Consider the following 60,948-nt stretch of genomic DNA (forward strand, 5'->3'; position numbering starts at 1 on the left):
AAATAATCCAGTCAAGAAATGGGCAGAGGACATGAACAGACATTTCTGCAAAGAAGACATCCAGATGGCCAACAGACACATGAAAAAATGCTCCACATCACTCGGCATCAGGGAAATACAAATCAAAACCACAATGAGATACCACCTCACACCAGTCAGAATGGCCAAAATTAACAAGTCAAGAAATGACAGATGCTGGCGAGGATGCGGAGAGAGGGGAACCCTCCTACACTGCTGGTGGGAATGCAAGCTGGTGCAGCCACTCTGGAAAACAGTGTGGAGGTTCCTCAAAAAACTGAAAATAGAGCTACCCTATGACCCAGCAATTGCACTACTGGGTATATATCCTAAAGATACAAACGTGGTGCTCCGAAGGGGCACGTGCACCCGAATGTTTATAGCAGCAATGTCCACAATAGCCAAACTGTGGAAAGAGCCTAGATGTCCATCAACAGATGAATGGATAAAGAAGATGTGGTATATATACACAATGGAATACTATGCAGCCATCAAAAGACATGAAATCTTGCCATTTGCGACGACATGGATGGAACTAGAGGGTATCATGCTTAGCGAAATAAGTCAATCGGAGAAAGACAACTATCATATGATCTCTTTGCTATGAGGAAGTGGAGATGCAAGGCGGGGGGGGGGTTGGGGGGAGGTAGGAAAAGAAAAAATGAAAAGATGGGATTGGGAGGGAGACAAACCATAAAAGACTCAATCTCAAGAAACAGACTGAGGGTTGCTGGGGGGAGGGGGAACGGGAGAGGGTGGTGGGGAAATGGACATTGGGGAGGGTATGTGCTATGATGAGTGCTGTGAAATGTGTAAACCTGGCGATTCACAGACCTGTACCCCTGGGGATAAAAATACATTATATGTTTATTAAAATAAAAAAATTAAAAAAAATTTGGATTGTTTATAATTATTAGCTGTTATGAATAAAGCAGCTATAAGCATTTATGAAAAAAAAGTCACATTTCAGAAGACTGTTGATGGCCATGAGAAAAAATTCTTAATGTATTGGGCAAAAAAGAAGCAAATAATCAACATAATTAAATAACTATGAATCAATTACTAATTAAAATGAAAAGGGCTAACAACTATAAACTCTCTGTGTGTATGTGTGTGTGTATATATATATATATAGAACAGATGTAATGAATTGTAATAGATTGCATTATTGTTCAAAATACTTCTTGCTTCTCTTGTATAGCTTTGCCCCACTGAGGTCTGCTTGACCACTCTGTTGGCTGAGGGTGATGTAGTCTTCGATGACACACACAGGTAGACGCTGCTTCAGCCCGAGTCCCAGATTCATGTTGATGAAAAGCAGCTGCAACCAACCCACCATGGAGATGTGACGTGAGTGAGGAATAAACATCCGTCATCGCAAAACACAAACTCAGCTTATACTAAAGTGGCCCGGATGTTTTAAAAAAAGGGGGGGGGCATAATTGAGAGCTTGAAGTGACACGAAGGAGTTTCTTCTTATTTTGCCTTTTCAGAGGAAATCATTTCTCTTTTTTGTTAGACCAGAGGATCTTTATTATTCCCTAAAAAGTATTCTCTCCTTGTGGAAGAGATTCTTGTCTTCTGATAAAAATAGTCTCACTATGTTCTGACTGACCTTGACGTGTTCCTGCTCCAAGAAATAGGGAAGGAAGAGAGAAAAGATGCAGTGGGCAAAGCCATAATGAGCTTCATTCATTTCCATGTAAAATAAGAATGCAAATGGCATTTGGAGGTCAGAGAAGAGACACTGACAAAAATGAAAAGACTGTGGCCTTTGAAATTAGATTAAAACCAGGCAGACTGTAAATACCAAAATTGAGGTAGTGGTGGTGAATTACATGTAATGGGCATGTTCACAGAGGAGATCAAGCTGATGACGCTGATATCATTTGTCTAGTAACTTATATTCTGTAGGAAATGAATAAAAGTTACACAGTAACAATAGTTAAATAGCAACGAAATTAGATGGAGAGCAAGGTAATTAAAAGTTCATCTATTTGACTTAGGATATTTGGGAATGACATTAAAAGCGACTTCCTAATTAGCCTGCTAGAGGAACAATAATTCAAGCTACACTGACAAGCTACATAGGAAGGAATCATGATAGATGTTCCCATGATGTGCCACGGAGGGACAACATGGTCAATCAGAAAAATTACTGCCAACACAACCGAAATACTATCACTCCTTTGTGGAAGGGGAGGGGAAAAAAAAAACAACCTCTAATGAAATTTTCCCTGGAAAACTGATGCCATTCTTCTCTCTATAGCTGGAAGGAAGCCAGAATGAATTAGGGAATGTCCAGAGAAGGCAATTAAAATGAGCTCAGAATGGAGAGGTTATTGACGTAATGGCCAAGCAAGGACTTAACCTACAATATGCTTAGCATTATGTCAAGTATTATAAAGAGATATACAAATAATAATGCAAGTTACAATTTACTAAATGCTGTAAATACCATAGGCGACATGCTGAGTGCCTTAGTACCCCATCTATTTAAACCTCAAAACAACTACGCACAAAGTAGGTGTTTATAGCAGAAACAGACAGCGGCTCACCCCAACTTGGTTTCTTTCCTTTCTGGGCTAGCAGCTAGACTGCGTTTTTCCAGGCTTCCCTGAAGGTAGCTGTGATCAAATGGTTAAAGAGAAAAAAAAGATACTAAGACTAAAAAGCGAGCTTTCAGGAAAAGAGAAAACACAATGCATCCTTAATAGAAGCAAAGTTTGCCCTGGAACTTGGTGCTGAAAGGGACATACTTTACAGAGCACCTACATAGCACTCACAACACTAAATATGATGCTTTTTATATGGGAGCAAGAAAAAGAAATGTATGTGGGAAATGACGAAAGAAAATGCAGGATCTGATGTTTCTATTCACTGAAGTCCTTCACATGTTGAAGGATGGCTGAGAGTAAATAATGAACAGAACCAAAACACTTTTATAAAACATAACTAGAATGTATTGCATTTTTTAAAAAGATTTTATTTATTTACTTGACAGACAGATATCACAAGCAGGCAGAGAGGCAGGCAGAGAGAGAGGGGGAAGCAGGCTCCCTGCTGAGCAGAGAGCCCGCTGCGGGGCTCCATCCCAGGACCCTGGTATCATGACCTGAGCCGAAGACAGAGGCTTTACCCCACTGAGCCACCCAGGCGCCCCTGTATTGCATTTTTAAAACTGTCTTCTTGAGACATAACTCACACACCTATAATTCACCCATTTACCATGTGTAATGCAATATTTTTAGTATATTCATAGGTGTACAACCATTGCCACAATCTTATTTTAGAACACTTCATTCCACCCCGCCTTGAAAGAAACTGTATACCCATTCATTTCCTTTCTTTTCCCACTTGCCCCCCAGCCCTAAGCAATTAATTCACTCTTGGTCACTATAAATTTGCCTATTTGGAAGGTTTCATTTAAATGGAATTGTACAATATGTGATTTATGTTGTGATTGGTTTCTTTTCTTAGAGTAATCTGTTCTTTTCTTTCTTTCTTTCTTTCTTTTAAGATTTTATTTATTCATTTGAGAGAGAGACAGAGAGAGCACAGGCATGGCGAGCGGCAGGCAGAGGGAGAAACAGACTCTGCACTGAGCAGGGAGCCTGATGCGGGGCTCGATCCCAGGACCCTGAGATCATGACCCAAGTTGAATGAAGGCAGTTATTTAACCATCTGAGCCAGCCAGGCGCCCCTAGCATTGTTTTCAAGCTTCATCCATGGTGTAGCATATATCAGACCTTCATTCCTTTTTGATTGCTGAATAATATTCTAGTATATGGCTATACCACTTCTTGTTTATCTGTCCATCATTTGTTGCACATTTGGGTTGTTCCCACGTTTTGCCTATTATGAATATGGTTCTATGAACACTTGTGTATAAATTCTGCATGTTTTCACTTCCCTTGGGTATATATACTTACACTTACCCAGGAATATTGTTCGATCATATAGCAACTTAATGTTTAATCATTTGAGAAATTACCAGACTATTTTCCAAAGTAGCTGCACCGTTTTACATTCCCACCAGCAATGTAGAAGGGTTCTACTTTCTCCAAATCTTTGCCAACACTTGTGATTGTATGATTTTTTTAAAATTATAACCATCTTAGTGAGTGTGAAGTGGTATCTCATTGTGGTTTTGATTTGCATTTCCCTACTGAAATGATTTGAATATTCCTTGCCTGTGCTTATTGGCTGCTTTTATATGTTCTGTGGAGAAAGGTCTATCAGATCTCTTGTTCATCTTTAAATTGGGTCATTTGTTATTGTTGACTCATATTTTTTAATGTATATTCTGGACAGCCGCTCCTTACCGATGTACAATTTGAAAATACTGTCTTACAGTATGTGCATTGTTTTTTCACCTTCTTGATGGTGTCCTTTAAAGCACAGAGCTTTTAATGTTGATGAGGCTCTGTTATGTCTTTTGTCACTTGGGCTTTGGGTGCCATTTTTAAGAATTCACCGCCCAACTAAAGACCCTGAAGACTTACTCCTATGTTTTCTTCTCAGAGTTTTATAGTTTTATGTCTTATAGTTAGGTCTTTGATCTATTTAGAATAGTTTTTGCATATTGTGTGAGATAGGGGTCCTACTTTATTCTTTTTCAGAGGGATATCCAATCCTTCTAGAACAATCTGTTGAAGACCATCCTTTCCCCCCAGGGAAATTGTCTTGGCAAACCTGTTGAAAATCATCTGACCCCAAAGGAGTTTATTTCAGGACTCTTGGTTCTGCTTCATTGATCTATATGCTACCCTTGTGACAGAATACTAGTAATTAACTAAGTGGTTAGGATCTCCTTGCTCAAAACTGCTACAGACTTAACAACAACAGTTGCTCTTAACAGATTCTTAAACTTTTAGGCGACTCATCATTGTTTCCTTTCCAAAAGTGAAAAATGATAAACTCTTCGAAGGAACTAAAGCGAATTAAAATAAACTGCTTTGAGAAGGTTCAAAAAATCCCAAGACCTTCTGGGGGTGTGGCATTATTTGGGCGAGAAACAACCGGCCTAGTCCGCTGGCTCCATTGTTAATTAGACCTTCTCTGCCTCTGTCCTTGGGGATGGGCGCTCGCAAACGGCGTTACTCATGACGTTGAGGGCAGAGTTTCCGCGCACATCAGTTGTCTTCTCTCCCCTGTGCAAGGGTTGCGGCGTCTTTAAAAGCCACCGAAAATGCTGGAGCCTCTAGAATTTTTGGACCACCCTTCTAGAGCGCAATTTGTTCACCACCGGGCCGAGAGGGAGTAGCGCAGTCTGGGGAGCCGCCCGCCTCCCGAGCGTCGCCCAGGCCTTAAGAACGCCGAGGGCCTGTCGGCACCTGTCGGCCCAGAGCGCGCGCGCGCGCGTCCTGCAGGTCCCTCCCGTCCAGCCTTCCCCTCGTCAGCGCACATCCCTGGGCCTCGGTTTAAACCCGGCACCTCGGGCCCGCCGCTGCGCCGGCGCTCGCTCCCCGGGCTGCTCCGCGGCCGGGCCAGGCGCCCTGGGTTTTGCCCGACGGCGGCGTCCGAGGCCCCCCGCGAGCCTGCCGGGAGCCGTCGCGGGGCCGGGGCTTAGGGCGCCGGAGCGCGCAGGTGGCACGGGCCCGGGCAGGCTGGGCTGGGTGTGGTGTGCGGAGGCGGACGCGCGGCGGCCCCACCCTCGCCCGGGCTCGGCTGGCCGCGCGGGCCGGTGGGGGGCGGCCGGCTAGGCGAGGGCGCGGGCGCGCGGACCCAGCTCCCGACCACGCGGCGGCGGGCGCGGGGCGCCGGGTGTGCGCGGGGGGCGGGCGCGTGCTGCTGCTGAAGAAGCGCGGCTCCACGTCGCGGCCATGCCCTGGCTGTGGCGCGAGATCCTCCTGGAGAGCCTGCTGGGTAAGCCGAGGCAGCCCCGGGCGCGCGGTCCGGGCGGCGCGCTCCCCACGCGCGTCCGGAGCCGCGGCGCTGGGCCCCCGGGGGCTGGGCTCCGGGAGGGGGGAGCGCGCCCCGCGCCCCAAATAGAGACGTCCCCTGGGAACTCTTGCTACCAAAGTAAAAAAAAAAAAAAAAAAAAAAAAAAAGACAAGACCCAGACTGAGGCTGGGAAGCCGAGGATTCCGCGGGGAGACGGTGCTTCCGAGCTCCCACGCCACCCTGGGATCGCGCCCAGTTCCCCACGTGGAGGCCTTGAACCGGCGCTGCTGGTACAGCTCCCCCCAAACCTTTAATTTAAGTGAATAAACTTCAGTACTGGATCTTAACTTTCTGAAGGAAAGGGGCCCCCCGTGTCCCCCAGCGGCGTGAGGTGAGCACAGCTCAGGGCTGTGCATCGAACTCGAGTCCCGTGTGCGCGCTTAGCAGCTTTGCAAAAAGTCCCGAGAACAATTATTGGTGTAATTCTGTCCGACTTGTATGATTAAAATCAGAATTCCCAGCCGAACTTTTGGGAGAATGCTATAATCTCGCTGTTCACTATGAAACATTCCTTTGGCTTAGGAGGGCCACCTGCCTAAAAACTTGATTTTCTAGGAGCTGCTAATAATTCAGAAGCGCCCCCCCCCCCAACTTTTCCCTGGCTCCGAATGTATCACAGTACAGCAATGTGACATGAATTACATTTAGTAAGTACCTAGGGTTCTAGGTACACTTAGTACTTGATCTCAGGTAATCCTCGCAACCCTGTGAGGTGGCTAACAGAGCTATTTCGCTGACGAAGAAAGGAAGGCTGGGACGTTCGTGGGGAGAAAGTTAACCACTCCCGATGGCTAGATGGCTGCCTTTGGAACCAGACTGCCCGGGTTTAGGTTCATTTTGCCATGTGCTACCGTTTTGATCTTGGCAATTACTTTCTGAATCTCAGACATTTTTGTTGTTTTTACATTTGTAAGACGGGAGTAAAAAGGGTCCATTTCATAGAACAGGAGTTGGATGAGGACCTAAAGAGATGATCTCTGGAAATACTTAGCACAGATGCTGGCACATGGGAAGGGCCCATTAGTTAATTATCATCACGGTAGAAGGTTATGCAGTCAGTAGTGGGCAGAGTGCCTGAGTCAGATCTAGGTATTTTACTTACCCGCACTTTCTCCTAAGGCTAGGTTTAAAAAAGTCGACTTAACAAGAATATGTTGCCTAACTAACCTGCCTTTTGGGGCAGTCTGGAGCGGGAGGAGAGGAGGAGGTTGTGCTGCTTGTCCTTTTTCTTTTGTTTGCTTTTTTCCCCCCTCATAATCTCTACACCCAACATGGGGCTTGAAGCCACACCCAGAGATCCAGAGTGGCATGCTCCCCCAACTGAACCATCCAGGCACCCCTGTCTGTTCCTCTTGATTTTCATGATATTGCTTTTTATAGAAGGGTTGACTTAGGTAAAGACATTTTTTCAACTAGGGTTCTGACAGAACATCCAGTTCAACCCAGATGGTCCAGATGAAGAGGTTTTAAGAAAGGGATGACCTCTGGGAGTGCGAACAAGGTTAAAGGGGTAAATAAGGGGTGTCACGGGACTCACAACAGCAGGACCCATTCTCATCCTGGGACATTCTCTTTCTGATGGGGGAGGGGGAGGAATTCTGTAGTGGAACCAGGTTAAAGTCAGAATTGTGAGGGAGGGTGGGTCGGCTGGACCAGTTATGGTGGAGGGGGTTGGAGGGGCAGGGCGACTGTGGGAAACAAGGACGCCTTTGCACCTGTCCTTTAAAACATGTGTGTGTTTGTTTGTTTGCCCCTAGGGTATGTTTCTTGGTCTCTCTGCCATGGCTTGGGACCGATGATCTATTACTTTCCCCTGCAAACTCTAGAACTCACTGGGCTTGAAGGTTTTGGCATAGCGTTTCTTTCTCCAGTATTCCTAATATTTCCTCCTTTCTGGAAATTGGCTAACAAGAAGTGGATGCTAATCCTGTTGCGGATCATTACTGTGGGTAAGATTTTAAAGTGCTTCTTTAAAGTTTTTGTTGTCATTGTTGTTGATGTCAAAAATCAAGTGAAAATATGTAGACTGCTCTTTGAATGCTAAATAATTAAATGAAACAAGATTCCTCTTTCTCTTACTACTGTTTTAAAGAGTTTTAGTGGAATTGGAATGCTAGACCAAGAGTCCTTGCCTCTTATATTTCTAACTTTTTCTGTCAGATTGGAAAAGCCTAAAAATCACTGAAATGCAGAGGGAGAACACGTCAGCTCTTGAAAATTTTGTGTTCTTTCTCCAACTACAACACAAAACTCAGAAACCATTACAAATTGTCAAATGCTCCTGCGTGAAAATGGGAAAATTATGCATGATGAACACTGTAGTAAGTAAAGTCAAACAACAATTTAGGAAAGATATGTGCAATTCTTTTAGTCAAGGGCTAATTTCACTAACGTATGGAGGTTTTACAAATCAACAATAAAAAGGACTAGCAACTCAATAGATAACAACGAATATGACCAGTTTACTGAACAGGAAGTATAACTGGTTCTTAAAAAATACTAAAACGCGGTGCGCCTGGGTGGCTCAGTGGGTTAGGGCCTCTGCATTCAGCTCAGGTCATGATCCCAGGGTCCTGGGATCGAGCCCTGCATCGGGCTCTCTGCTCCGCAGGGAGCCTGCTTCCTCCTCTCTCTCTGCCTGCCTCTCTGCCTAGTTGTGATTTCTCTCTGTCAAATAAATAAAATATAAAAAAAAAATACTAAAACACGTGGCATACAAAACACACACTCACACACATACATATTTTTAGGTAGTTGCACATACTGAATGTCAAAGAGGAGAGTTGAGGAACACTGTATTGTAAGGGTGGGAAAGTAGGCACTTGGACATTGCTGGTGGGAATATAAATTGGCACAAGTTCTGCAGAGATAATTTAGCAGCACTTACCAAAATTACATATATATATATACACATATGTGTATATATATGTATATGTGTGTGTGTGTGTGTGTATACTCTTTTGCTCAGCAATTCCAATTCGAGGAATATATCCTACAGATACACTCCCATATATGTTAAAATCATAAAAATGCAAGATTATTGAATCATTGCAGCAATATTTACAATCACAAGATTAAAAATAACCTAAATGTCATCAAATGGGATAGGTTGAGTAAATTATGGTTTTGAAACTTGGAATACTATAGAATACTGTGCATCTGTGTAAAAGAAGAGAACATCATTTTTGTAAGGAAATGGGATGTTCTTTAAAATACATTGAGTGGGAAAAAAAGGAAGCACTAAACTGCAGCTTGTAACATCTGTGTAAGAAAGTTGAGATGGAAATATATTTAGTTTCTAATTGAACATGCATTAAGATGCTCTAGAAGGATTTTTAAAAAAGCTGATAGCATGTTTATTGTTTGAATATGGTATCTAGCTAGACATAGGCATGAAAGGGAAACTTTGCAATATATACCTTTTGTATCTTCAGAATTCTGAATATGAGTATGTTGCCGTGCCAAAAATTAGCAATGAAAAATTGTGAGCTTTTTTAGCAATTAAAAATTTTGAAGATTATTTATTTATTTGAGAGAAAGTACAAGCAGAGGGGGAGGGGTAGAGGGAGAAGCAGACTCCCTGCTGTGCAGGGAGCCTGCTGTGGGGTTTGATCCCAGGATCCCGAGATCATGACCTGAGCTGAAAGCAGATGGCTAATCAACTGAGCCACCCAGGTGCCCCCCCTTTTCCCTAAAAAAAAAAAAAAAAAAAAAAATATATATATATATATATATATATATATATATATATTTGAGAGAGAGAAAGCCAGGCACATAGCATACATGGAGGGGAAGGGGCAGAGGAAGGAGGAGAAGCAGAACAATTAAAAATTGTAAAAGTACACTTACTATCACAAAGACTTGAGAGTATTCACATTAAGGGATGTTGAGAGTCCTTGAAGAAGTACTGGTAGTAAAAATGAAAGAGGGAGGAGTCATGGAAGAGAAGGTTCAGAAAACAAAACAGCAGACTCCAGTCCTCGTGGCTCTGTGGCTGAGAATTCTGCGTGTCTTGCTCCTCTCTTATGATGCAGTTGGTTTCTCTGACTTTTCCAAGTGGCATTTGTGCACAAACCGTGCTGCATATTCCTTTTCTCCGGAAACAGTCATTTGACTCTTTTTTTCAGAAGCAGTGGCAGGAATTACTAGGGAGTTGCCTCTGCTTTTCTGTGGGCCAGTCGCCGAAGAAAGCAGAACGAGGTTAAGTGCAGTGAGTTTCTGTGGGTCCCTACGAGGCTGCAGATCTCTGGCTTTTCAGGATCCCAGGCTCAGAAAGGACAGTGGGAAAGACCACTGAAAAATTCACCCTTTATGAAGACAGTGTCCATAGGAATGGAAGGACCTGTCAAATGACTGTGCAAATTTCAGCTCCAGAAATAATAGAAATGAAATGTTCTACCCCGAATGGAGTGTCTAGTAACTGAGTTAAACTGCCTGGGGCTTGCAGTCTCTTTTCATGAGTTACTGTGTTGCAAGTTTCATTTTCTCATCACACTCCTCGGTGGGCTTTCCGGGTATGGTCTCCTCAGTGGGCCTTCCTTGGTTGCCTGTGCTCAGTGCTGCCTGTGCCAGCTTCACCTGCAAAGCCTACTGACTATGAGAGTTACGGGGGTCGTTTTTTATTGTGTGAGTCCACTTTTGGCCCAGTAACTTTGATTGCTGTGAGGGATGTGATATTACTAAGCCTGTAGTAGGTACGGTGTCTGGGGTGCTTTTCCTCTACGAAGACCCATCCACTTGAGTAGAGCTCAAATTAAATTTGAGAAAACGGAGGAGGTAGGAGAGTGACGTAGAGTCGAGGGTAAAGAGACAGGTGCGGCCAGATCCTCTTCTGAGTTACCCCTGAGCTTTGCCGAGGCTGAACAGAGGCTGCTGTAAGCCCCGGTTTACTTTAAAACTCCCTTCTGTTGCTTCTTAAGGAAATGAAACAACTTTGTTTTTAAAGAGTCCCAAAGTATCTTTGTATAACTACAGAGAAGATCTGGGTGGTACATGCTATCACCTCTGAGGCCTCCAATATTTTAGATGAATTACTATGTACTTAACTATTAAGCTAGTTCATGCTCACACATGTTTATGGCAACATTATTCTTAGTAGCCAAAGAATGGAAACAAGGCAAATGCCCATCTCCGACGAATGGATGAACAAAATGCATTATATCTGTGCCGTGGAATATTATTCAGCCGTAAAAAGGAACAAAGCACTGATACACACTACAGTATCGATAAGCCTTGAAAACCTTAAGCTCAGGGAAAGAAGCCCTCCACAGAAGGCTACACACTATATGATTCCATTATCTGAAATGCTCGGAGTGGGAAAAATCCAGACAGACAGGAAGTAGATTAATGATTGCCAGGGGCTGGGACGGTAGGAAGGAGGAGAAAGGAGGGACTGCTAATGGGTATAGATTTCTTTTGGGGGTGGTGACAATGTTCTGGAATTAGTGTTCATAGTTGCACAGCTTCGTGAGTATATTAGAAACCATTGAATTGTCCACTTTAACATAGTGGATTTTATGTTACAAATGACATTGCAAAGATTTTTTAAAAGATGTATACACACAATTATTTATTAACTTGATCTTCCCGAGTATAAAGATGGTGCCAGACACAGCAGTTACCAAATGCAGATTCCAACGCGTATTTGCCAGAAAGGTTGAGCTCCCCTTCGTTTGTCTGTAGGCAGCATCGCCTCCTTCCAGGCTCCAAATGCCAGGGTTCGGCTGGTGGTCCTTGCACTTGGCGTGTCTTCCTCGCTGATCGTCCATGCTGTGACATGGTGGACAGGAAGTGGCTTGCAAAGGTATGGCATCTTCTATCCATGGACAGAGGTTCGTCTCTTATGCCTGTAGACAAACAGGTGTGATCACTTACCAAGCGGGAAGTTGGGAGCAGGAGACCCAAGTAATAGTATTTACTTTGCATATGGCTTGTAGAAGTCTCTCTCGCTCTCTCTCTCTCTCTTTTTTTTTTTCCTTTTTCACAAAATCAGAATGGGAATGCTTGCTGTCAGTCTCCATCCTGTTTTGAGAATTAAGGAATTATAACAAGCTGCCTATAAAGACCAAGAGCATGTTCCTTACTGCAAATTACCAACTGGACTATTTCAACTGGACTATGCTCCAAATTATGACGTTCGCTATGAACATAGTGCACTGAAACCACAGAAAAAGTTGTTAAATATATTTTTCTATCTACAGGTACCTCAGAATCTGGGGATTCATTTTAGGACAGATTCTTCTTCTTGTTCTCCGCATCTGGTACACTTCACTAAACCCAATCTGGAGTTATCAGATGTCCAACAGAGTGATATTGACATTAAGTACCATAGCCACACTTGACCGCATTTACACAGGTCAGTATACGTTCGGGTTGTTTTTCTTTTTAGGAATTTGCTCTCTTGCATAGTTTACTTTTCTTATCTGAATGCAGCACATCTTGAAAAGATAAAAAGTCTTTCTGCACTATATCTCCATTTCAATGTTCTCCCCCTCTGAAACAGTAACCGGCAGGGCCAGTGGGGCGTTACCTAAGCAGAAGGCACCTTTTCCTTGCCAGAACAGAGGGTGAAAATTTCTGGCTCTTATCAGTGTGGAGGGGGAGGGTAAACCAGGCCTCAGACTCCCAGCTGGCTTTCAGCTCTTTCTCCCTTTACTCCCTAGTCAGGGCTTTCCAGGATGAGACCCTTCACCTCTCCTCTTGCATACTGATCCCAGTATATCCCTAACACTATGAGAAGTTGGTTGTGAGCAAGGGCTGGGAGAACTGTCTGGGTTTTTTGTGGGGTGTGTGTGTGTGTGTGTGTGTGTGTGTGTGTGTGTGTGTTTTCTGGGAGTCTGAAGATACATATGTATTTTCAGATTGATTTATTTGAGAGAGAGAGAGTGAGCAAGTGAGCAGGGGGAGGGGCAGACAAGGGGGAGGGGAGGGGGAGATGAGCAGATTCCCTGCTGAGCAGGGAGCCCAACAGGGAGCTCGATCCCAGGATCCAGAGATCACAATCTGAGCCAAAATTGAGAGCCAGGCATCCTGGGAGTCTGGAGATATTCAAGCTCCAAGTCTGAAGCTTGAAAAGAAAAGAAATCTTGCATATTTACACGGCCTTTCAAATCACCTGTCTCTCTCCGGCACTGACTTTCTCAGACATACCCATAGCGGACTTGGATGTTTGCGGCATATGCTAACTTGAGATCCACCTCAAAAGAAGGGAGAAGTGTTACTAGATTCTGGTTAACCTTCCCCGGGGCTTTTTGTGTCCGTCTCAGTGAGTCACTGTTCTTTTGTCAATACAAGGAGAAATCTCGCAGATTAATGGAAGTTTAGAGGGTATTGGCTCACCATGAACAAAGTGCTAGTATAATCCCTCTTTGGCCCCAGTTCGGGCATGAAACCAGGGGGGCATCAGGCAAGCAAATTGGTCAAGTGACATTAATATTAGTTAGAACGTTTAGAACATGGTCTGGCGCCCTAATACAAGCTTTATGTTTTATAAAACTCTAACATCTAAAGGTGGCAGCTCCGGCAGCACATTTCACAGGTACAGCCTGATAAGGATCTGAACGTCCGGGTATCACTTACATTTCCTGACTTGAGTTTTCTTCTTTCTCGCCTGTTGTAAATTTATGTGACCCAGTTGTTGGTTCCTCGTTTACAAAACTCCAAATTCCAAACTCCTCACCTCTTTTCCCCCAGGATCAGCTCACACCGGGCATTTTTGTAGTTTTATTGAATATTTGCTGGGTCCCGGGGGGAGGGGTCCCACACCAGAGGACACCACGGTGACAGACTTAGCAAATTTAGTTTAAGTCTGTCCTTTCTTAAAGACTGCTTAGTCTCCAGGTCCTGGCCTCCTGCGTCTTCACCATCCTCCCCATCATCCCTGTGGCTCCCTGCTCTGCTCTCCTTCCTCTGACTCTTTCATTGGTAGAAGGGCTTGTCTCCTCCTTGTGAAATCCAGCTGCCAGCCCCACAGACAGACCCTGAGGCTTTCTTCTACCATGCAGAGAGCTTCACGAAATCATGAAGCATCTGCCCAACAGGCCGTCCATTCCTGCAAAGAAATTCTTCTGCCGACGTTTTGTCTAGGTCTTACATTTTTGTATGCGAAATCATTCGTGCGATAAAATGAGACCTCTTGGTCAAAGAGTCCCATGAAGTCTGGTGCAGTTAGGCACAGAGGCCCGGGAACCAGTCTGCCTAAGCTCTCTTTACCAGCCGTATGAGCTCAGACAAGTGGCTTATTGTCTCTGGGCCTCAGTTTCCTACTCTGTAAAATGGGACTAGTAATAAAATTTACCTCAGGCTGGAATGAGTGCATGTCAAAGGCTGGGAACTGGACCCGACCCTCAGTTACTGCTTAGTCAGCAAACTGCTGTTCTTCTGGTTGCACAGGAGATTAGATGGGAGCCCTGTTCTGTGGGGGGACATGCCTGGTATTCCCTGAACATACCAGTCCCTTTTTCTCTTCATATTTTGGCTCGTAACTGTTAACTTCACAGTAAATAACTTGTTGCATTTCTTCCCCCCCCCCCTTTGTTTTTTTTAAGATTTTTTACCTGAGAGAGTGAGAGAGAGAGCGAGCACGAGTGGTGGGAAGGGGCAGAGGGAGAGGGAGAAGCAGCCTCCCCGCTAAGCAGGGAGTCTGACATGGGGCTCGATCCCAGGTCTCTGGGATCATGTCCTGAGCCGAAGGCAGACACTTAACAGACTGAGCCACCCAGGCCCCGCCTGCCTTGTTCTCTCTAAACCATTCCCCATCTAGCCTGCCTGAAATCATCTCTCCCGCCAACATGCTTCTCAGCATGTTCTGCTTCATACTGTAGTTTCGTGTCTCACCCTCCCTTCTGAAATAAGCTCCTTGAAGCCAGGTACCATTTCTTAACTTGCTAGAAGTCTGTGAAAGGTGGAGGGTAAATTTACATGTAACTGACTCTCCTCCCCTCTCCCTTTTTTTTTTTTAAATCCTAGATGGCAACTGCAGTAAACCAGAGGGAAAAAAGCCTGGAGAGGCAGCCAAGGGCGTGGCCCCCTGGCCTGCCTGGTGGTTGGCAGGGGCTGCCTTTGGCAGTCTCGTGTTCCTCACCCACTGGATTTTTGGAGAAGTCTCGCTTGTTTCCAGATGGGCAGTGAGTGGGCACCCCCACCCAGGGCCAGATCCCAACCCGTTTGGGTGAGTTTCGGTTTGGCAGCGATCCAGAAATTGGCTATTATAGTTGGAGGAGGAAATACTTCTTCTGTGGAGCGGCTAGATCTGTGCCAGCCAGGTGATCACATCCCACTCTCCCGACCCAGCAGAAACATTGCCTGACATTACTGCCTACTGCGGGGAAGGGGCCAAAAGGATGTTTGCCCTGTGCTGAAAGATTGCTAGAAAGCAGAAGGTAGAGGGCTGAGGGCTGTGCATGGCTGAGTAAGAGGTTCTGGAAGCTCTTACTTGGGGACTCTGAGGAATCCCCGCATGGAGGAGCATATCAGGGGCAGGGGAGATATCGCATTCCCTGCCCATCTTCTCCACACCCCTCCTTTGGCATTTGGTGGGATGAGACCACAGTGCCCTGATGAGAGAGAGCAGGCTGGCAGTCTGGGCACTGATCTGTGTTCTCTGGGAAGGAGGGAAGCCCAGGGGGATCTCTGCGTCCTCTGGTTCCTGCTCCAACCATGGGGCACCTGGGGAGGCCACAGATCTTGATTTTAACTGTTGGTTCATTAACCCTTTCTCTAATCTTTGGCATACTTGTTTTCTCCTGTGTCCAGGCCCAGCGTTTTATGTAAAAAGATTGGAGGATCGTTTAAAACATCAGCCTCAGATAACTGTTTGGGCTCAGGTCTCGGTCTCAGGGTCTTGGGTTGGAAAGTCTGCCGCGGGCTCCGAGCTCAGCACAGGGTCTGTGGGGCCCTCCCCCTCCTCCTCTGTTCCTTCCCATCTCATGCTGCACTCTCTCTCAAATAAATACAAGGAATCTTTAAAAATACCATAAAATGTCACATGGCCAATATGGACTCGAATTTAACAGTCTGAGAAGACTCAGTTGCTGAGTTTCGCCTTGACCATGAAAAATCAAAGATACCATTTATCTCACGCTGAGCGCTATTACTTCTGTGTTCCGCATGGATCTTATATAGGTTTTCAATGGGCTCTCATGACCTCAGTGATTTTTTTTCACCCTCATATTGTCTCTCGGATGTACCTAGAGGCCGGAGGTGTATTTCCCTTTTATATTTGGGACAATGAAATATTAACGAAGGCAGGTGTGCCCTAACATGTCCTTTTCTTACAGAGGTGCGGTTCTGCTGGGCTTGGCGAGTGGACTGATGCTCTCAGTGTTTCCGTGGTTTCCCAGCTCCGGGTTAATCTGGTGGGCCACAGGTACGTTGAGTTTGCCTGCAGATGTGTCAGGCATTTCGCTCTGGCTGATGATTTCCGTGCAGGCACGTGCGCCCGGAGTGGAAGCCGATGGCCAAGAAGGCCCTACCGTTCTGTGCTGTTGCCAAGCGGGGCTGCGGTAACCAGCTGTTGCCCCTGTGACCCCCATGTCACCACGGGGCCCAGTGCCTGCTGGCCACAGGTTCCTGCTTCCTCCTACTTTGTTGCCTCTGTCCTCTGTAGCTCCCTAGTGCTACCTGACGATGCCTCTATACCCTCCCACATCTCCCGAACAAGCCACGGGTGTTGGCAACGGCGTTCCCACGGGGCTGAGGAGATGGTGCTCAGATGTCACCACACTGCCAGACCTCTTGTCCTCTCCAAGCGTCCCTGCTCCTCTGGTTTTCAGGAACGCCCTCCTTAGCTCCTCACCCCTCAGCCCTGCTTCGGGGTCCACATTTGCTCATTCGAAGGCTGGGACCCTCTCCTCCCAGTCACACCCAGTAGGATTACAGAATACTGATGGAGACCATCATATTTGAGGAGCAACTACTTAATTTTTATGACTATATTTTATTTCTGTGACTGAATCTTGCCACCCTTCTCCCTTCCTGTTAAAGGGCAGCAGCAGTTAGAGTCAGCTTTCGTGTTAGATTAAAAACTCCCCACTCTGTGACAGAGAAAACAGCATCTTTGGTTTCTGTGAGGAGAGAGGCGCCCATCCGTGTTCATTAACCAGGCGATCCCGAGTGTTCCCGGATGCCGTGTGTGGGTTCGAGACTGTGTAGCGGTGACAGAAGATGCGGGTTGGCTAGCAGAGTAAGTCCCTTTCTTCACACCCCGAGGACCATCACTCTCGCATGGAGACATACGTGTAGTCCACACAGATGGCTCCATTCACGAGCTTAGCTGGGTCCCCATCCTCCTGGAGCTGCAGGAGCAAAACCTGGCAGGCAGGTTGAGCTGTTTCTACTTGCGGTAAATGCGTATTTTCTGGTAGACATCCGACATGGGGTCTGTGGACGTGTGTAGGAGTAGAACACAGAAGTCATTTCCTTTTCATCAGAGAGATGCCTTATGAGATTCCTCAAGAAAAGGTCCAGGGACTTTCGTAAATGCCGAATCTGCAGGGAGCATATACGGCCTCTTCATCTACACACCATCGTGGAAAGGGACGCGAGGCACTCTGGAAGGTTCTTCAGCACGGATCTCGTGCCTTTTTTTCACGGGATATAAGCAACATGCTTCCTGGGCAGGGAATTGGCAGTTTCATTTTAAACATGGGAGAACGGAGGTCCCCAGAAATATATAAACTGTTCATTAAAGGACAGAAAAACTGTGAACCTCTAGTGATATGCCGATACTTATATCCCCAGAGAGGTAGAGTCAGACCTACTCTAGTTTTGCTGTCTCTCTGAAGTATTAAATGATAGTTTAAAAAGACCTCAGGAGCAAGCAGATTTGAGGCTTCTAATGGGCTCTTTGCAGTAAAGAGGAAAGCAGGGCCACAATTCATGGGCTTCAGCTCTGCCTCTGCTCACCTGAAATAAGTTGGAGCTCACACAATTATCTAGAAATGGTGCCCCCTTTCCACTGTGACCCACCTCTGGAAACCGTCTCATAAAGCAGAGTGTAGAAAAATAAATCTTATTTTTTTCATTGTACAGTTAAAATTTGCAATCCAGTGGGTCTCGGCATGAAATAAATGACGGCATTGACCAATAGAATTTTACAAATGCAAAGATACAGGAGCTTTAAATCTTGGTGGCAAATAAATTATTAAAATCAAAGTCCTATTAAAAGAAAAAACAAGTTTACCAAATGCATGGAGAGGAGCCCAGTGTACTATATACAGTGGTCCTATGATTTTATTGTATGGAAAATTTGATCTATTGAAAACTAACATGTTAGTTATTATAAATATTATTGGAATATTCAGTTACTCTTAATTCTGCTTGGTATCTTAGATATAAAGATTTGGAGAAGATTACTTGGAAGGACTTGGTCTCAAACACAAAGCAGCTAAGATATAGAGTTAAATGAAAAAGTCAGAGTGATTAACAGTGTGTGTCAAATGCCACCACTGGTATGAAAAAGGTACGGAAATGCACACACACGCATTTATTTCTTTTATGCATCAGCAGATCTCTGGAAATCCAGAGACAAAGACAGCGCTAACAATGGTTTCCTCCACTAGGGGGGTCTAGTGGGCCAGAGAGACTCCTCGTCACCTTTTGGAATTTTGGATTTTGAATTTATAACCTATTTAAAAATACAAGTGTAGTGGATTTAAAAATAGATAGCCCATTTAAAAATAGAAATTAAAAATAAAAGCAGTGACAGTCAAGGGAATTTGAAAAGATGTTTCTTCCCCTCCAGATAATTCTTTGCAGTAAGACAGAAACAACAGTCATTAGAATGTCAAAAAAATAAACAAACAAACAAACAAACCAGTCTTTGTAAGCTGGTAAACAGGAAAAATTCGCTCACAGTAATCATCAGAAAAGCGAAACTCACAATGTGATAATGTTTTCATCATTAATTTGGTAAAGATTTTTGGAAAGAAATAATTTTGGCAGTGTTCACAAGGTGAGACTTTCGGCAAGGTTTCTGGAGGAAAAAAGATTGATAGAGCCTCTCATAAGCAGTTGACTATAAATAATGACTCTTTAAAATGCTTTCATCTCTTGACATGGTACTTGTACTTTTAGTCTCTTTTTAAAAGAGTATTTTAAGGAGATGATAAAAAATGGAGTAAGAGATTAGTTGACAAAAAAAGATGTTCCTCACAGTGTTGGAAGCTTCGTAAATGGCCAACAGTAGGAAAATGGTGGCTTATCCTGTGGGGTATTTGCCCAGAGTATAGTATATATACAGTATATATACACAAAAATGTTTTTTTTTTAAAAAAAGTGTTATGAGAAAATGTAAAATACCATCCTCAACATGTGGTATGATTCCATTAACGTAAAAATACTTTTATGTATGCATAGAACAAGACTTAAGGGAAAAATACATAGGAGCATTGGCTGTGATTGGCTTGGTCTTAAGGCGATCCTTAACTGCTTTAAAGTTCTGTATTTAAAAAAAAATTTTTTTACAGCAAATAGTCATTACATTTGTTGATTTCAAAATAAAATAATTTTTTGGTTATTAAAATAACCACTGTCAGGTCTAAGTATTACAAGGTCTTACTGTGGAGTTAACTTCTGTGGGTTGGAGAGGGCTCTGGGATCTGGTTCTCGAGTTCGTTGGGTGATGTTCTTTTTGAAGTGGGGGCGGGGAGGGAAAGGCAGTCCCAGGGCATTGCCCGCCCGTGTTACAAGTGGGACTCTCGGTTGGATGAGCACAGGGTGGGGGTGGGGGTGTCCTGGCGGGAGTCTCTTCCTGCTCCCCACTCCTTTTCTGGAGTTTTTGCCCCAGCAGTGACTGGGGCATCCTGCTGGAGACATCCTAGGAGGATGGGTCACAGTTATACACCGACTGAACCGTCTGTAGAATGTCACATTCGACGGAAGGGTGTTACCCTGAGGGATCCCCAGTGGGGTACGGTAAGACCCTGACCTGCCGTCTCAGAACGGATCTCACGGCAACTGGGAGAAATGTTATGCTGTCAGGTCGGGCTCAGCAAACAAGCAGACGTTTATGAATTACCTGCAGTGGACCCAGCAGATGGCATAGCCCGCAACACCCACTAGGCGGTCCGGTCGTGAATGAACCGATAGCAGAATTGCTAATGCCTTGACCCACTCATCCCATCTCGGTCACATCTTCTTTAGGGCACGTGTGCTTGGGAAAGCCCACTTAACATATTGCAGGGCAAGCGGCGGCATTTAAATGGATGGGAAGTGCGTTAGAAAGTTCCTTAACAAAAACGTCCTAGAAACCATGCTGACTTGCCATGTTTCCTAATGTCCTGGATCTGGCTGGCTAAATTAAATGGACATATTTTTGGTATTACAGATTATTTCAGGGTGTTTGTTTGTTTGTTTTGCTATTAGGATCGTAACACAACCTAAAAATGCCTTTTTCTCTCCTCCTACGCCTCTTGAAGAAATAGCTCTGGACTGAGAATCACTAGACTCACCTTCTGCCTCCAGGTTTGCAAGGAACGAGCCGTGTGACCTTGAGGGAATCATGTTAACTGTGCGAGACCTCTGTTGCTCATCTGCTGCTGGCTGGACCAGTATGCCCTCGAGGTCCCTTCAGGATCTGAACAGCTGTATTATCAGTCATCCTATGACCCCATTCTTTCTTTCTTTCTTTCTTTTTTTGTTTTTTTTTTTTTTTTTTTTTAGAAAATGGAAGAGACTATTTTGCCTTTTTGACTGATTCTTTTCTTCTCTCTGTCACCAACAGGAGCAGCGTCAGCTGCTGGCCTCCTGTACCTGCCCACGGGGGCAGCCGCTGTTTCTGGCTGTGTGCTGGCCGTCTTCACAGCATCCGTATGGCCTCATGTGCTTGGACACCTTCTTAGCTCGGGGGCGAGCCCTGGGAAAGCCATGACCACTGCCATGATATTTTATCTTCTAGAGATATTTTTCTGTGCATGGTGCACGGCTTTTAAATTTGTCCCAGGAGGTGTCTATGCTAGAGAGAGATCTGATGTGCTTTTGGGTGAGTATATTTGAAAGGTCTGGATTAGAGTAACTACTTGAAAATACCCTTCAGGCTGACTAGGATTTAGCATTTTATGTGCCTGGTGGAGGTAACTAGGATGATCTTTTTAAAAAATTCAAATAGAGTCTCTTGATAGAAATAAAACAACTGGAAGAATGTCTAAATTACTTCTTAAAAGATTTAATTCATCAGTGAGTTTCAGTAATACTTTTTTTTTAACTATTTGACTTTTTTTTCTTTTAAATTAACACATCATGTATTATTTGCTTCAGGGGTACGGGTCTGTGATTCATCAGTCTTACACAATTCGCAGCACTCAACATAGCACATACCCTCCCCTGTGCCCATCACCCAGCCACCCCCATCCCTCCCCCCACACCCCCCAGCAACCCTCAGTTTCTTTCCTGAGATTAAGAGTCTCTATGGCTTGTCTCACTCCCCAGTCCCTTCTTGTTTTCTTATTATGGCAAAGGCCTTTTAACCAAATTTAATCCATAGTAGAGTATAAAGAAATACTATGTAACAGTTGTATTACAAGCTATGTCAGGAAAAGGTATGATCATGGTGAGCTCCTTGCTCTTTTGGTGTTGGCTCGTAAATATAAAAAGGAATTGTGATTTTTTTCGTGGTTCCCCCAAATCTTATCTGTGATTTTTTTTTTAAGGATTCTATTTATTTATTCGACAGAGAGAGAGAGAGAGCACAAGCAGGGGGAGCGGCAGGCAGAGGGAGATGCAGACTTGCTGCTGAACAGGGAGCCCAATGTGGGCCTCGATCCCAGGACTCTGGGATCATGACCTGAGCCAAAGGCAGAGGCTTAACCAACTGAGCTACCCAGGTGTCCTTATCTGTGATTTTTATTTACCATATTTTTTGCCAATAAAATATATCTTACATGCATGAATCTTAGTATGAATCATAAATTCCCAAATCATAGAATAAATATTTTCCATTTCAGTGGTTAAAAACTATGTGCCAAAATGAAAATTTCATAAACTTAGCTCAGTTGAATATTTCAAAAATCGCCTTCTGGCAAGGACGAAATTACTGACGAATACAGACATATACAAATCAAATGTCGCCTGTCATTTTAGTTTGAGTAAAACCTGTCAAATGCTTCCAGGATAAAAATTGTGAAAAGCTGAGGAGGCAGAACATGTCCTCAGGGTATTCAGTCCTTGTTTGTTAACAAATGCATTTTCCCATTTGTTCATTTATTCATTAAAAACATGACTGGGCACCTGCATGTGCCAGGCACAGGGCCAGGCGCTGGGGATGGAAGGGACACAGATCTGTGCTGTCAGCGTAGTGGGGACAACACCATACAGAAAAGTAGACAAATACGGAATTACAGTTGGGGTGAGTGCTACAATTCCACCTGTAGTTCCCCCTTGGGCCCTCCGTATTTTTCCAACAACTGTACATTTTCACATAAACTTCTCTACATCCTGAGCTAGGCATCTGGCAGGAAAGGCTGACTTGGAACCTTTTTTTTTCTTTGAATTATATGAAATGTGTAAAAACAACTGAGAATTTGCTATTTCTGGTAAACACCCGTGCTCTCATCCACTTAGAGACATACACTGCTGCATTTCCTCTGCAGTAATCTTGGCTTTGCAAACTGTGTATTTCTTCTGGTTTCTTTCAGGTGTGTGTGCTCTCTCCTGCTCTGTCTTCTTATCCAATGCCCTGCTTTTTTCTTACTCCAGCTTGCTTAGGGGTCTGCCATGTGGAGAAAACGAACAACAGTAAGAGCCATCCTAAGCATAAGTTCATTTCTTTGGAATGTTATGAATGACGTGCTTTTTCAGTTTTCTTTTCGCTATTTATGGGACTGCAGAAATGGCTTTATTATAGCTGCATGCAATGAAACTTTTTTTTTTTTTTTTTAGTAAGAGTGACATATTGATAAGGCCACAAAAACTAAGGCAGGTTGGTAATGTTCAGCATAGCTTTTTTTTTTTTTTTTAAAGATTTTATTTTATTTATTTGACACAGAGAGAGAGATCACAAGTAGGTAGAGAGAGAAGCAGAAGCAGGCTCCCTGCTGAGCAGAGAGCCTGATGCGGGGCAAGATCCCAGGACCCTGAGATCATGACCTGAGCCAAAGGCTGAGGCTTAACCTGAGCCACCCACGTGCCCCTAGCATAGCTTTTAATAGAATTAAAGAGAATCTGTATTAAATCAGAAACTAGTAATACATTTACTGTCAAGCTTACCCTGCCATTTCCTGCAAGTTGCATATAATTTTTTTTTTTGCCAGCCTTCCACCTAAGTTTAATTTCTATTTGACATTTCCTCATTTAGATATTGTTCAGTCATACCTCTGTTTCCATTCTTATTGTATGACTTGAGAAGGATGTAAACTTTACATACAAGTTACACCGTAATGCATCCAAACGGAGCTCCACTTCCTTGGCCCGCCCTAACGGGCTCAGCGGGGCTTCTCGGATGTCCGCCCTGTGAGGACCCACACCCCAGGCCAGAATTACAGTCACAAACACAGCCGGATTCAGACTTGTGCTCCTCAGCCTGGTGTATTTAAGGTCTCTTCAGTGCTGAAAACTCAGTCCCCGAAAGCAGTTCAAAAGGCTCCTTTCTCTTGTCCTCCACCCTCCCCTGCAAAATCAGCAGCAAAGCACGCTATTACCAACCTAACAACGGGGAAACCCTCAGGAAATGGACAGACATTCCTCATCGAGAACAGGCTGGAGTCTTTTTATTTGAAGCAGGGTTCCTAGAGCCCTAGCTCATTTCTTAGGATCAACCCCAATGATCAAAAGCGCTACTAGAATAACTGCTTAGGTACTGAGATAAATGAAGCCGGTAACTGAATTTTCAGGGTATGCCCACTGAAATACAATCTAGGCTCCTCGAAATTACCACGGGGAGGATTTTTGGTTTAAAATGCAATATGTTCTTGCTTTCTCTTTTAACAGGGACAGTGATGCTAATTATTGGCCTGAATATGCTCTTTGGTCCGAAGAAAAGCCTCGACTTTCTTCAAGCCAAAAATAGTCCTAAAGCACTTTTCAGAAAGAGTGAAAAATACATGAAACTCTGTAAGTTTTGCTTTCTTTTAAAGCACTCGATTATAACAACATTTTCAAACATATATGAAATTAAAGAGTATAATGAACCCTCCAGGACCCTTCACCCTGTTCCAAAGATTACTGACATTTTGCCAGTGTTGTCAACAGCTGTCTTCTTACTGGTTTTGGCGACATACCTTGAAGCACATCTCTGACAGCCTCTCGTTTCAACCACAAATGCGCTGCATTAATTTCGTTTCACTTCTCATGTAGATAAGATCATTTCCCAGGTAGAATTTCCCAAATGCTTTGTTCTTACGAGAACTATTTCTATTTCAGACTATTTCTTTCCTTTCTTGTTCTCCTTTTTGGGGGATCTTAAATATGGTGACATTCAGACTATTGATGAAGTGAAGTGAGTTTGTTATTTGGTCTAATTTCAAATGAGCTGGATTAAGTAATAACGTTTATTGCAAGGACAACGTTTGCAGATAGTGTATTAGGATACGGCACACTCCGTAACTACACAGCATTATGCAGGATACGAAGACGTGTAAAAACAGGTCTCCATCCTCCATGACTTGATATTTTTATAAAAATGACAAAATATTATAGTGTAAAGAGAAAACAATAAAGCTAAATAAAATTGTAGTATATTCCTAAAAGAGATGTCACAAAGCAGCAAAACCATTATGTAAACACTTTACATATGTTCCATCATAACTTAAAAAGATTACATTACAACTTCGGGGATATTTTTAAAATTCACAGTTTTGTATTGTGTGTTCTTATGTTTTCGGTACGTCTTTTTTTTTTTTTTTTTTAGTGTATCTCTTAACACTAAGACTTGGTAGGTTTTGTTTGTTTTTAATCCTGACAGTCTTTGTCTTTATCGTTGCCCTTGTTGTTATTAGTAGTAGTAGAAGAATTAGGAACCAGAACTCTCTAGGTCACTCATCAGATTGAGGCATTTGGAACCATTTATTTATGAAGTTGTTTAGACAGTTCTGTGTAGTTTTTTTAAAAACAGACTTTATTTCTTAGAATCACTTTTGGTTTGACCAGAAAGTACAGTGATGCCCAGATACCCTCTGGCCCCACATACAGAAGCACTCTCTCACTATCAGTAACCCCCCCTCCCGGGTTTATTATTACATTTTTAATTATTACTATTTTTTAAAGATTTATTTATTTATTTATTTAGAGCGGAAGGGACAGAGATAGAGAGAGAGAATCTCAAGCAGACTCTGCACTGAGCAGAGAGCCTGGTGCTCTGCTCGATCTCACGACCCTGAGATCATGACCTGAGCTGAAACCAAGAGTTGGATGCTTAACCGACTGAGCCACCCAGGCACTCCTATTAGTACATTTATTATAACTGAGGAATGGACACTGACATTATCACTATCATGCAGAATTCATGGTTTACTTTAGGGCTTGCTCTTATTGTCATACATGCTGTGGGTTTGGACAGACGTGTAATGGTCAGTTGCCATCATTATAGTGTCATACAGAGTAATTTTACTGCCTTAAAAATCCTCAATGCTTTGCCTGTCCAACCTTCCCTGCCTCTACCAATGACAACCACTATCTTTGTCTTTTAAAAAAATGAATAGATTTTATTTTTCAGAGCAATTTTAGACTTATAGATGTATTGAACACAAAGTATGGAGTTCCCTCTCATACACCCCGTCACACCCGCTCCTCCGCAGGGACAGTTTTGCTGTCCCCACTTTCCATCATTATTGACATCTTGCATTAGTGTGGTACGTTTGTTATAACTGATAAGCCAGTCTTGACACACTATTATGAAGTGAAGTCCATAGTTTAGAGTCCAGGTCACTCTTTTAGTTGTATGTTCTGTGGGTTTTGACAAACGTCTAGTGGCATCTCTCCACCATTACGGAATCATCATACAGAATATTTCTGCTACTTTAAACATCCCCTGTACTTTACCTGTTCATCCTTCTGTCCTTCCTCCAAACCCTGGCAACTACTGAATTTTTTCACAGTCTCCACTGTTTTGCCTGTTCTGGACCATCAGTCTCGTCTTTCAGCTTGAAAATGTAATCTGGTTTTGTTGTGATTTCTCATGCATCATTATTTACTTCTGTCATCTTACTTTGCTTTTGCTTTTTCTACTTGCTCTAGGTATATTTCTCCCTCCTCTTCTTCTTGCTTTCTTTTGCATTGATTCGGTTTTCTTTTTCCTTTTTTTCTTATCCCCTCCTTCCCACTCCTCTTTCTAGTTTGGAAATTATACCTTTGAGTTCTATTGTTTGAGTAGTTGTTTTTGTTGTTGTTGTTGTTGTTTTCTTTTTTTTCTGTTTTGTTTTTCTTCTCTCAGCGCATTAAAGATACTATTCTGTTATCTGGCTCCAGTTCTTGCCGCTGAGCCATCAGCTGTCACGTGGTCTCTGCTCCTTTGGAGATCATCTGCCTTTTTTCTCTGGCCCCTCGTAGGATTTCTCTTTGTTTTGGTGTTCTGGAGTTTCACTGTGCTCTATTTGAATGTGATTTCCGCCTCGCCCCATCGATCTCCCCCCTACTCCCCCATCTTGCTTGTTAGTGTTCGGGCTTTCTGAATCTGAAGAATCATGTCTTTTATCGCCTCTGGAAAATTCTCAGTTTTATTTCTGCAAATATTGCCACTTTCTCATTCTTTCCCTTCTTCCTTTTTTTGACTATAGCTAGATTGTATTGGATCTTTTTAGCATCGTCTCTGTGTCCCTTCACCTCTTTCATAGTTTCCACCTTTTTTTTTTTTTTTTAAAGATTTTATCCACTTATTCGACAGACAGAGATCACAAGCAGGGAGAGAGGCAGGCAGAGAGAGAGGGGGAAGCAGGCTCCCCACTGAGCAGAGAGCCCGATGCGGGGCTCGATCCCAGGACCCTGAGACCATGACATGAGCCAAAGGCAGAGGCTTAACCCACTGAGCCACCCAGGCGCCCCTACCTTTTTTTTTTTTTTTTTTTTAAGATTTTATTTATTTGACAGAGAGAGATAGTGAGAGAGGGAACACAAGCAAGACTGGGAGAGGCCTGGAGAGACCCTGGGATCATGACCTGAGCTGAAGGCAGAGGCTTAACGATGGAGCCACCCAGGTGCCCCCCACTTTGTTTTTAAGCTGTCCCTTGCACTAATTCTCCATTCAGCTTTGTCTACTGCTACCTTTCTTGTCCACTGAGTTTCTAATTTCAATGATTCTATTTACTATATAATTTTATTTTTAGAAGTCTATTTTATTTCCTCACCTAATTTCCCAATCATTAATTTAATCTCCTGTTTCTTAGCTGAATACTCTGTTGAATACCCTCTTTTATTTTTTGACACATTAAGCATGTCTATTTTGTATTCTGATTCTAAAAGCTGCAATATCTGAAGTATTTGTGAGTTTGATTCTACAGAGTTTTTTTCCCCCTGCTGGTTTCTGCTCATGGAGACTTGTTTTCTTACATATTATTTATTGTATATATTTATGGTTCTTGGAAGATTTTCAGGGAATTCCCTTAAAACCTGAGCTATGGAGATGCCTGGGAGGCTCAGCTGGTGAAGCGTCTGCCTTCGGCTCAGGTTATGATCTCAGAGTCCTGGGATCGAGTCCTGTGTCGGGCTCCCTGCTCAGCAGTGAGTCTGCTTCTCCCTCTTCCTCTCGTGCTGTGATCTCTCTTGCTCTCCCTGTCTCTCAAATAAATAAAATCTTTAAAAGAAAAGAAAACAGAACAAATGTGATTTGCAAGTGTGGGTAATGCATACATATCACACATGAAAACTAACCCAGGAATTAGACATTTCTCCTTTGCGTAAAATCCTTGACTAATAGACTTAATAATTTCATAACATTATTATTTTTCACTCAAGTATAATTAACATACAGTGTTGTATTGGTTTCAGGTTTACAATATAGTGATTCAACAACTCTATGCATTATTCAGTGCTCAACACAAGAGCATTCTTAATCCCCATCACCTGTTTCATTCACCCCCTCCCCCAACCTCCCCTCTGGTAACCATCAGTCTGTTCTTCTATAGTTAAGAGCCTGTTTTTTTGTTTCTCTCTTTTTTCTGTGTTCATTTGTGTTGTTAAATTGCACATATGTGTGAAATCATATAGTGTTTGTCTTTCTCTTATTTCACTTACCATTATTTGCTCTACATCCATCCATGTCCTTGCAAATGGCGAGATTTCATTCTCTTCTGACTCAGTTATATTCCATTGTGAATGGACATACCACATCTCCTTTATTCATTCATCTTTGCAAGCTGGTGCAGCCACTATGGAAAACAGTATGGGGATTCTTCAAAAAATTAAAAATAGGGGCGCCTGGGTGGTTCAGTCAGTTAAGTGGCTGCCTTTGGCTTGGGTCATGATCCCAGGGTCCTGGGATTGAGCCCCACATAGGACTCCCTGTTCTGTGGGAAGCCTGCTTCTCCCTCTCCTACTCCCCCTACTTGTGTCCCTCTCTCGCTGTCTCTCTCTCTCTGTCAGATAAATAAAATCTTAAAAAAAAAAAATTAAAAACAGAACTACCATGTGATCCAGTAATCCCTTCTCTGGGTATTTACTCAAAGATGATGAAAACATGACTTTGAAAAGATCTATGCACCCTTATGCTTATTACAGCATTACTTACAGAATATTTTTAAAAAGACAAACCTCGTTTCTTTTAAACAATTATTTCTTCTTTCTGTTTAGTTTTGTGGCTGCTTGTTGGTGTGGGGCTATTGGGATTAGGACTACGGCATAAAACCTATGAGAGGAAATTGGGCAAAGGGGTAAGTAATGAAAACTTTTGATACAGAACTTTATATGGTATGAATCCATATACATGCATGTATTTGTACATTTTCATTATGCCTGAGCAGAGTGGCGCAGCGGAAGCGTGTTGGGCCCATTTTCATTATGCCTGAACCGTAGATCTGCATCTCATGACTTCAGGGCTCTGTAAACTATCTCTTGAAGCCTTGGGTCATAGGCTGATAACATAATAGAATTATTTCATGAAATTGGATTCTTGGGATAGACCCATTTATTAAAGGCAAGATACTAATAATTTTTGTTGAATGAAATTATATTTTCCATATTCCATATATATTCCATATTTCCATATTCCATGATTTAACATATCTAAACTATGAAATAAAGAACTATTTTATAGTGGACTTTTTTGTACTGTTTGGCAGATACTGTTGAAGGCAACAATATGAGAGTCTGATTTAAAAATGATCTTTTGGATAATTCTTGAATTTGAAGATTTGGGGTAGCTTGCATATTGATGGGCATGGAAGTTTTCCGGCCTTCCCTTTTCCTCTTGCTGTCTACAGTTTTAAATGCTTTCTGGCCCCTTTCTCTTCTAGATAGGTGGGCAGAAGGAAGGCTAAGTTGCAGTGTTGTGGTTTCTGCTCTTGTGAAGTCTGATGTGTTTTGTAACAGAGTTACAGTTTTGATGAAAGTAGAATTTGAGGGTTAACTTTGAGTTTTAGTATTCTGTATTACCAGGCATATTTTTTTCATATAAATGAAATCTATACCAAGGACAGAGACCAGGCTTCTCTCGTTTACCTTTGTGACTCCAGCACCTCACAAAGTGCTTGGTCCGTATTCAGAACTCAGTAGCTGTTTCTTTTTATCTTTCTTTCTTTCTTTTTTTCTTTTTTTGGGTAATTATTTCTTAATAAGTAAGTAATTCATTATATGGTCTCTCTCTTTTGTCCTTTAATTGTTAGTTGTTGTTGTTGTAACATAATGTCAGAAGAAGACCCCTAATGTCAGCCAGGGACCCTTTTTAAAAGGAGTCATTCATTTCAGTTGGATTTAATACCTGTTCTTTTCATTCATTCACTCATTCATTCATTCATTCATTTGGTAAACGCTTACTGAATGTCTCTTGTGTGCCTGGTTCCAGGGATATAGGAGTAAACAGGCTGGACCAGACCCCCATGGAGCTTCCATTCTAGTAGGGGAGAAAGATGGTATTCTGGGGAGCAAATAAAGACCATCACTTTAGGTCAGGACGCTCAGAAGCAGATAGGATTATGGAGTGGAGAGGAGGAACAGGGTCTGGGTGGTTAGAGAAGGCTGCTCTGAGGACGTGATGAGATTTGAGTCGAGACTTATTCACAGAGCCAGGGGAAGAAGATTTGGGCAGAGGGCACGCGTGTACAGGGCTGAGGGGAAAGAAGCGTGGTGTGTCTGAGGCCCACCAGGGTGGCCGGTGTGGCTGGAACTTGGTGAGTAAGGGGAAGAGTGGGAGAAGATGAGGAAGGAGAGGCTGGGCTGGGTCCTATCACAGCGGGCCTCCCAGAGCACAGTGAGGCATCTTCATTTAATTTTCCTTGCACTGGAAGCCACTGGAGTGTTTTGAGCAGGAGCATGAAGAAGCGTGATATATATGTGTGTAGACACACACACACACACACACACACACACACACACATTCTGCTCTGTGCAGAATGGATTGTAGAGTAGAAGCAGGGAGAGAAGTTATTAGGCTTTTTCAGTTGTTCAGCAGAGAGACCGTGGGAGTTTGGATGGGTGCAGTGGGCAGTGGAGCTGGAGAGAAGCGGATAGACTTAGAACATATCGTTGACCCTTGGACAACACGAATTTGAACTGTGCCAATGGACTTAACATGCGGATTTTTTTTCAATGAGTGTGTTGGAACCTTTTTGGGAGATTTGTAATAATTTGAGAAAACTTGTAGGCAAAGCGCACTACCTAGAAATAATGAAAATTTTCAGAAAAAGTTGTGTTGTGAGTGCATAAAAGAGCGACTAGTCTAGTTTGTCATTTACTAATAAAGTATACACAAATTTATTAGAAAAAGGTAAAAAGTATCAAACCTTGCGTACACAAACCCAGACCTTGCATGGCACCATTTGTAGGGGAGAGAAAGCTAAACAAGCACAAAGGTGCACTATTAAATCCTAACGGCATAAAATTAGCTGTGGTACATACTGTGCTACCATAACAATGTCATAGCCACCTTCTGTTGCTGCCGCAGTGGGCTCAAGTGTTGTATCAGCTTAAAACGTGGTGTGATGCTAATCTCCAGGTGAGCAGTTCATCTCTCTGGTAAATTTCTTATCACAGGAAAGTGATCTCTTGGGGCACCTGAGTGGCTCAGGCAGTAAAGCGTCCGACTCTAGATTTGAGCTCAGGTCATGGTCTCGGAGTCGTGGGATCGAGCCCCACATCAGGCTCAGACAGAATCTGCTCGTCCCTCTCGCTCTTCTCCTCCCCCTGCTCTCTCTCTCTCTCTTGCTGTCTCTCAAATAAATAAATAAATAAATGAGTAAAACCTTAAAAAAAAAAAAAAAAGGTGATCTCTTATGGTTCTCATGTGGTTTTGACTGTAAAACAGTACCGTAGACCTTGAATAACACCACGGGACTCATACAAAGTGTCCCTCGTGATGCTAGAAGGGCTCCAAAGAAGTAGAGGACGGTCATGACAAGGAAAGTTGAATTGCCGGATATCCTACAGATCGGGGTCTGCAGCTGCGTTCACCAGCATCCTGAGAGAAATGAAGCCAGTGTAAGGGCCACTGCGAAAGAAGAAAAGGGAATTCAGGGGAGAAAGCGTGGACGTTTGGATGGGTGCGGTGGGCAGTGAAATTGGAGAGAAGCGGATAGACCGCACAGTGTGTACCACAGCCACACCCGCAGGCACGGAAACCTTGCACTTTTGGCAAAATACCTTTTTATCTCATACTGAAAATGCAACTTTTGTGGGGGTGCAGGTTTCCTGGAAGAAAGGCACACCTCTGGACTAAGGTGACTTGAGAGAAAGTGAAATCCTTATAGAACAACAAAGCAAAAGGAAGGTGAAAGATCTAAAGCTGGAGAATTTAATTTTAGAAAGGTTTGGCTTAGAAAAATGTCAAGACAACAGGAGAAGCCGCTTCTGCCCAGCAAGAGGCAGCAGATGAGTCCACAGACACCATTCAGGAAGTCATTGAGGAGAAAGGATTTTTGCCTGAACAGGTTTTTAATGCAGGTGAAGGTGCCCTATTGTGGGGAAAAAAAATGCCACAAAGGACATCTGTCAGTATGGAAAAGAAGGGAGCGCCAGGATTTGAGACGGGAAGGGCTGCGCTAACTCCCCTGTTCTGTGCAAACGCAGCTGGGCTTAGTCGAGGGCTCTCTTCATCCCTAAAGCTGCTCATCCTGAGCCTTGAAGGGGAAAAGATAAACACCAGCTACCAGTCTTCTGATTGTACGACAAGGAGGCCTGGGCGCGGAGAGCCCTTTTTCTGGATTGGTCCCATCGATGCTTGGTTCCCGAAGTCAGAAAGGACCTTGCCAGTACGGATAGCCTTTTACAGTTCTGTGGATAGGAGACGATGCCCCGGCCACACAGGACCCCGTGAGTTCAGCACCAAAGCCACTGAAGAGGTCTGCTTGCCCCCACGCACGTCTCTGATTCAGAGATCAGGGAGTCATACGGCCCTTTCAGGCCCATTACACACAGTAGTCTGTGAACGATTGTCAACGCTGTGGAGGAGAACCTGACAGGTACAACGTCATGGAACTCTGGAAGAATGACACCACCGAAGAGGCCATTGTTTAGCAAAAGCCCTGAAAGCCATCGAGCTCAGGACAGTACATTCCCACTGGAGAATACTGTGTCCAGATGTGAACGTGACTTCACAGGATTTATGACAGAGCCGGTCGAGGGAATCATGCAAGGGACTGTGGGTAACGGCAAAAATGGCGGAGGCTGAAGGGTGTCAAGATACGCATCTTGGAGAAACTCAAGAACTGACAGGCAGCACACCAAAAGAATGCGCAGGAGACGGCCCGATGGAGATGGGTGCTTCTGCACCAGTGCCAGGCGATGAGAAAGATCTAGAAGCAGCAGCGACAGAAAACAGACCGACAGGAGCCAATCCAGCAGAAGGGGTCTGATTATGCAAGATGGCTTTTGATTTCTTCGACGACAAGCATCCTTCAATGACAAGGGCACTGCCCCTAAAGCAGATGGTGGAGGAAGGACTGGACCACGCAGAAACATTGTTAGAGAACTGGAGAAGCAAGAAAGCCAGACAAAAATGACAGTATATTTCCAGAAAGTTACACCGAGTGGGCCTGCCTCTCTTTCCTTCTGCTCCACCTCCGGCTCCCCTGAGACAGCAAGACAACCCCGTCCTCTTCCTACTCGACGTGAAGACAAGGAGGATGAAGACCTTCCTGGTGCTCTACTTCCACTTCACCGATTGAAAATAATCATCACGCTGTACACTTAATAAATCTGTTGTGCGTGTGTGTGTCTTTGTGTGACAATCTGATGCCTGGACGGCAAGAACCGTATGAGACCTTCGAGCTCGTCGTCGGCGTTGTCGCCCAAGTATTCAGCATGTAGAATGGTGTGTACAAGACTCACATGGAAGTGGACAGCCTGTCCTTATGTAGGGAGCAGGTGAGTGTGTCTGATGTAAAATTAATAGCATCTTCATTTTCCTACTGTTCTGTAACTCTGCTTTCAAAGAATTATATTACTGTACAGCGTGCCTCTTTCCCTCTCTCTCTCCTAATTGCAGAAACTATGTATCAGTCTATCGTTACAGGGAAGTGTATTTTTTTAAGTGTAACTGTTTTCAATACCGCATTATAATTATGACTGTAATACTGTGTGCCATAAAAATTTTACAACAATTCACTCATCAGCCTATAGGCTAGGCTACCGTGAAGCAATCATATTGATTACACTAGGTTACCGTAAAGCAAACATTGCTGCTTCTTCATTCTCAGTGCATGAACTGTTAGAGCTACAAGCAAATATGAAGTTGTTTTTCATATTATCTTTTCATTTTTGACGTCTACTGTTAGTAATACATGTACCATCTGCAGTAATACATGTACCATCTGCAGGGACTGATACACGATTCATACTGTAAACAGACGATGTAAACTCACAGTATCAATAACCAGAGTACAGGACAGTAAATGTGTTCTCCCTTCCCTATGATGTTCTTAATAACATTTTCTTTTCTCTAGCTTACTTTATGGTAAGAATACAGTATATAATGTATAAAATATGTGTTACTCGCCTGTTAGGTTATGGGTAAGGCTTCCAGTCAACAGGAGGCTATTAATAGTTAAGGTTTGGGACAGTCAAAGGTGACACTCTCCTCAAAGGAGAGAAAAAGGTGACGAAGGTGACCAAGATACCCAACTGTGCAGGGGCACAGCGCCCCTAACTCCCATGTTGTTCCAGTCAGTGATATTCTGAAAGTAGAGTTGATAGGATTTGCTGATGGATTCGATGTTGCTGGATGGGGAAATCAAGAATGACTTTCATGCTTTGGCTTGAGCGACTGGGGAGGGTGGTGGCATTTATTGACAGGGGAAGAATGAGAGAATAATGAGTTTTGGAGTGGTGAAATCCAGGGTTAATTGTAGTTAGAGTTCTGTGAAAAGGGATAGCTTGATGAATATAATCATGCCTCTTGAAATTCATGTTGATGGTGTCATTCTCTTTTATTGATACTCAACTGAATAATCTTTCCTGCATAAGGATGGAAAGCCCAGCTTATGGGGCTGGTGCTCTGAGCTGTTTGTGTTACGTAGTGGCCCTCCACTGCAAAGAGGTTGTTACTGATCTTTCTCCCAGTTCGAACTGTATGGTCGACTTTAGGTTGTTTTTCCAATTGTGGTGATGGATTTGTTCTCGCCATACTCTTTCTCAGGATCCCTGTTATAGATCGGTTAGGTACTCTTTTGAGATGGATGGTTTGGGTTGGGCAGTGATTCTCTGACTCAGCCCATGGACCCAAAAGATGAAGCCTCCGAGAGGGCTGTGCTCCGGAACGTTGGCCTTATCAGAACAGTAGAGGAATAACAACATGTGTGACTCGGAACCAGCAGACTGCTTTATAGATCTGTTGAAGGACTCTTTGTACCCCCTGTGATCTCATTCCTCTCCTGTGCAAGGGTAGCCTCTATCTGAAATATGGTGTTTATCATTTTCATACTTTTTTTTTATCTTGTTACTACCTACGATACAGCCCCAGATGATATTGTTTTTCCACGTTTTTGACCTTACCTAAATGTCACCTGACATATACATTTTGCAACTTACTGTTTTTAACTTAAAATCACTTTTATAAGATTCATCCATATGGAAACATGCAGCCCTAGCTCATTTACTGGGGCTGTGGACTATTCCGTTTTACATACGTGACACCACTCACTCACCCATTCTCCTATTTTCCTATTGAAACAACAGCCAGGTTGCTTCTGTTTTCTTGCTATTATAAACAATGCTCGTTATAAATGTTCACTTTCCAAATATTCCTCCTAACTTCTAAGCTCAAACTAGAAGTGCACAGAAGATTTATTATGAGACTATCATCTAGCAAATAGCTCCCTCTTTTTATGAATTAAATGTGGACAAATTCACTAAGAAAATTCCTTTGCTGAAATACAAATTTCGGTAGAGAGGTGGAGAAAACTGCCATTGTTCACAGTCATCTTAAATTTTTTTATTTTTTATTAACATACAATGTATTATTAGCCCCAGGGGTACAGGTCTGTGAATCACCAGGTTTATACACTTCACAGCGCTCACCATAGCACAGTCATCTTAAATTCCCCTTAAAACTGTTCCTCAGGCACCAACCACAGAGGTCTCAGCTGCCATCTGGCCTCTTAGGTTTGGCTACGACAATGAAGGATGGTCCAGTCTAGAAAGATCGGCTCAAGTACTCAATCAAACAGGTAAGTCTTTCACCGGAATTAGTTCCAGGTTTTGAGAAACTACTATTGTTAAGTTTTATTTTGAACAAGATCATAAGGGGTGCCTTGGTGGCTCATATGATTAGGCAACTGCCTTTGGCTTGGGACATGATCCCGGAGTCCTGGGATCGAGTCCCGCATTGGACTCCCAGCTCCATGGAGAGTCTGCTTCTCCCTCTGACCTTCTCCCCTCTCATGCTCTCTCTCTCAAATAAATAAATAAGATCTTAAAAAAAAAAATCTATGAACAAGATCATAAGTAATAGGAGGAGGGTTTGCTGGGTTGTAAACTAATCTCTTAGAAAGGCTTTCCCCGGGGCGCCCGGGTGGCTCAGTGGGTTGAGGCCTCTGCCTTCGGCTCACGTCATGATCCCAGGGTCCTGGGGTCGAGCCCTGCATCGGGCTCTCTGCTCAGCGGGGAGCCTGTTTCTTCCTCTCTCTCTGCCTGCCTCTCTGCCTACTTGTGATCTCTGTCTGTCAAATAAATAAAAATAAAATCTTAAAAAAAAAAAAGAAAGGCTTTCCTCGGGGAGGCAGCTGCAGAAGGATGACCACATCTGTCTTTGAGAGCCATACGTTCGGTTGGTTCAGAGCAAAGCCTCCTCCCGAGTCTCTGCAGGGAGTTCTTGTCCTGTCTGTGCTCTGAGAGATGCTCCTGCTGCTGGCTTCTGCTGCTCGGGGACCCACTGCTGGCGATGAGAAAGCGGTTGGGTTAGAAGGCAGACTGGGTCAGAGGGATGCTCCTTTGTAAAGCAGATTGTTCTCAAGAGTTTTTAAGTTTCTGTGCCCTGGAGTGTTCATCCTTGTAGGAAGCATCCTCTCCCAGATGCAGGAAGCTGGTTCTCAGATCAGCTTCATGGAGTAGGGAGCAAGACACGGAAAGGACTAAACTGTGCTGCTTATTCCTAATGATGACCACATCTCCTGAGAATTGCTGGGGGTCTGTTCGATTCTAATGTCACTGAGAAATTTCCATGGCCCTTCGTCCTGATTGTGGGCCTCCGAGGCACCTCTGGCCAGGCTCTGAAAAACCCAGGACTAAATGCTTGGCGTACACTCTGGTATTTCTGAGCATCATTTGGCTATTTGAGAAAGGCATTATGCTTATTTGAAATTTGGGGAAAGAGGTTAGAAATACTTGAAAATTTAGAAACTATGCTTTTATCCTCTCCTGAATTTCTTCGAGGTAGCCTGTGTTCTAATTACATTCTAAACATAGGAAAACTCCTTTTATAGCTCAGGTTTGACCAGCTTCACTTTAGTGACTCATTAGAAATTACTTTGTGGGTTTTATTTTTTTTCTTTTTTGACTTAGGAGGAAAGGCAAAGAGTTTAAGAATAAAGTTTTGCGAATTGCTTTTGCACAGCTGTGGTTACTCACTGTGTGCATTTTTTTTTCCTGAATAGGTGCAGATTTCATAACAATTTTGGAGAGTGATGCCTCTAAGCCTTACATTGGGAACAATGACTTAACCATGTGGCTAGGGGAGAAGCTGGGTTTCTATACTGACTTTGGCCCAAGCACTCGGGATCACACGTGGGGGTGAGTGTACCTTGGGAACACAGCCCCGAAGACCAGGCGGCACGGGCTTCGAGTGGAACGTTGTTGTTGTCATACCTTAGTCCTATGAGTATGTCCCAGGAGACTTCCTGGGGGGGATGAGGAAGTGTGGAAGATACGCACATTCTGTGATTGTTTGAAGGGTGTCCCTGTTGTTGGATATTTTCAGTTCTTCAGCGTTATAAACCGTTCCGTGTAGGAGCTGAGGTTTCGTAAGCCCCCGGCACCCTGATCCACCCTCGGCAAAAGGCCGGAACTGTCAGTGTAAAGACTCGAGCAGGATCAGGCATGGTGGGCCTGAATGTGGGGCCTGAGGGGGAGCTGATAAGAAATGAGGTCAAGGGCAGGCCCCTGATCTTAGGGAACCCGGTAGTCCATGCTGGGGACTGAGTAATTCAGTTTTGATGGGGAACCATTGGCTGGGTTTTAGATTAGAGCCATTTGATCTGATCTGCATTTTAAAAAGTTCGTTCTGGCTGCTCCCAGAAGAGCGTGTTGAGGGCAAACGGAATGTGCGAGGAGACAGGTGAGGAGGTAGAGGCCCTAGGACAGGTGAGAGGTGACAGCGGGGGCCCTGAGCATGCAGAGAAGGGAGCACATTCTGGAACTACTCTGAACAGAGCTGACAGGACTTGCTGGTGGTTGAGGTGTCAGGGCCGGGGAAGGGACAAGGGCAACATCACTGTGTTTTTACCTGAATGTCTGGTAGAGATGACACTGTGTAATGGGATGGGACGGACCGGGCAGAGCGGCGGGAATGTGCTGAACTTGAGATGCCTCTGGGTTAGTTAAGCGATGTCCAGTAGTAGACAGCTGTGTGCATCCTGGAGGGCCCAGTGGGGCAGGGCCAGCTGGACACGTGTGTAGATTCAGGTAACGTCGCTGCAGAGATGCTCCTGCTAGAAGGACTCCATCGGGGGCCAGAGAGTGCGCGTGCAGCCGGGGAAGTGCACTGGCTGAGGTCAGAGCTCTGCTCGTCCTTTTCATACATACTTCTTGGTCTTGGAGCGAGGTAGGACATGTTTTCGTATCTTTATCAGACAGTTCAGAATTTCAACTTTTGTGAATTGTTACTCTGTGTCCTTGCTGGCAAGACTGTACATTCCCAAACGTGCCGATCAATATTAGAACGGTTTGTGCAAATATGTTGCCAGAGTAACAATGCAAGGAAAACGGATTTTGGGTATTACTAAGTCTGCCCTTTCTGTGTCCCCATAGCGTTTATTAAAGCAGAGTTGATGGTGTTGTGCTTAGGGACACAGCGAGACATGCTAAAGAGTGGAGATTTATTGCCCTGTCTCGCCGACTGCACGTTCGTGCTCTGAATGGCCCTCAGCGGTTTGCCTGAAGTGCCACATGTCCCTTTTTAACACCTGAGCTTATTCCTGTCTCCGTGATGTGGTGGGACCCACGGTGATGTGCATGTTTCTTTTCATTCCAACGTAGGATCATGGTTTTGTCCCGGTATCCGATTGTGAGATCGGAGCATCACCTTCTTCCGTCACCAGAGGGCGAGATCGCACCAGCCATCACACTGACCGTGACCATCTCGGGCAAACTCGTGGATTTTGTGGTGACACACTTTGGGAATCACGAGTGCGTTTCTTCGGTCTTTCTCATAGTACCCGAATCCCAAGAAATATGATTAACACATTACTTTGATTTCCACGCATTGACATTTATTTATTTATTTATTTTTATTTACTCCCCAAGCATTTTTCCTTCTGTAGCTGGTTTTAAGAATGAGGCATAGAGGGGTGCCTGGGTGGCTCAGTGGGTTAGGGCCTCTGCCTTCGGCTCGGGTCATGATCTCAGGGTCCTGGAATTGAGCCCCACATTGGGCTCTCTGCTCCGTGGGGAGCCTGCTTCCCCCTCTCTGCCTGCCTCTCTGCTTACTTGTGATCTCTCTCTCTCTGTGTCAAATAAATAAAATCTTAAAAAAAAAAAAAAAAAAAGAATGAGGCATAGAAACCTTTGAGATGCGGGCAGTCCTTAGTGAGGGTCCAGGGCTGTGACCAGGGTCCCATGTGAGCCAACAGTGGCTGAGCAGGTGCTGTGCTAGGTGCATTATTTTACACAGTTAGAACCATTATAGTCCCATTTTACAGATAAAGACTGTGGACTGAGAGAGGGTGGATGACTTGTCGGACAGGATGGTGCAGCAAGGCGTGAGGTAGACCCTGCTCGAGGCCGGCTCATACTCAGCCACATGCTAAACCAGACTACAGAAAAGGGAAATTCCCTTTTCCTACAGGATTACTACTGCTGGGATTTGAGGGTACTAAACGATATCCCCTTTGCCCTCATGTTCTCACAGTCTGCTAATGGGTAGGCAGGGAAATCTGGCAGGGAGATCAAACTCTCTCTTAATTCTGATAAGCTTATGTGGGCGACACGGTTTAAGTTTGTCCCCACGGGCCTGCTGAAACATCCCCCCAATAATACAGGAAACTGACTCTCCCAAAGCCGCAGACCGAGTGGGAGGGGCAGAGTCTGCCCCGTCAAACTCTCCCCTTGGTATAGAAAGAATATGCCAGAAGCACCCTGTCTGCAAGCTGGCAGGTTTCTAGGAGAAGAGAGGGAAGGATTTTAGGAAGGCACACCCAGTTCATTCTGCCAAACTCAACAAGTTAGAAAAGTCCTCCCAAAAAGTGAAAGGTGTGAGAGAGAGAGGCCAGGCGTGGTTTTCTAAGCAAGTCCTTCTGTAAAGGGACATGAGGAATGGGGAGTGAGATTTATCCCCGAAGGATGACACTTACAACCAGTGACTTTGTGCTGAATAAATCATGAATAATGCCAACCATATATCATAAAAGTAAAGATAAAAGTATATAATTTATATTCCACCATGCTAAACATTCTGTAATAACAATTGAAAATATTAACCTAAAGTGCTATAAGACAGGCATAGAGGTCCTGTCCACATCAACGACAAGAGGCCACAGAGCTCTATCGCACACAGACCATCAGAACAACACCGCTGTATTGTGAGCTTCGCCTCAACAAAACCAATGTGTCTGCTCCCGTATTTTCTGGTTCTCTCCCAGCATTCTGTGGATCTGCGAAGGCATACTTGAATATCTTCTGAGCTAAGTCACAGCTCAGTAACATAAACAGACCATTCAAATGTAATAATGTGAACCATTCGTCACTGGACCCTTGCTTGTCTCTTTAGAAGTGGGAAGGGTGTTTAGAGGACAGATGATACTGATGGTCCGTATCGCTTTAAAAAGCTGTTTGAAGAAGTGCCTCTGTTTCTCTCAATAATTTTCACGTCGCAAGAACAGGCGTTCAAAAACCATTCTACTGACCTTATATCGCATTGGGTTTGGCTTTTAAAAAATAGGAGCTTTTGTGTTTAAAGTTGCAAGGTCTTCATCTAAGAAGTGGCTGAAGAGAACCCTTCCCCTTTTCCCTTTGCTTTTTTCCTCCTGCCCCATTTAACTCCTTCTAACCTCCAAAATGTAAATAGACTTGAAAGAGAAGAGAAAAGAGAGCCCTCAGAATGTGCTTGGAAAAGAGGAGGGAAGGGTTACTTTTTCTAACTTTCTATCAAGCGCAGATTTAAAGCTCTCTAATCAACACCACACCTTTCTCATGTTCTCACTTACTCACTTGATTTGCTAATACATGCGTGCACACATATACTCATGCGTGCGTGCAGATGTGCACACCTATGTGCACACGTACAGTGACACTGGCAGCAACAACGCTAGCTAACACTGAGGAGCGGTAACTCCAGGGAGGGAATCAGTGTATCTGAGTGGCTAGAAGCATGGAATTCCAGACCGTGGAAAGCATGGAAATCAGACCCTCTGGTCTGAATCCTAACTGAAAGTGTATCCCTCACCAGGTTATTTAATTGCCTCGGGCCTCCACGGTCACATTTGTAATGTACTGATCTCATAGTGTTCTTGTGAGAATTAAATGAGATATTATCTCATGCAAAGTACATGGATACAGTAAGTGCTCAGTTCATACCGGCTGTTGTTATTAAACCAAATCAGAGAACTCTAAATGTAAGGTCTGTTGGGCAGTGTGAAAAAGAACGGCCTCATCAAACACAGATCAAGCAGCTGCTGTGTTCCAGGCACAGAGCTAGGCGCGGTCTTTGCCCCGGGAGTCACCGCTCTGTTGATGCCCTGTCCGTGAGCACTGTAGCCCCCCCACCCCCCCAGCAGGTGACATGAAGACAGTCATCCTTTGAATAATCTGAGAAGCCATCACTACATGTTTCCATTTGCCATTGTTTTCTACAATACTAGGTAAAAAAAAAAATCGCTAGTGTGAATAAATATTGAGAGATTTCATTTCCTAGTGATTAGAGCATACGAATAGGAAGTCATATGAGGAGTGAATTATGGAATTTCTATGCATGTTATTAGCTGATTCAACAAGAATTTTTAAATTACCAACTACACAAATACCTCTTTACCGCGAATAGATAGGAAATCGCAGCATTCCTTAGAAGCATTCAGGTGCACACCGTAACTAAAATTAATGCTATTTTCTGCAATTAATTGAGTCACCAGGTAATCACCACTTTTTTTCCTTATAACATCATAAAAATACATAGAAGAAAGAGTGCAGAACTTGTAGTCTGTAGTTACAATTTGGTCCTGTTGTAAGATAACCTCAGCGAGTTCCAGTCCTCTTGTTCTGAATTGGATAAAATTATTTTTTCCCAGCCCACATTATAGGGTTGTTGGGCTGAATTGGATAAAATTATTTTTCCCAGCCCACATTACAGGGTTGTTGGGCTGAATTGGATAAAATTATTTTTCCCAGCCCACATTATAGGGTTATTGGGCTGATCAAACACTAACAGGTAAGGAAACAGAAAATGTGTTCTTTCTCTTACTCCCTCCTCCTCCCCATCATGTTCCCTCCCTCCTTTCCTCTCCTTTCTTTATACTCATACATATACTATTTTAAAAAATTCATATTTATTTAAGTAATCTCTATACCCAACATGGGGCTCAAACTCCTGACCCCGAGATCAAGAGTCACGTGTTCCTCCAAATGGGCCAGCCAGGCACCCCAGCATACTATTTATTTTTACTATTATCACTGAATGAAATTAATCTCCTGAGAAAATGTGAAACCAAATTCATAGATTTTTTTTCCCAATAATATATTGCTAAAATATATTTGCATGAAAACACTCTCTGTGGTACAGTGACCTTGGAATTCTCTGGGCCAGATCTGAATTCCAGCTGTGTGTTTCAGAAGGAAGAGAATTCACCACAGACCTAGTTACGGAACTACTCACCAAGATGGCGAGGGTCAGAAGGACAGATCAGAGATACTATAGCAGTCGGGAAGAGGGACCACGAAGCATAACGAATACAGCTCCTGGGGAAGAAATACCCAAATTTCTCTCTCCTCCCACCTTTTTCTCTCCTGCTGGTGCCTCCAAATGGCCAAACCTAACTGGGTATCAGCAGAAAAGAGAGAGCCCAGGAGATGCTTTTCTGCATGGGTGAGCCTCTCTGGGCACATGGGAGGGCTAAGAACAGATCAGGACACCGAAGTTACACAATAACCCTAGGCACGGTCCTCAGCCTCATTTAAAAATAGAGCTAATGCCTGCCTCTCAGTGATTGTGAATATTCGGTATCAAAGATGTTTAACAAATGGCAATTCTTCTACTCTTCTATTTCTTGAGACATCTTTTAATAGTACTCAGCTGTCTGTACATTCTTATCTGGGCTTACTTCTGCCTTCAGATCCTACCTCAGTGAGGTTTCTCTGATCTTGACAGTTCTTGGCCATCTCTATCTGCCTTTGTCATGGTTTGTTTATTTATTTATTTATGGTTTGGTTTTGTTTTGCTTAAGTCATTATTAGCTACTTGTCTCTATAGATGCCTGTATGGGTTCTACTGCCTCTTTGCTCTTGGATCCATTCCTGGCTTGTCTCCCTCTTGCCTAAACATCGCAGGGAACCACATTTCCCAGAGTCTGTTGCCTTCTTTTTTTTCTTTTTTTAAGATTTTATTTATTTATTTGACAGAGAGAGAGAGAGATCACAAGTAGGCGGAGCAGTAGGCAGAGAGAGGCGGGGGGGAAGCAGGCTCCCCGCTAAGCAGAGAGCCCGATGCAGGGCTCCATCCCAGGACCCTGAGTTCATGACCTGAGCCGAAGGCAGAGGCTTAACCCACTGAGCCACCCAGGTGCCCCTGCCTACTAGTCTTTAGCTGTAATACTGGCGATCAGCTCTTAGATTACTGATGCTATTCCTTCTGATGAAAAACCAAGCAAAATGCTGTCTTTGAATAGACACTTCAATCAACTTGACTTCAACTGATATGTGGGGAAAGATCACGTTCTTAGTCCAGAGTCTTTGTCAGCCTGCCTGGCCAAAGCGCGGTGTCTCTGTCTTGTGCATTTGCATAGTGTTAACTCATTCATCCAAGTAGGAATGACTTGGGGTTTGCCTACTGGGGGAAGATATTCTTTGGGAACTTACATAGCTAGCGCTTTTTAAGAATTGTCTTGCAAATACAATAAAGAAGTACATTTTTGCATTTCAGAGATGACCTTGACAGGAAACTTCAGGCAATTGCTGTTTCAAAACTACTGAAAAGGAGCTCCGAGCAAGTGATATTTCTGGGCTACATCACTTCAGCACCTGGGTCCAGAGATTATAGACAGCTCACTGAACATGGCAACGTCAAGGTAACATAATCTTAATAGGATTTCTGATTTCTTCGGTAAAATGTTTCTTCTTCATGTTAAAAAAAAAACCAACAACCCAGTGCAACGATTTAATAGGTATTTTGATTATATACCGCTGCACAGAAAACCAAGAGACATGCTGGTTTTACACAACAGCTATTGTCTGTGGCTCCTGGATCTGCAGTGTGGACTGGGATGGGGGCTGGGGGGAGCTTCATCTCCGTGTCCCACAGCTGGGAGGCTCAGCTGGGAGCTGGAGGGTCCACTTTGCAGATGCTTCCCAGGTAGCAAGTTGGTGCTGGCGGTTGGCGGTCCTGGTTTCTCTCCACGGGTTAGCTTGGGCTTCCTCCCTCTAGACGGCCGGGTTCTCAGAGTATGCCCCACAGAGAATCAGGAAAAAGTTGTATTGCCTTATAGGACCCCAGCCTTGTGGGTTACGTAGCATGACCTCCGCTCTCATGTGACCCCTGCTCGCATTTAAGTGGGAGAGACAGAAATCCCATCTCTCCATGGGAGGAGTATCAAAGTCAAATTATAAGAACGCCGTGTGGAAAGTGGGTTATTGTAGCCATGTTAGGAAATAAAATCTGCTACCTTATGCAACTTGATTATGATGCTGAGAGTAAAACATAGAAGGAAATATACAGAGAGGCGGGCTGATCAGCCATACAGGGCCTCACTAACGGAAATCAGTCCCTACCTGTTCGGGTCTAAAACCTCAATTTGTCAGTGTCCCCAGATACCATCACGCTCCAGGGAACTGACACACAAATCAAATCCTTGAGACATATGTGCGCGGGAATGTTAAATGCATGAACTGATCATGAAATATAGAATTGTAATATTTCATTAAGCCCTATGTAGACTTCTTGGTCCTTTACCTTTTGCTTTCAACATCATGTCTTGAGCTATTTGCAGAGAAAAAGGCTTACCCATTTTACCAAGTGCTTGGAAAGACAGATGAGAAGGACCAGGGTGTGATGAGGGTTTCCACTGTGGCTTACACAGGAGAGCAATGTATTTCTTCATGTAAAAGTCTGGGCGGGTGCTCTTAGTACCGGTGCCCTCCAGGGTGTTAGGAATGTGCCCCTTCTGTCCTGTGGCTTCACTTTACAGAGCCTGCATTCCCAGGTTCGCCTCGTGGTTCTCATCCACATTCTAGCCAGCAGACAGAGGAGGGGAAAAAGAAGGGGCCAAGAGCATATGCAAGTCATCTCTAAAGGCAAATGCCAGGAAACTAACCTCCAACACGTCTACTTAGATTTCATGGACTGGAATTGAGTCACATGGCCACACCTCGATGTACAGGAGGTCAGGACTTCACTATGAAATCTTGATACACACACAGCTAAAAACACTACAACCTGGGGAGGAAGGCAGTCAGATACCTGGGGGACGAGTGAATCTCGGCAGCAGTGGATGAAGTGGCAAGGGAAGTCAGGATGGACTCCTGATTTGGGCTTCCGTCAGAGGGTTTATGATCGCGACGTTACTAAAGAGAACACTGAAGGAAGGAGAGTTCCGCAAGGATGACCGTGAGTTCAGCCCTAGCCTGAGTGGAGGCGTCTGTGGGAGATTGATGGAGATGTCCAACAGGCAGCTGGGTATACGGATTTGGAATCGAGGAGGGCAGTCAGGACTAGAAACAGAGATTAAGCTGCTGCCACCGTCTGTGGGGTCATGGGAACCATGGAAGTGGGTGACACAGTTACGAAGTTGGAGAAGTGCGAGAGGCGGGTCAGAGAAAACTCCTGGTAGGGCTGCATTTAATGTGGCTGTTGAGGGGGTGCTGGAGAGGGAAAACAAGGGGAATTATCTCAGAAGAGAGATTAAGGAGAGGTCAGAAGAATGAAAGGAGGTTGTAACGGTCACCAAGCGCTGTGTAACAAACAGAGATTAAGGAGAAGTCAGAAGAATAAAAAGAGGTGGTATTGGTCACCAAACGCCATGTAACAAACCACCTCAAACCCCAGTGGCTTAGAAACAGCGACGGTTCAAGATTCCCTTGATTCTGTGGGTTGCGTGGTGGTTTTCCCTCCTTGCCTGGGTTCACCCGTGCAGTCAGCTGGCGGCGGCGGCTGGTGGGGGTCTAAGATGGCCCCATTCACATGTCTGGGGCTTTGGTGCTGGTTGTTGGCTGGGCCTCTGTCTCCATGTGGTCTCACTAGCCCGACAGGGGCCGCACTTACCAGCGGTGTGACCTGGGGTCAAGTTATTGAAATTCTTCAGGCCTCAGTGGCCGCATCTGTGAAGTGGTGATAGTCATATCTGTTGCATCATGGGGTGGTTATGAGGACAAAATAGAAGATGATGTCTCAGAGCCCTCAGTCTTGTACGGACGAGGCACTCGGTAAATGGTCGCTGTGTGTGTATATTACATACATGTGGATGTACGCATAAAATCAAATAAGATAATTGTGTAAGTATGTGGTCTCTAAAGTGCAAGAGAATGTTAGATAACACAATATTTGGCAAATCTAAGGGGAAAAATGCATCCTAATAAGAGAAGGAATTCTTATACTCTCTCTGTGTGTGCAAGGGATGTGGACGGTGTTAAAGAAGAGAGATTTTATTTGATTTTTATTTAATCCTCTGTTGGTTACCACTACTTTGGTCAGAAGCTGTGTCAAGACTGGCAGTGGATTCTTCTATAGCTTTTTCTATCAGGAAGTTTGTTAATGCAGAGAGGAGTTTTAATCATGGATGCTCGGATGAACAGATTTTTCTCTTTAAGAAATGAGTATTTGAATCCTGCAGCCTTCAATTTTGACAGCATCGTTAAAAAATCTAAAACGTGACCGTTTAATGTATTCATTGTTTATTAGTCCCTGTATGTACAAGGGAATGACTGAATTTTTCTTTCTTTCCAAGGCAAACCAGACAGTACTCTTTCAATTTATTTGCTTTTTTCATCCTTAACATTTTAAAGTTTAATTTAAAAAATGTATTGTCATTTTCCCATGTATGCCAAGGCACATACATGTGTGTATGTAAGTGTGACATGTACGTCCTAATAAAGATGGACAAATGTCCCTGTGTTCGCCACTAAGCTTATGAAAAAATTAAGAAAGAGATAATAGTGTTTTAGCGATTTAAAAACCTGCTTTAAGTTAAATTTTAACTGTAAAATTGAGAAAAGATCAAGAGTCAGGTCTCTTTTTCATTTATAGGATTCTTTAAAAAGAAGAAGATGGAAATTTCTTCAGTGTAAAAGCTCCATATTTAGAGTTTTCCCAGCACGTTACAGAAAAAGAATATGTTTATGTTCTGCTTCTCTGATGAAAAATAACACTGGTCTTCAGCTTTCAACATCAAAAAGACTCATGATTACTCCCCAAATGTGTTTATTTCCAATGATTCAATTTAACAAACCCAGACTGAGCTCCTGCCGAATGCCAGGCTTCATGCTAAGTACCAGGGAGCCAGCGTGATTAAGAGAGCCTCTGCTGGGGAAGGGGAGGCTGGAGACGTAGAAACAACCACGCGGAAGGCTGTAGCTGGTGTGTACAGAGTACTGTGCAGCACGACCCGGGTGGGGGGCAGTAAATTCTGCTCGGCGTCAAAGACCTGGAGAGCCGGTGGGAACCAGCTCTCTGGCCCGCCCCGCTCTGCAGCCCACCCTCACCTTTGTACCCCCAGCACCCAGTACGGGGCCGAGATGGACCCCCAGGAGGTGCTCCAGAAATATCTGTAGAATGAATAAATAATTGGGACCTTAATGGATCATTAGGAGTGAGGCAGAGAAAATAGTGTGCACAAAATGCATGTTTATTACTGTTGTTCACACATTTTCTTGGGGGTTCGGAATAGGGTATTGTTTTTTATGCTTTAAACGTTCTCTCCTCTGTTCTTTATTTAGGATATTGACAGCACAGATCAAGACAGATGGTGTGAATATATTATGTACCGAGGGCTGATCAGGTGAGCAGAGGACTTTGGTTGTTGCTGTTTTATTATCTACTATCGCTGTGATCTTTTGGGTCTCTCCTGGAAGGAGGGACTTTATAGAAGCAATTAATTTTGTTACTTTTTATAAACATTGGCTAGTTACGCAGTTGAACATTTTTTTTTTCAAGGCATGGCCTAATGATTTAAGAAAGACTAAATGGTAAATTAAGCTTAATTATATAAAAAGGATACTGTATAAGTTATTAAGCATGATAAGCACATAATTGTGAGCACATGTTAGGAAGGGCACCAGTCTGGACGGGAGGGCATGGCGGAAACACGGATCACAGAGTAAGAAAGCCCTGGGCTGAATTCCAGCTTTGCCAAGTTTTAATCATGTAATTTTGGGTAGGCTAACTCACTTGTTGGAACTACTGCTATATTATGGTGAGATCTCTAGGTAAATTATATTAAAAAAAAATCCCGGATATAAAAAAGTGCATAATATCCATATAATATATGCATTTATGAGTGTGGATATATATATCCATATATAATGTATCTAAAGGATCTTAAAATTAAATTTGTAACTGTGTAAATCTGTTTTGTAGGCCCTATTTCCTAAAACAAAGCTAAAACAGTTTAATACCAAAAAGAAGGACCATTCATTTTTTCAATCATTCATTCATTCAACAAGTATTTATTAAATACCTACTCTCATGTGCCAAGCATTGTTCTAAGCAATGGGGATCTAACAGGACCAAAACGCAATCCTTGACTACCACGGACCTTACGTTCCAGTGGAAGGAGACAGAAAATAAGCGCAGAAGAAAGAGAATGACAGGTGGTGGGTGATGTGATGGAAAGATGGATGGGGCCAGGGAGGAAGGATGGGGATGCGGAGTGTGGGTGGGGGGCGGCTGCGCCAGGCTCCAGAGGACGGGGGGCGGCTGGAAGGAGACGAGTGCGGTCACGTGCACCCACCCCGGGAGGAGCACTGCCCACACGGGAAGGAGCACGTACAGAAGTTGGAGTGGCGCATGCTTGGTATTTGTTGGTAACAGCGAGGAGGCCGGCGTGGCTGGAGTAGAGTGTGATGGGAGCGAGGGGACGTGAGAGAGGTGAGTGGGGACAGATCATGCAGACAGTGGACTGAGTCACAGGACCCTCCACTTACAGGGTTCGTCAGTGGAGGGAACACGCTGGAGACAGTCCCTGAAACTCACGGCTCTCGTCCTGCGAGCACACAATCTTTGGGGGGATATTTGACCTGAGGCCTCTAACTACCCTCCTCGGGACGGTGCTGGGAACTCTGGTGTGTGCTTCTAGGATTGGGCCTCTCTGGGCTTTAGTCCCTTCTCCACACAGACCAGGTCATCACCTGGGGGTGTCTTGGCATCGGCTACCTTAAGTTAGGGGTTGACGTTGAACTCATCACCTCCAAGTAGCCTTATACTGCAAGATCTGTGGTCTCCAGTTATGAGAGAACACGGCTGGCTTCTAGGGATGAGACGGAATGACCGGATCAGCCTCTCTCCCTGGAGACCCGGCTTGCTCAGTCCGGAGTCCTAGTCTAGCGAAAGCGCCGTGTGCTGCCCAACTCCTCTTCAGCGCATTCGTCATGCGGCAGGCACTGGTGGGGCATGACGTGCGCCAGGCACCAGCAGTAAACAAAGCGGAGCCGGATCCCTGCCCTGGCGGAGGGAAGAAAGTCGCAGTTCCATGGTGTCGTAGTGTAGGAGGTGGTGAGTATGGTGGGAAACACCTGAGCGAGGGAAAGAGCATCCAGAACATGGAGGAGGGGTGCCGCTGTAAATGGGGGTTGGGCGGGTCTCACCGAGAAGGTGACATTGGAGCTGAGAGTTGAGGGAGTGGGCCCCATGGCGGAGAGCAGAGCCTTCCAGGGGCTGGTCTGTGCGGAAGCCCGAAGGCAGGATGGCAGATGTGTCTGAAGAAAAGTGAGGCAGGGCTGGCGTGTGTGTAGGGGGAAGGAGGTGGGAGAAGAGGTAAGGGGGAGTATATGGGCAGGGAAGGAAGGCAGCAGACCACGTAAGGTTCTGTGGACTCTTACTAAGAACTTTGGGTCTGACTTAATAAAATGGTGACCCTTATTGGTTCCTGGACAGTTCCATGGGTTCATATGCTTACTGGGAGGAGACAGGGAGACCCTTGAGTTGCCAAGATAGTTCTGGTTACACTAATAATTACACTAATGAACTTCAAAGGGCCCAGAACATGCCCATGTGGCTGTAGGACAGATAGCTTGACTATTATTTTTTGGTGTTTCCAAAGAGTTAAGGTGGGAGGGAGATGCCAAAGTGTTAGTTTTGTAAAGTATATGATACCAGATTGAAAACACTGTTTCTGTTTACATTCCTATTAAAGTGGTTGTTTTAATGCGGATATTAGAACTTCTAAAAAACTGTTCATGATATATACTGTAGTAGGTATAAAATGAAGTTGGAAATATTGTGAGTTGCTAAGGAACAGTGATATTTATAGTACCAATGCCCATAATAGCTGATCATTTGGCTCTGTATACTGGTGGCCCAAGACCTTTATCACCTCCCCTTGAAAGAGTGAGGTGGCAGATTTTTAATATATAAATATTTACATATATATGCTAACTATGGCTGGGTGGCTTGCACAACAGAGATTTATGTTCTCACTGTTCTGGAGACAGAGACAGAGAAAGAGAGTGTGTGTGCACACATGTGCTGTATGGTGTCTCTTCTTTAAAAAAAATTTTTTTTTTAAATTTAAATTTGATTAGTTGGGGTGCCTGGGTGGCTCAGGCATTAAGTGTCTCCTTCGGCTCAGGTCAGGATCCCAGGGTCCTGGGATTGAGCCCCACATCAGGCTCCCAGCTAAGTGGGAAGCCTGCTTCACCTCCTCCCCCTCCCCCTACTTGTGTTCCCTCTCTTGCTGTGTCTCTCTGTCAAATAAATAAATAAAATCTTTTTTAAAAAAACTCAATTAGTTAACATGTAATGTATTACTGGTTTTAAGGAGAGGTCAATGATTCATCAGTCTTCTATAATACCCAGTGCTCATTACATCAAGTGCCCTCCTTAATGTCCATCACCCAGTTCCCCCATCCCTCTCCCCTCCAGCAACCCTCAGTTTGTTTCCAATGATTATGAGCCTCTTAGGTTTTTCTCTTTCTCCGAATTCATCTTGTTTCATTTTCTCCTCTCTTCCCTTATGATCCTCTGTTTTGTTTCTTAAATTCCACATATCAGTAAGGTCATATGGTAATTGTCTTTCTCTGATTGACGTATTTTGCTTAGCATAATACCCTCTAGTTCCATTCATGTCATCACAAATGGCAAGATTTCTTTGATGGCTGAGTAATATTCCATTGTGTATATGTACCATCTCTTTACCCATTCATCTGTCGATGGATATCTGGGCTCTTTCCATAGTTTGGCTATTGTGGACATTGCTGCTATAAGCATTGGGAAGCAGGTGCCCCTTTGGATCACTACATTTGTAACTTTGGGGGTAAATACCCAGTAGTGTAACTGCTGGGTCATAGGGTAGCTCTATTTTAAACTTTTTGAGGAACCTCCACACTGTTTTCCAGAATGGCTGCAGTATTGAATCAGGGTCCCACCCCATGACCTCATTAACTTAATTACTTCCTTGGAGGCCCCATCTCCAAATATGGCCCACTAGGGTTATAGCTTGACATATGAATTTGGGGGATGATACAAACATTTAGTTTATAACAGATGGAAAATGTAGCAGAACTAGAACAAAAAAAAAAATCCCAAAATTTATATGGAACCGCAAAACAACCCAAACAGCCAAAACAGTCTTGAAAAAGAGCAAAATGGGAGGCATCACAATTCCAGACTTCAAGCTCTATTACAAAGCTGTTGTCATCAAGACAGTATGGTACTGGCACAGAAACAGACACACAGATCAATGGAACAGAATAGAGAACCCAGAAATGGACCCTCAACTCTATGGTCAACTAGTCTTTGACAAAGCAGGACAGAAAATCCTGGAAAAAGATAGTCTTTTCAACAAATGGTGTTGGGAAAACTGGACAGCCACATGCAAAAGAGTGAAATTAGACCATTTTCTTTCACGAAACACAAAAATAAATTCAAAATGGATGAAAGAACTAAATGTGAGACAGGAAACCATGAAAATCCTAGAGGAAAACATAGGCAGTAACTGCTTTGAGATCGGCCGTACAAACTTCTTTCTAGATATATATCTTGAGGCAAGGGAAATAAAAGCAGAAATACACTATGGGGACTACATCAAAATAAAAAGCTCCTGCACAGCAAAGGAAACAATCAGTGAAACTAAAAGGCAACCTACGGAATGGGAGAAGATATAGAAGGTATTTGCAAATGACATATCTAATAAAGGGTTAGTATCCAAAATTCATAAAACTCAAGACTCCAAAAATGAACAATCCAACTAAAAATGGGCAGAAGAAATGAACAGACATTTCTCCAAAGAAGATACCCAGATGGCCCAACAGACACACAAAAAATTGCTCAATATCAGTCATCAACAGGGAAATGCAAATCAAAACTACAGTGAGATCACCTCACACCTGCAGAATGGCTACAGTCAAAAACACAAGAATGACAAGTGTTGGCGAGGCTATAGATAAAAAGGAATCCTCTTGCACCCTTAGCGGGAATGCAAACTAGTGCAGCCACTGTGGAAAACAGTATGGAGGTTCCTCAAAAAGTTAAAAATAGAATCACCATATGATCTAGGAATCGTACTACTGGGTATCTACGCCCAAAATGCAAAAACACTAATTCAGAAGGATACATGCATCCCTGTGATTATAGCAGCATAATTTACAATAGCCAAATTATTATCAGCTGAACTGTCCATCAATAGATGAATGGGTAAAGAAGAAGTGGTATACACACACGCGTGCGCGCGCACATACACACACACAGAGTGGAATATTATTCGGCCATAAGAAGAATGAAATCTTGCCATTTGCAATGTCATGGATGGAGCTAGAGATTATAACGCTAAGCAAAATAAGTCAGAGAAAGACAAATACTATATAATTTCACTCGTATGTGGAATTTAAGAAACAAAACAAATGAGCAAAGGCGAAGAAAAAAGAGAGAGGCAGGCAAACCAAGAAACTCTTAGCTAAACTGATGGTTACCAGAGGGGATGTGGGGGGCATGAGTGAAATAGGTGGTGGGGATTAAGGAGTGCACTTGTGATGAGCACTGTGTGATGTATGGAAGTGTGAAATCACTATATTGAAACTGATATTACACTATGTTACTAATTGGAATAAAGTTAAAAAAAAAACAAGTTAGGGATTATTGTTTTTCGTTTTTGCCCATAAAACCAATTCTATAAACTTGATCTCAGCCATCTAATTTAATGTCGTGTACTTCATAAGCACTTAATAAATACTTACTGGACAGGGGTGTCTGGGTGGCTCAGTGGGTTAAAGCCTCTGCCTTCGGCTCAGGTCATGATCCCAGGGTCCTGGGATCGAGCCTCGCATTGGGCTCTTTGCTTTGCAGGGAGCCTGCTTCTTCCTCTCTCTCTCTGCCTACTTGTGATCTGTCTGTCAAATAAATAAATAAAACCTTTAAAAAATAAATTAAAAAAATACTTACTGGACAATAAAAGGTTCTTTGTTTTAGCAGACCATTTGGATTGTCTGGTTCCTTAACTTCAAGGACTTTAAGAAGGACCTGGAAGGCAGCATCTGTGAAATGAGTTGGAACTTTGATCTTAGAGATTTGATAAACAACAAAAGTTAGATTCACTAGAGACAGTGACCTAGAATGACAGGGAACTGCACAGATTTGGGGCCTGAGCTTAGACAAATAGCTCAGCCTGTCAGACACCTGTCACCCCATTCTGATGCTGTCACAGATCTCTTTCCCTTCGTGGTGGGCAGACCTGCTACCTCCATGTGCCCCAGCTCTGGGTTTCTGTCTCTATTTTGTATGTATGTAGCTACAGCTTTTGTTTTGAATCTTTTCTCCTACTACTTATTTCGCTCAAGTCCCCACCGCCTGTCACCCAAATCACTGCCGTGGCCTCAACTGGTCTCCCTTCTCCCACCCTTTCCCTGGAGTCTGTTCTCTACACAGCCGCCACTGCATTTCTGCACAGAACTGCTCGGATTTCCATCTCACTGTCCGAAGAAAATATCGGAAGTCCTTCGAGCAGTCGGCACAGAAAGCTTTGCGTCATCCGCCATCCCTGACGTGCGTGCAAACTCACCTCCTCCTGTGTTTGCCCTTGTGCACTCCGCTCCCGTCACTGGCCCTCAGAAAAGTCCAGCCCAGTCTCCTTCGGGACTTTTGCATTTGCTGTTCCCTGTCCCTAGAGCACCCTTCCGCCAACACCTGTCTGGGTTGTTTCTTTACTGCGTTCAGTCTTTTGCTCCCTGTCACTGCTCCGACCATCTGCTATCAACTAGCAGCCTCGGCCACTTAGTGTTCCTTGTCCTCTCTACACTGATTCCTCCGGGATCCTTGGGTACTTTTCACCACCTGATAGATTTCATACGTATGCACGTACTTGATTTGTTCTCCCCAACTGGACTGAAAGTTCTCTGAGGACAAGGGTTTTGTTCTGTTCCCTGTTTATCCTCCCATCTAGAACGATGCCTGCGTGTTGTAGAAACTTGATACGTATATTTATTCACTGAATAAGTGAATGAATGACTGACACAGCTAGATTTTTTTTTTTGATGAGGCAAAACATAAATAAAATAAAATGAATTCTTGGTTGCCCATGGTTCCCCCGTTTTTCCATCTGGGACTCTTATAAAATGCTCTGATTTCCCGGAGAACTGAATGCTCTAAGCAAAAACAGGACGTGCAATTTTTTTTCCAGCATACAAAATCTTTTATTTTAGACTTGTAAATGTGGAGGAAAATAGGTGGTATTTGAAAGGTAAGAAAGCGTTTAGGCATACCCTCCTGTCATTCTGGAGAACTCCTGTTCCTGATGCAGAACGTAATTGTGTGATAGGTGATTTGTCGAGACCAGAATATTCATTAGTGTGTGTTTAGTTGATTAAATCTGTGTGCATGTTCCTTATTCATTCATATAATAAAAGCAGTATTTAGATAAATATTTGGAGTAATAAATCTAGCTAATTCTAGCGATGTATCCAGTAGAGTCATAAATGGGGAAATTGGCCTAATAACACGGGTGATGTCTATTAGGTCTCATCAGATTTCTGTACAGTGATAAAACCTTTACAGACTGTTTCTATTTCTGCCACAGACTGGGTTATGCAAGAATCTCCCGTGCTCAACTGAGTGACTCCGAAATTCAGATGGCCAAATTCAGGATCCCTGATGACCCCATTAATTATAGAGACAACCAGAAAGTAGTCACAGACCCGAGGGAAGTTCCAAAGGAAATTCATTTTAATCCTAGGTGAGTACAGTCCTTCCTGAGGCACCTGCATCCCCTCTACGGACCTAAATATATTATTATCCCGTGGCGAGTTCCAAAGTAAATATGGTTCTAGAGGTTTGTTCAGGGAAGGCTGCTCACGGTCAAAATGATAAGATCCTGCCTGGGTTGAAGTTATGGTCCCTGCTTTCTGGGATAGAGTAACAGGTTACGGTCCCAGGGTCAGGTGAGAAAGATCACGCGGGCATCATCTTCGTCACCATCAGCACCGCAGTGATAGCGGATATTTGAGGGTTCTGTGTCCCAGATTCTGTTCTGGGTGTTTCGGGTATTCTCTCTGTGGACGACCATTGGGTTGGTACGCTCATTATTCTCATTTTACAGCTAAGAAGTTCAGGCTGAGGAACACGAAATAACTTCACTAGGGTTACATGGCTCGTGAGTGGCAGAGCTCCGAAGTGGGAGCTGTCAGCAGGGCTGGGTTGCTGAGGGTCTCAGCTCTCACTATACAAGGACTCACCTGGAAAGCCCCACCTCTGGGCTCTGAGTCTTAAAAAAAAATCATTCCCGGGGCGCCTGGGTGGCACAGGGGGTTAAAGCCTCTGCCTTCGGCTCAGGTCATGATCCTAGGGTCCTGCGATCGAGCCCCACATCGGGCTCTCTGCTCAGCGGGGACCCTGCTTCCTCCTCTCTGCCTACCTCTCTGCCTACTTGTGATCTCTGTCTGTCAAATAAATAAATAAAATCTAAAAAAAAAAAAATCATTCCCAGTTACTCTAATGTGCAATTAGGACGGAGGCTACGTAGAGTGGATAACTCATTTCCACCGCCGAGATTCTAGCATGTGAAATATATTGGATTTTGTTTAGTTCTAAATAGAGGTTATCTGAGAAACCTATTTGCAGCAAATTATGTGCTTTGGAGGAGGTGCTCTTTTTTTCTTCCCATGACTAGATAATGAGAAGAAATGTCTGCATAAAACCAAGCCCAGAACATATCATGTACGTTACTATTATCTGACATTTCTACTACTTTTACCAGCTTACTGCTCTAGAAGCTTCTCAGACTTCATTTGATTTGCTCCCTGGGGCGTGGAGGCATGGGGGGAGGGACGGTGGAATTTTTCTTTTTCTTTTTCTTCCTTGTCTCTCCTTAACAACCGGAAGAAGCTGTACCAACGTGTGGGGAATGAATGCAAGAAGAGCTACACCGAGCCTTGACTGCTTGTATCACTGTGTTTGATCTCGCCCCTCGTGTGTGTGATACGCTAGTAAAGAACATGGGCTCTGAGAGCCGCAGGGGACAGGGTTCCAGTCCTCACGCCTGCCAGCAAACAGCTGGGGAACAGCGGGCAACTTGGCTAATCTCTCTAAGGCTCGAGTCTCTCACCTGCAAAATGGGAAAAGCAGTAGTGTTCCCCTCCTGAGATAATTTAAGGTTTAAACGAAACCTAGAGCTCCTAGAATAACCCCCGGTGATACATGTGATTTTTTTCACCCCGTTCACTACCTTTGTGCTGCCCATGTACTCTTGGCACATTTCAATAAAGTTGTTTGGGGAAAAAAAAAAAAAAAGAAGTGCATGGTGAATGCTGAGTAGGTGGTAGCTACAAGAGCAACAGTAACACTGCAGTAGTCACTGAAGTGAAATCCAGAGTTTTCTTCCTTTGGTTGACGGAGGTGACTTCTTACATGGAAGCTTGAAAATCTGGGAAGATAGAGGTTCCCCCGTTTCCTTATTCTCATACATAAAGAGTGTGGAAGGGGCACCTGGGTGGCTCCGTCGTTAAGCATCTGCCTTCGGCTCAGGTCATGATCCCCGGGTCCTGGGATCGAGCCCCGCATTGGGCTCCCTGCTCAGTGGGAAGCCTGCTTCTTCCTCTCCCACTCCCCCTATTGTGTTCCCTCTCTTACTGTCTCTCTCTCTGTCAAATAAGTAAATAAAATCTTAAAAAAAAAAAAAAGTGTGGAGAAGTCCAAATAAAATATTTTTAGCTAATCACAACTGCCGATTGATCCAAACCACTTGTGAAGGGAGTTAGATCTGCTTTCCCACTCAGGGTAATTATGAAAATAGCAGAAGCCTAAGTAGAAACCTTGTCTTAATTTTAAAATTTCATATATATATATATATATTGAACATTTATAAAATAAAAATAGTCAAAGAATACTAAGTTCATCAAAAATTCCATTCCTTAATTCAACAGGTTCTCATTGAGTACCACGATGTCAACCCCAAGCTAGGCCTTGCGCTAGATACTGAGGACAAAACAGTGAATAATACCAAGTCTTTGTCCTACGGAGCTTATGTTCTAGTGGGGAGCTAAACAATTCAAAGTTATCACTGGTAATAGTTTTGGACGCATCTTTGCTTCTTATGTACATATATATCTATATATCACACAGTCATCTCAACTTTAGAATTGTGTGAAACTTATATGTACAAGGGATTCTGTATAGTCATTCTATTTATAATCTCATTTTTTTCATCCAAATAGTGTATGATGAGCCTCTTTCCATAATAATGTATTTTTTCTGAAAATGTTTTTAAATGATTGCATAATATTCTATTATATGGATGTACCAAATATAGCTAACCCAATTAGTTGTTTTTACATGTTTATTCTTTCATTATTATAAGAAGTCTTCTGAGAACTCCTTATTATATCTTTGGGCATATCCTTGATTACTTCCCTAGGACTCAGTTCTAGTCAGATAATAGCATATCAGAGGTGTTATTTTAATATTTCTTACTGTTTTGAGATGACAAAAAACCCCAGACCTCCTACCTGCAGTTTGGAGGTTATGTGGATATTGCAATTGCTGATGAAGAAAAGTAAGTTAGTGGCTTCATTTATTCAGGTCTTAGTTTCCTTTCTAGTGCCTTTTGTATTTCATCATCCCAACCAGAGCTGTATAATTAATTAATTTTTCATCAGCAAGGTGAGTGGTTCATCTGTAGCACCTATTGAAGATTTAGAAGTTGAAATTGTGCCAAAGTAGATTACATATGCATTAATGTGACATAAATAACATTTCAGGTTTCATGATCCCTTCATCCATAAAATGGATATTATTCAAACTGAAGACTAGAGAAAAATCCAGACTTATTTGCCACCAATGTTATCAGCCAATAATCGTTAAACAGTTGTGCTTTTGGAATGATTCATAACCATGGAAAGAGGACTCTGAAGGTTAAATGTGTAGTCTGCCTTTCCCATGTGCATGAGTCCTTTTTTATTTCTGCATTTGCTGTTTTGTAAATTGATCATATCTCTCCTGGTTTTATAATAGATAAGTTAAAACCATAATTATGGTTGAAATTTTATGTAAGAATGTACCTTTCTGAATGGCTTTTACATGTCAATTACCCTTTTTTTTTTTTTTTTTTAGATTTGGATCCTACAAAGAAGGACACCATTATGAGAATAATCATCATTTTCATATGAGTACTCCCAAATACTTTTTATAGACTATTTAAAACAGGATTCATTGACTGAGCAAGTCTAAGGAAGTAGAAGACGAAGAAGAGATGAATGAAAGTGGGGAACTACACACAAAGAACCGCAATTTGGAAAAAAAAAATGGCATTTATGCAGTGGGAAATTCTATCAATTTATAAAATATATTGCTAAGTAAAAGCATTTCACCAAATTGTTTTTCTTAAATTTCTGATAAAATATAGAATATGGGGTAATAGAAGAAAGTTTTACTGCTAATTTATTTTGTTGTTTTGGATGGAATGTTCTCTATATATCTGTTATGTCCATCTGGTCTAGAGTATCATTCAAAGACACTGTTTCCTTATTGATTTTCTGCCTGGATCTATCCATTGATGTAAGTGAGATGTTAAACTCCCCTACTATTACTGTTTTACCACCAATTTCTCTCTTTATGCCTGTTAGAATTTGCTTTATGCATTTAGGTACTCCCTTGTTGGGTGCATATATATTTATAACTGTTATACTCTGTTGTTGGATTGATCCCTTTATCATGTAAATGGCCTTCTTTGTCTCATGCTACAGTTTTTGTTTTGATTCTGTCTGTTTTGTTTGATATAAGTATTGCTACTCTCTATTTTTTTATTTGCTTACATTTGCATGGTAAATGTGTTTCCTTCTCTTCACTTTCAGTCTGTCTCTTTATGTCTGAAGTGAGTCTTTATGTTTGATATGAGGCAGCATACTGTTTCCTTTGCTATGCAGAAGCTTTTTATCTTGATGAAGTCCCAGTAGTTCATTTTTGTCTTTGTTTCCCTTGCCTTTGGTGATATGTCTAGTAAGAAGTTGCTGTGGCCAGGTCGAAGAGGTTGCTGCCTGTGTTCTCCTCTAGAATTTTGATGGATTCCTGCCTCACATTGAAGTCTTTCATCAATTTTGAGTCTATTTTTGTGTATGGTGTAAGAAAATTGTCTGGTTTCATTTTCCAACATGTGGCTATCCAGTTTTCCCAACACCATTTGTTGAACAAACTGTCCATTTTCCATTGGATATTCTTTCCTGTTTTGTTGAAGATTAGTTTACTGTAGACTTGAGAGTCCATTTCTGGGCTCGCTATTGTGTTCCATTGACTTAAGGGTCTGTTTTTGTGTCAGTACCATACTGTCTTGATGATTACAACTTTGTAATAGTGCTTGAAGCCTGGCATTGTGATGCCACCAGCTTTGCTTTTCTTTTCAACATTCTTCTGGCTACTGAGGGTCTTTTCTGGTTCCATACAAATTCTAGGATTATTTGTTCCAGCTCTGTGAAAAATGTTGATGGTATTTTGATAGGGACTGCACTGAATGTCTAGGTTGTTCTGGGTAGCATAGACATTTTAACAATTTTGTTCTTCCAATCCGTGAGCATGGAATGTTCTTCCATTTCTTTGTATCTTCCTTAATTTCTTTCATAAGTGTTCTGTAGTTTTGGGAGTATAGATCCTATACCTCTTTGCTTAGGTTTAGTCCTAGGTATCTTATGGTTTTTAGTGCAATTGTAAATGGGATCAATTCCTTAATTTCTCTTTCTTCTGTCTCATTGTTAGTGTATAGAAATGCAACTGATTTCTGAGCATTGATTTTATATCCTGCCACATTGCTGAATTCCTATATGAGTTCTAGCAATTTTGGGGTGGAGTCTTTTGGGTTTCCCACATAAAGTATCATGTCATCTGAAAAAATGCTCCACATGACTTGGCATCAGGGAATTACAAATCAAAACCACAATGAGATACCACCTCACATCAATCAGAATGGCTAACATTAGCAAGACAGGAAACAACAAATGTTGGTGAGGATGTGGAGAAAGGGGAACCCTCTTACACTGTTGGTGGGAATGCAAGTTGGTACAGCCACTCTGGAAAACAGTATGGAGGTTCCTCAAGAAGTTAAAAATAGAACTACCCTACGACCAGCAATGGCACTATTGGGTATTTACCCCAAAGATACAAATGTAGTGGTCCAAAGGGGCACCTGCACCCCAATGTTCATAGCAGCAATGTCCATAATAGCCAAACTATGGAAAGAGCCAAGATGTCCATCAATAGAAGAATGGATAAAGAAGAAGTGGTATGTATGTATGTATATATATACATACTTCTTATATATACACACATATATGTGTGTATATACATATATTCATATCATATGTCATGTATATTCATATATATACACACATATATACATAGATACATATATATGTGTGTATGTATATACCACTTCTTCT

General features: G+C 43.3%; 1 protein-coding gene across 1 annotated transcript; it reads left to right on the top strand.

The window, feature by feature from the left end:
- The first annotated feature begins 5,621 nt into the window (after window positions 1-5,621).
- Window positions 5,622-60,397, top strand: CWH43 (cell wall biogenesis 43 C-terminal homolog). Its single transcript, XM_080797404.1, has 16 exons — window positions 5,622-5,886; window positions 7,722-7,913; window positions 11,647-11,767; window positions 12,165-12,319; window positions 14,932-15,133; window positions 16,242-16,330; window positions 20,687-20,944; window positions 23,887-24,009; window positions 28,678-28,757; window positions 35,597-35,702; window positions 37,128-37,263; window positions 38,728-38,877; window positions 43,817-43,961; window positions 47,821-47,882; window positions 55,107-55,262; window positions 58,634-60,397. The coding sequence occupies exons 1-16, from the start codon at window positions 5,844-5,846 to the stop codon at window positions 58,710-58,712; spliced, it is 2,097 nt and encodes a 698-aa protein (XP_080653530.1). The 5' UTR covers window positions 5,622-5,843; the 3' UTR covers window positions 58,713-60,397.
- Window positions 60,398-60,948: the final 551 nt, after the last annotated feature.

The sequence above is a fragment of the Martes martes genome (assembly GCF_963455335.1).
Source record: "Martes martes genome assembly, chromosome: 2".
NCBI lineage: Eukaryota > Metazoa > Chordata > Mammalia > Carnivora > Mustelidae > Martes > Martes martes.

What these genes read in the sequence shown, in the direction of transcription:
- CWH43 (XM_080797404.1), top strand. Translation starts at nt 5,844, where the DNA reads ATGCCCTGGCTGTGGCGCGAGATCCTCCTGGAGAGCCTGCTGG. An exon ending in ACAGGAAGTGGCTTGCAAAG is followed by an intron (nt 11,768 to 12,164) that starts GTATGGCATCTT and finishes TTCTATCTACAG; the next exon opens with GTACCTCAGAATCTGGGGAT. An exon ending in GAAATTCATTTTAATCCTAG is followed by an intron (nt 55,263 to 58,633) that starts GTGAGTACAGTC and finishes TTTTTTTTTTAG; the next exon opens with ATTTGGATCCTACAAAGAAG.